This window comes from Ammospiza nelsoni, chromosome 1 (genome assembly GCF_027579445.1).
Source record: "Ammospiza nelsoni isolate bAmmNel1 chromosome 1, bAmmNel1.pri, whole genome shotgun sequence".
Taxonomy (NCBI): Eukaryota; Metazoa; Chordata; class Aves; order Passeriformes; family Passerellidae; genus Ammospiza; species Ammospiza nelsoni.
Window position 1 is genome coordinate 103912149 of NC_080633.1, and position 66741 is coordinate 103978889.

The 66741-nt window shown below is 41.5% G+C and overlaps 2 protein-coding genes across 2 annotated transcripts; one reads left to right on the forward strand and one right to left on the reverse strand.

Moving 5' to 3' along the window:
- The first annotated feature begins 8561 nt into the window (after positions 1–8561).
- On the forward strand, positions 8562–13478 carry TMEM200C (transmembrane protein 200C). The gene is made up of 2 exons (XM_059476862.1): positions 8562–8723; positions 10802–13478. The coding sequence occupies exon 2, from the start codon at positions 10844–10846 to the stop codon at positions 12482–12484; it is 1641 nt and encodes a 546-aa protein (XP_059332845.1). The 5' UTR covers positions 8562–8723; positions 10802–10843; the 3' UTR covers positions 12485–13478.
- Positions 13479–28047: 14569 nt separating this feature from the next.
- On the reverse strand, positions 28048–60736 carry LOC132076008 (uncharacterized). Its single transcript, XM_059476848.1, has 6 exons — positions 60636–60736; positions 46487–47658; positions 41163–41299; positions 38023–38180; positions 33346–33458; positions 28048–28779 (listed from the first exon to the last, which is right to left on the reverse strand). Exons 2-6 carry the CDS (start codon positions 47564–47566, stop codon positions 28210–28212), a joined length of 2058 nt encoding a protein of 685 aa, XP_059332831.1. The 5' UTR covers positions 47567–47658; positions 60636–60736; the 3' UTR covers positions 28048–28209.
- Between the last annotated feature and the right edge of the window lie 6005 nt (positions 60737–66741).

Here is a 66741-nt window from a genome sequence, read left to right on the forward strand (position 1 = left end):
CTCCTGAAATGTTTATCTTATCCATTCTTCTCCTTAAAAAAAAAATTGTCTATGCTTCAGCACATCCATCAATCAAATTTCTAATCATAACTAAATTAAATTTTTGAATAGAGAGAGAAAAGGTAGCCAAGCTGAAAGGCAAATGCAGAATTCCCTCAAGGATCTATAAGTAAAATAGATATGCATGAAGTCACTGAGTGGTGTAAAGAACTAGATGCTGGGATGTCGAAAGCATTATGAGATGCAAAATAGAGATCTGTTGAACATGACCCTGAGATTTTTGCTTTGCTGCACTCTTATGATGTTATGCAAAAAGGCTCCAGCAGAATACATGTAAACAGTACAGATAAGCAAAGGGAAAAGTCAGAAATGTGAAAATCTGAAACATCAAAACCTAAACTTTAAGTTATTCTCTCATCACTAGGAAGAAAAAAGTAATTGCAGAAATCCACTCCCCTCAAACTGCCATTCCAACAGAAGACCATATCTGTCACTACTCTGGAAGTGATGTAGGCATGTCATAGCCTTCCAAAGTTAGGTGAGATAAATTTCACACACTTGAGATGGAATATGTTATATTTGAGACAGGGATTGACACAGTCTTTTGTGGTAAGGACACCTAGGAAAATCAAAAGTAATGAAGAATGTAAGTGCTCTGACTATGGTTGAGACATCATCAGAAATTCTGATAGAGACAGTTAATTGTTTTGCCATGTACTGATTTACACCTGCAGGTGCAACTTGGAAATACCTGTGTAATATTTTCTTCCACACTGATCAGTTAGTTAAAAGCTAAATGAACAGTTCCTAATACATCTGTGATCCTCATTTGCTGGCTATGCACGAGTAATAAGCGTTCACCAAAAAAAAAGAGTGCATAATAAATGGAGGTATTGGGGCTTTTTAATCCACATGCATGACAAGCTTCATTTCACACACAAAATATTCAAACCAGCAATGAGAAAAGAGAATGTGAAAAGGCCCTTCCCACCCTTCTGTTCAATAGCCAAACGTAATCACAAATAAATTTCAGGAAAACTAAACGTTATTTCAAGTTCTGTCTTTTTGAGTGCTTCAGGGCAAAATGACCTAATCTGCACTAATAATATCTATAAACTAAATTCAACCAAATAACTCTCTAAAAAAAAAATAGATATACAGAAAAGACTGAAAATCAGCTATGTTCTGCATCACAAGATGAGGCATACACTTTGCTTCTGCATGGAATACCTGTGTTTTTCAGGAGCACTCAAGACTACAGAAGCTCCCAGTGCTCCTCCTACCTTGCTACATGAACAACACAGTTAGTGCTTGACAGCTGGGGCCAAAGCCTTGCTGCTTTACTCACATACATAATCCCCCAGTACTTACAGGCCAGATTGTCCTTTCAGTACCTCTGCTGAAATTTTATGGCAAGTCAATTGTCTTTTCTTCAGATGTATAGATTAACTAGGTCATAACCTACCCCAGTGGGAGCATTGAAAAGAACAGCACCAGCAACATTGTTTTCACCTGCAGAATTGAAAGGTACCCTCGCTTTTTCCTTTTAAATTTAGGGAGAGTTGTGTCATAATGAAAGCAAAAGTAACAGCAAGCACACATGGTGTTGCTAGTTCTTTTTAATTTATTTGATTTCACTCTTTCATGGTAATGTTTCTTATATTAAAGAAAAGAAGATTTTTATAGGCTTTCTGCTATGAATATTCCCTGGCTTGGGCAAATGTTTCCTGTAGATCTACTACATTCTGTAAATTCAGCCTGCTTGTATCAATACAGAAAAGCATTACCAAGTTGTACTTTATCTGAATTTTAAAATTTGAAACTTTTGAAGTTAAAAAGCTCTTTGAGAACAATTAGTGTCCTGCTGGTCATTTGACTAACATAACTGAATGTTGCAAGATTACCATTGAAAATAAAAGCAGAGGTACGATCTGTGTCATGTATACCAAAAGAATAATAATCAAGTCCTCCATGTAAAATGCTATGAATTATATTTAATAAGCAATGGCTTGCAATCTGAGTCACTAAGTGTTGTATAATTATAGAATTCAAGCTCTAGTTCTGAACAGGAGCTTTATTTCCTGTCTAGTTTCAGGACTTAACACATACTGATCACTGTTAAATCACCATTCTACAACTTTAGGGCAAAGTTCAGTGTTATTTATGAAAATATTCTTTGCTACTTTTGACAATTATAAAAATTCAAAACACAGCATAAGTGTTACTGAAGAGAAAATGCATAAGCATGCTGACTGAGGCCCTTGGGTCCAGAGCAAAGAGGAGCTCAAAGAACTCTACAGTTCACCTTTGTGATACATAGACATATAGATTAACTAGGTCATAACCTACCCCAGTGGGAGCATTGAAAAGACCAGCAGCAGCAACATTATTTTAGCCTGCACAATTGAAAGGTGCTGCCCTTAGCCTGGGAAGGGTTTAGCTCCTATCACACACAAAAACCCCCCAGGCTGTTCACACCTGTGCTGCTTAGTAACAGTACCTTTCACTTTTTAGAAGCATTCTAAGAAATGCTATTGACTTTACACCAAAGACCCTTTTCTACAGAGAAGCTGCAGAAGAGCTGGCAGAAACAAGGTGGCTCTTCTTCTGGCAACACAAGGGTTCCTACAACAGAGTCCTAAATATGTTTTTTGTGCTCCTTTATGTTCCCATGTGCCATTAAACCTTGAATTTGACCTTGAGTTTTGAACAGATCTTGTATTACTCTGATACTGATAGCAATGAATCTTAAAGGATATTCACGATTCATCAGAGCAAACTGACCCTAAAAATAGACCCTAAGAACTATTTCTATTGAATGAGTACTCTGTGTTAACTTATTGTCTCTCCACAGCAGTGATGACAAGTCTAGTGTAGAGTAAAAGACTGCTTGCAGGTCATGGAGGAAGGGAAACGACAAAACAAAAAAAATCAGGTCAAAAATTTGGGTTAATCTCTCTTGACAGCATACAAAAAAGATACTGTGATAGTTTCAATTTATTAAATGCTAAATTAATCCTTTAATAATATAGGGTAAAACACCTACCACACTGCACAAATATGTAAGTATGTGGGGAGTGCTGGTCTAAGAAAACTCTGCTTATGAAAGAAAGGATGCAATCAGTGCTTCATTCTCCTGACTGATAGGCTGTGCTTTCATGCAGATTACTGGAAGTCATTTTAATATTAATTCCAAATGTGATTACGATTGCTTGCTTTGTTCCAGTGTCTCACCAGACCAGTCAGGAATTTCCCCATCTGACACTGGCATTGTGTATTCTGTATAATGAAAAGGCAGCCCTGCTCCCCAGCAGCCTGAGGAAATGCTGGGAAGCAGCAGGTGCATCCCCAAGAAACAGGGGAAAACATTGAGATAATTGAATACCTGTGAAGTAGTAGGGGTTGTGTGATGGTGGTTGCTTGTGGCTGGCTAACCCAGCTCATGGACTGGATGGACAAACTCTACTTCATGGATGTCCTATCTCCATGTGGAGGAGGCAATCTGCTCACCTTTCCCCCCAATTACTTCTTCTTTGAGCTGTTTCCATATTGCCAGGACTCTCTGATTTTGGGACTTGCAATAGACAATGTAGATACCAGGCAGGAGCATCTTTCTCCTTCATGAAAAAAATCTTTGCACAGAGTTGCAAAAAATGCTGGTATCAAGTTTGGTTTTGAACATATACAATTTTAAATTACCAAGGCTAAAAACCTGTCTATCACTTATCATCCTAGGTGAAAAAAAGACAGAGGTTATTGGTTCATTCTAATGAACCTACACACAAGTGTTTTTGCATGCATGTAGTGTACTTTTAATGTAGTATGTAACAAAATAAATTTTCAAAACCCTGTTCAATATGCTTTGGCATTATTTCTCATAGGCTAGTGCTCTCCCAGTGACTCCAAATACTGCTTTGAAGGCTAAAAGATAATACAAGCTATTTGATGAACTTGCCTTACAAGATACACACTCACATAATTTACTCTGGATTTTCAATGGAGCAACAAAAAATGTTCAAAAAATAAGAAGATTAAGTATGAAACAACTGTACATACATATCTCATTGGAGCTAGGGTCAAGCATCTTTGGGATGGTCTCCATCTGAAAGAACTTATATCATACAGCACCAAGAGAAGTGGAAGAAGAACACCTAGAAAAAAATCAATTTAAAAAAAAAAGAAGTAACTTCATTTATTTGGGGGAAATACTGCACTGCTCTTCCCTTCCAGCAAAATAGTTTGGGAAATTTTCCTGATTGGCTTCTATGTGGTTTTGTCCACAAATAACAAACACACTTTTTTGCAGTTACTTGCAGTCGTCTTGTATCAGCAAATCAAAAGTGAAGGCAAATAACATGGCTGAATAGCTCCTGCTTCTTTTTAAACCATCTGAGAAGACAAGCACAGAACATCTAAAAGAAAGTGAGTGACATCTGCCCCTGAGCGTGGTTCATAACCTCCGGGTGTGACCGTCACAGGCTTCCTGCAATTTGTCACAACTGACCCGGGAGCGATTCACATTCTGTCTCCTCTAGTTTCAAGGGTTTCACCAGATGTCAGTTAAAAATACATATATTTATAAAGTGATTAGTGTAATTAATGCCTCAAAAATAAATAAAAAAAATCGTTGAATTGGGAGTGACAGTAAGAACTGGAGTAAGATAAACTAGTAGTTCCTTTCATTATTGTTTTTCCCTTTTTTTGTGAAAAAGCTTGTTCATATGAAAACATGAATTCCCTTTACCTTTCAATCACCAGATTTCATGGCTGTGTGTTACTTTACTCAGGCAAATGTTCCCAGCAATGTGTATGTCTGCTATAATTAATTTTGAAAGAAGAGCAGACATGCAAATTGCCATTCACTCTCAGTGGATTATCTAGACCCAGACTTGCTACACAGTGAAAGGCAAAGTTGCCTCTGATTGTACCAAAATGTCAAATAAGCTGGATGACTGTAATACACAATGTAGATTAACTGTGTTTGATGTAGGTTTGTAAGGAATTAAAACATATATTTCCTCTGTGAGGATAATTTTTCATGGTTCTTTCTCAATGTTGCTCTTTTCCTCTGCATTTGTTATCAAATCATCATTAACTATATCAGAGCCTCCACCATTAATCATATCAGAATTGCTACTGCCATGGGAAACAAGCAAACAAACAAAGTATATGAGGCTAAGATTAGGAAAAAAACCCACCCCAACCACTCACCCCTCTGTGACCAGTGGCCAGACTTGGAGTGATGATCTTAAAACTTTCCCTGCTATTAAATAAGATGAAGCTATGAATTCCAATTCAAGCAATAAAGACGCAGGAAACCTTGGCATTTAGTATAATATACTCTGGAGCATATGTAGAAAATTCATATCAGCTCTTGTTTTTATCAATGTAATAAATTAGCTAATTAAAAATAGCTAAGTAACCTATTATTTGTAGCTTAAAAATGGACTTTCAGACTAGAGCTACTGTTTTGACTGGAACTAGTTCTGCTAGCAGGGTGTAAGTTAAGATAGCAATGACCATTCTGTACTTCTGTTACTCTGTGCCTGAGAAATTGCAAAGAAAAGTTCCTGAAACCTATGCAAAATGCCTCATAGTTTTTATACTATGCAAAGAATCCTTTCCATATTTATTCTTTTTATCTGGTATTCAGATTGCACTTATAACAAGCAAGGGCCTTCTCTCTGACTTTGTTTTGTTGGATCTCTACGCTGAGAACTGCAGGTCTGTGTTTGGAACCCAGAGATGTCACAGTATTTCAGAGAAGTACACCAAGTACTTTAGGTTGTCTTTTGAATTGCTTTTGGACCTTGAGCCTGCTGAGGGCTGAGATATATTAACTTGGCTACACATCTCCTGGATGCCCAGCCAGCCTGGGATGGAACATATTCAAGTGGATAAACTAAAACTGATGGCAGTACTGATGTACCAAAGCATGGTCTGACAAGGACCAAATAAAGGTTATCAGCTTATGCACAAACAACCTATGAAACCAAGTGTGTGCTTTAAAATGAGAGGAGAGGAGAGGAGAGGAGAGGAGAGGAGAGGAGAGGAGAGGAGAGGAGAGGAGAGGAGAGGAGAGGAGAGGAGAGGAGAGGAGAGGAGAGGAGAGGAGAGGAGAGGAGAGGAGAGGAGAGGAGAGGAGAGGAGAGGAGAGGAGAGGAGAGGAGAGGAGAGGAGAGGAGAGGAGAGGAGAGGAGAGGAGAGGAGAGGAGAGGAGAGGAGAGGAGAGGAGAGGAGAGGTTTTAAGCAGGGAAAAAGAAAAGGAAAAGGAAAATAGTAAAGGAGATGGGAAAGGTAGAAGGAGATGGAGAAAGAAAAATGAGAAATGAGAAGAGGGAAAGGAGAAAAAAATGTAGCTCAAATACACTCTTTGCAAGTCCTAAAAATTAGTTATTTTCACCACCAGTAGCACCAGCAGAAGGATAAGTGCACAGCATCATGTAGAAAGTTATACAAGTAAGGTAGGAGCAGAGCCTTCCAGCAGTGCTCAGTACTCAATGCAAACACAGAGTTACAAATTCTCTTGGGCAGCCAGTAAACCAAACCATTAGGGAACCTGCCTTTTGCAACCACTCCACTTCTGGGAACATAAAACCCCATATAAACTAAAAATAAAATAAATGCTTCATTAAAGCCCCAAAAGCTTTTTTCCAACAAGAAGAATCTGTAGGATAGGTAGGGATACATAACTTGGCCAAGTAGTTTGCTGTGAGGGATTCAGCCTGCCATCGTACAACGGGTTCTTAACACATAGAGCAAATTAAGAGTACATTGATAGCTGCCACAGAACACCACCTTCAGAAGGTTTTCATCCAACAACATGTTTCTTGTTTTCCAGGATTTGGCCTCACCTACAACACATTTTGCTAAGAGTTATTTTAAAACTGTGAATGTGATGATAGCCCAATCACTCAAAACTTAAGCAATGAAAATATGGCAAAAAAAAGAGCTGTTGTATAAAGAAGATAGCTAAATAGAATGGTTTAGTTTGACAGAAATAGAAAATATGACTCAGAAAGGGAAAAGAGTTCTTTGCCCTTTAAAAAATCAGTCCTGTTCTTCCTCTCTCTCTTACACAGGAGTATTTCAGGGAGAGTCTGGTGATGCTGCATTATTGATGTGATACAGGTCTCCAGTGGAAACAGATGTGATATGTTTGGTTTCCTCTGATAGCCTGGGCTGAACACAAAGCAAATTACTGAGTGTCAGAAGACTTGGGTTCAAAGCACATATTTAAAAGAAGTTCTTAAATAATAAATCTTAAATTTCAAGCCTGTTGCATAACCAAAAGTTATATATGTACTAAAAAAATGTGTCCCAAATGATTTTGCTGAGACAAACTGCAAATGACATTAAAATGCATATGTGCAGCTTTAGGATTTGTTTGGTCTCAAACCAGGAACTGATGGTTGGAGTGAAAGATGCAAAATGGCATGGTCTGGGTGAACATAGAATTGCAGTATTGTTGAGGCTGGAATACATACAATTTAATTGAATATGCATAACCTCTCTGACAATTTTCCCAATCTGTGTTGGAAGTCTTATTTTTAAAGACATCATTTGACAAATATTTTCATTATTGCCCTTTGCTTTCTGCCAGGCTGTTTTATCCACACTCTTCGACACAAGAGGTCATGTAGAGGTAGAAGATAGCTGGTTTTGCTCAGGCTAGGTAAAACTCCAGCTTCAAAAGAACTCTAAGTCTACTGTACAAAACCCCAAGTTTTCAGTCCACCCACCCCAGCAAACACTCCTATGTACATTCAGGAGCAACCCTAAGCCACAGGATGAGCTTTCTGTATTAACTGAAAAACCTGCCCGAGATTTGCTTTTCTAGATCATGGTGAATCTCTAACAAGACTTGACTGAAGCAATCAGCAGCCATCTCCTCCCAAGAATAAGTGCAGCACTGTGACGGGACGTGTTGGATTACGCCTCACTAAGGTGATAGCTTCAATTTAATCACTTTTCAGAAAGTAGCTCAAAAGAGAACATTGTTTCCCATTCTCTGCTGAAATTGAGATATTCGGGGTGACACCGCTAACGGATCTCAACTGCCGCTTTCTTCTTCAACCTCTTGCTTCATCTTTTCACCTGCTTCTTGACTTTCTCCATAAGTATTCCGGCAAACCTGGGGGGGGGGGGGGGGAAACGCAAAAGTGAGGAGTCTGAAGATGAGGCTGCCAGCACGGGAGTGGCGGAAAGCAGCCCGGGGGCTGTCGCGGCGCTCGGGGCGGGCCCTGAGCGGGCGGCGCCGCGGTGCTGCGGGGCGCGGCGGCGATCGGGGCGGGCGCAGGTGCGCAGGTGGCGGGGGCGGCGGCCGCCCTGCCGCAATTTCCCTGTGTCACGGCTCCCGTCGCTTGGCAACGGCGCCGGGTCCGGCCGCCAGCCGCGGAGCCGCGCTCCGCCCGCAGCGGCGGCACCGGCCCCGGCCCCGGCTCAGGCTCCGCCAGGAGGGCGGGCGCGCTGCTGCGGGGGGCGGCCCCGCGGCGGGGAGGATGCGGCGTGGCCAGGGGGCAGCGCTCCCGCGGAGCTGCCTGAGGAGGCGCCCGGCCGCGGCGGGGCCGAGGGGGCGCCCGGCGCTCGGCCCAGCCCCGCCGCCCGTCCGCCGTGAGGGGCTGTGAGCGGCGGCGGGGCGGGGATGCTCGCTCGGGCTGGAAAGTTTCTTCCCCACGGCGGCTCGCCCGCTTCCCGCCCGGACTTCTCCCCGGCTCTCCCCGGTAAGTGACCGCGCACCTCCGTCCTGAGCGGGGGCTCCGTCCGTGCGCCGGCGGCTCCCGACCGGCGGAGCTCGGCGCTGTGCCGCGGCGGCGGCGGGAGCCAGCGGCCGGAGCCAGCGGCGCCCCAGCGGTCGGTGCCGGGCGTCCCGCCGGCCGGAGCCCGGTGAGTCCCGCGGGCGAGCCCGGGGAAGCAGTTAGGGCGGGTGCTGTTAGTGGTGTTACAGCGGTGTTTGGGCTTCGCCGGGCAGAGTCGTGGTGCGTGCGGGTCCGGCTGCCGGCGTGGATCGGGGGTCTCGGTCCGTTCGTGCGGGATGCGGCTCCAGCCGCCGCTCCCGTCCGGGCGGTTTCACGGCACTGCGGCCGCTGGCCATGGCCGGAGGCGCGGCCGTGCCCTCCTTCGCCTGCCGAGCGCTGCTCTCGCCATCGCCGAAAGTAAGTGCCAGGCGATGCCGGACTGGGAGCGTTCCTCGGAGCTGATGACCATCTGTTATCACCGTGGAGAGGAGACGGGCAGCTGGCTAGTGGGGCGGCAGAAAATGAGATCAAAGAATCGGCAATTACAGCAAAGCATGCCCCGAAAATTACACTTTTGCATCCACAAAATGTGCTCTCTTTTCTTTTTTTTTCCTATTTTTAATAGAAATAATAGTTCAGCCATAGGAAAGAGAAATCTCTGCCCTTTGTTTTGAGCGTGCAGTACCTCGGAGAGTAATTTAACAACGTCCTTGCTGACAACACCCATCTTTTTTTGTTTTTTTTCTGGGGAAAATACAAACAGAATAAATGGGACACAATATTGCTGCATATGTGGCAATTCTGGCATTAGAACAGAAAAGACATGGTATTTAAAGGCTGAACAGTCATAGAGGGGCAAGGGGCTTTTTTTTTAGGTGCTTACTTAATTGCCTTTCAGTGCAATTAATTGAACTTTGTGAGTCGTATTATATTCAGTGATGTCATCTTTTGCCCCGTCAAAGAAAAAAAATAATACGATGCTCAGAAAGAGAAAAGGGGGAGGGAATCCTGCTTCTCGGTATAATGAAGAAATAGGTTCCAAAAAGAATTGCACAGTGCAGAAATGCTCCTACACACTGTGTGGTTTAGCTCAGATCACGGGAACAGAGAGATGAGTTCTGATGGTCCAGTAAGACAAAAGCCACAAATGCTCAGTGTTTTGTCCTCTGCCAGTTTCCCTGCAAGCACTTTTTAGGTGCTTTCCCCAGGTGACTCATGGAGTTTCACTTCTCTAATAGGATTTGACCTTCCATCTCTTACCTGCCAGCCATCTCCCCTTTCTGAGGGCAGGGAGGAGGGGGTTGAATTTGTCAGTGTTACATAACAGTTACCTGGAACATTGCACATGTTCCCAAACTAGGGATGCCTCTAGACCGCAGGCAAGAGATGAATTTCTAATATTGCAGATCAAGTGCAAATGGCTCTGAAAAAAACTTTTCACAAGGCACCACTTTCCAGGGTTTAAATGTTTCCTTTGTGCATTTCACAGTAATTCCTTTCCCACTCATTTAAGCAAGACATGTCATATGCTTAACCCTCCCTACAGTAATGTGTAAGTAGAGTAATGAAACAAATGGAATCTATAGATCAAATACACTGCCTTCTTGCTTTTATTTCTCCCATCCCCTCAAATCCTGCATGACATCACTAACCACAGTTAGTGTGCACTGTAACCCCAGAACATATCAGGGAATGGGGCTTGGCGTCCTCTGAGCTCTGGTGCTTTGCAGGCTCCTTCTGAAATGAGTGAGATCTTTTTTTGTTCACTCTAGTAGATACTACTGGGTTTGTCATTTACCTGGAGTATAAAGTAATCATTTAGCTATTTGGCAGGAGTATAGTGGGACACGCAGCCACTTTGATGCTGTTGTTCTGCCTGTTTCTTTCTCACACACAGGAGCTGTGTGGGCAAGGGAGTTCTGCCTATTGGTGTCAGCCTCCATCCCACTTGTTCAGGGTTTTAGTTTCCAGGACTTTGAAGGAGGAAAGGCAAGCAGACACATCTCTTGCGCTGCAGGTCTGTCCTTGGTTCTCATCATCTTCTCTTCTCCCTTTCACTGCAGGAGCTGGAGTGGCCGTGGGGGGCAGTGCGCTGGTAGCCAGCCATGATTGCCACTGGAGGCCTCCTGAGGATCTCGGCCAGGAAACAGGATCCCTTGAAACCCCAGAGCCAGCTCCCCAAACGCAAACGCAAGGCCAAAAAGAAGCGCAAGAATGACGTGGTGGTGGTGAAAGGCAAGCTCAAGCTGTGCTCCCTCTCGGGCTTCATCGCCCTCTGTGGCATCCTGGTGCTGCTGGTGGGCATTGCCTTGGCTGTGGTGGGCTACTGGCCAAAGCCCAGCCAGGTGTACAGGGAAAGCAGCTTTGGCAAGGGCCGGCACCCAGCACCACAGGGCGGCACCCACACGAACCGCTCCGAGAGCCAGGGAAGGCTGCAAGCAGGGATCCACCTGGAGTCACCCCCTGGAGCCAACACCTCCACCACTGCTACCCCTGGTAGGTCTGCCCCTACTTCCTCATCCCCCCAGGCCTCAGCAGGTTTCCTTTTTCATCTTTTCTCGAGCTACTTGCATTCAGACAAGCTGAAGGTGCTGGGCCCTCTGATCATGGGTATCGGCATCTTCCTCTTCATCTGCGCCAATGCGGTGCTGCATGAAAACCGTGACAAGAAGACCAAGATCATCAACCTGCGTGACCTCTACTCCACCGTCATCGATGCCCACAGCCTGCGGGCCAAGGATGGAGGCACCCCGGCCTCAGCCCCTCTCAATGGCTTTGTCAACTACATGCAGGCCCGGGGCCTGGAGCTGAAGCCCGGCGGGGAAGGCCTGGGTGCTGCAGCCATGCTGGCCAAGAGTTCGTGGCCACCAGGACTGGGTGTCTCCCTTTCCCCACCGGATCTGGTGTCCTCACCGCAGCGTTCCTCCTTCTGCAGCCCCCCGCAGCCACCCAGCCTGGCTGAGGCTGTGTACAGCGTCTGCCGGGAGCGTGCCGCCCTCGCTGGCCGCCCCGTCACCAGCCCACCCTGCAGCCCCGCGGGCAGCTGTGGGCGCTGCAGCACAGCCAGCTCCATCGTCGGCTCTTCGCTGAGCACCTTCACCCTCCTGCCCTTGGGGCCGAGCAGCGGAGGGGGAGGCTGGCACAGACCGCCTGGGGAGCGGGGAGCCCAGGAGATCCCACGGGGGGAGTTTGAACTGAGCCTGACTGACCTCAGCAGCAGCCCCATCAAGGGAGGCTGTGGCACAAGGAGGCACAAGCTGGTTGTCAGACGGCAGAGCACCAGCTGCTTGCCCGATGCCAGGTGTCCCCTTTCCCCTGAGCCACCTCGGTCACCAGCTGTCAGGAGGGTCCTGGAATCCAGCCTCTTGGTAAAGGCGTCTCCTAGCTACTCTGAATCTCTAGATCTGGGAGGATCGCCCCCTTCAGCTCCTCCTGCCATCACCAGGACGGACTCCCAGAGCTCCCAGTCTGAGCCTTCCAGCAGCAATAAGGGCTACAGCCACTTGGAGGAGGCAGGCACCTCCTTGGAGTCAGTTGCCAACACCACAGCCAGTAAAATTCAGGACTGTGAGGAGGAACCAGTTGATCAGATGGACCCCCTCAAGGCTACCAGCAGAGAACAAACAGGGGAGCAATCCCAGCAAACTCAAAGACAGTACACAAATAAAGAGAAACTCTTTATGATTTCTAGGTCACATGCTGCATTAGGGCTGGAGGATGGGGAACTGGAGAGTACGGGCATCTAAATAAAACAGAGACAGCAAGAGGACACCTTGCATCCCTCCACACCTTCCCCGCTTCTTCATCTCCTTGTGGACTAGGAAAACAATCAATATCCAAAGAGCTGCACTATGTTACCCTTGAAAATTGAATTCCATAGATCCTGTAGATGACTTCAGGAAGAAAAAAGAAAATCCTTTCTGTCTTTTCGTGATTGTATGTTTCATGCAACCCAAATTGTATTAAATATCCACAGTCCAGCAAGTTCTTTGGATCAGGTTAATACAATTTTGGATGGTATAGCTGTGCACTTTACTGTTTTGATTTTTAAGTGCCCCTTCTTCTCCTCTGATTTCTTTCTTGCTGATTTGCCACTAACTGCTTGAAAGCTGCAGGCACCTTTTTAGCTCAAAAGCAACGTGGTCTTCAGAAAGAAAGCCGAGCTCTCTCTTTGTTTTGGTTCAATTAGTAAAACATTTGCAAGGCCTTAAGGATGATGTACCTTGACAAAGAATGAGTTTGTTTAAATTCTGGAAAAAAATGACAGTTTAGAAGAGACTGGAGCAGAACTGAGCTCTGAAGATTTAGTTAAAACCATTACATTCCTGAATCCAAAATACTTATTATTACATGATACTTTATCAAAGTATTATTACACATGTATTGACTAATAGCATTAAAAGATGTTTTTTTAATAAAATATTTACAAACAAAACCTACAAAAAAATTTCTTTATTTTGGTAAGTAATTACAGATATCACAAACTTTCGTTTTATACTGTGAAAGATTATAGAAATGCTATGAAGCCAAAGGCTTGCTTTATACTTTTAAGGAGGTAATTAATAATTTATGTGTAATTTTCAAATAAATACTGATTCAATCCTTGAGAAATCACACTGTAATTCAACTAGCAGATTCTGTCTCCATTTCTGACAGTGCTCTGTGACAGACGGCCTAAGAAATGTGACATCTTGACATTCTAAGGGGAAAAAAAACTAAACGTTTGATCTTCTATTCATATTAGGGTTTTTTGTGAGATTAATCTTGAACTGCATCATCTTCCTTCTGGATTTTTCAGTTCCCTTATAACTGTTGCATTAAGCCTTTCTGCTGTTGCGGTTCCTATTCGTGAATGCATGTGCATAAGCTTAAAATTAAGGCATAATGATAACCCTGTCAGTCTCATAGCAGCTGGTTGTGCTGAAGTCAGCAGCAGTTTCTCACTGAGTTCAGCATGATGAGGATTTCTTCCTGCATGAAAGAGCACCAGGTTTCCTGAAGCCTGGAGAATACTTTGCCTGTAGGAAGAGTTTTGGTAAATTGATGAGCTGTTTTCATTTTCCTAGCTGCAGCATGGCAGCCACTCATGTTTTGTCAAAACAGCTTTATGCACTCAGGAGATTTTGTCAATACTTCTGATTTTAAATATGGATGTGGCATTTCTCTTCTATGGGAAGAGAAATCAACATTAAACAAACACAATGTGTAGGCAGACAGAAATATTTCTGTTGCAATTAAAATTTTTCATGTGGTTCCATGTTTTAAAGTGCTTAGCTACATATTTACTTACATTACAGTAGATTGAAAGATGGACTATAACTATCACTAAACACAATTGCATTTAATAAGCCTGCAAAATTCTGTAATAAATAAGACTAATTTAAAAGAAAAGAAGAAAAGAAAGAATAATTTGCCATGTAAGATTCTTGAAACGGGAGAAGCAGAAGGTGCTTGTCCTTGTTCTCTTGATCAGGAGAGATCCAGGTGGCAATATCTTTCCTCCTGTCAGTGGTAACCAGTGCACTGACAGTATGAATGTCAGTGTGGCGTTTTTTGCTGCTAAACTGCTAGCACACAGCTGGCAAAAATCCATTGTAAAACTGTCTAGGTTGGCATGGGGTTGGATTAGGCACCACAGGAGGTGGTGAGCAGGTGGCTCAGCTGGTGCTGGCGTATGCATGGATCTCTCCTGTCAGTTCTCCATGGGCATGTGCTTCTGCTCCTTCTCCTGTGACGTCCAGCAAGATTTATGAGATACATGTGAGCAGAGATACCTAAGATACCTGGTACTGATGCAGACTCTAGTTACTGACAGAGCTGAAGACATCCTGTTTATGTCTCACACTAAAACCTTCCATGGAGGTGAAGGGAAAAGACAAGCTGTGTGCTACTTACCAGGGCGTGGAATCCTCATGAAGATGTGACAGGAGTTTGTTTAATTCTGAGAGGGGGAAACATGCTTTTTAAAATATTCTCAGTAAATATTTCTTCTGTCATCTGAAGTGTGCTCTGAAAAAAAAACCACCAAAAAAACCCCAGCTTTAAAAAGCCTTTGGTTACTCCTTAGATTGATTTAAATCAAAGCAGGCCAGTAATTATTCTGATGATCAATTTACTGCAAAGTCTTTTGAATGACAAAATTATACCAGTTTGTGTTTAATAAGTAAAATTATAGCTTGTTCCTCTGTTGTCAAAAAAGATGTGAAACATGAACTTTCATCAGTTGAGCTGGATTTTTTAATAACAGCAGCAAGAAGTGATTTTCTAGCATATAAATTACTATGCAGAGAAAGCTGCCTCTCTGTCTTTGCAAGTCATTATTTTTGCAGATTTATTACTTAAAACTATTTGTTGAGCAATTTGTGCAGGGATGGAATTGGAGTCAGAAAGCTTTGTTTAAAATTCAAGCGGGGCAAGCTATTCCAACACCCTGATGTTGGACAAGGACTGAGAGATTCAATCCCTGTGCACCCCCTGTGACTGATGTTAGCACAAGCAGCTGGTAAAGAGCTGAGCCTTTCCTGGTGTGACCCACTGGTGATGGGGGTGATGGGGTTTGTGCTTTGACTGGCTCTGGAGTATCTCTGAGCTGGCCCTGACTGCTTCTCAGCACTGCCAGCTGCCTCTTGGCCATCATTTGCACATCCTGTCACAGGATGCTTGTGCATTTTCCTCCAACCCAGTCTGTTCCTTCTAGCCTTCCTCTCTGGTGTCCTGCCACCTAGTGCTTCCTCCACAGCCCTTGACAGGCACCAGGAACTGCCTCTACTTGCCAGTATACAGCTTCCTGCATGTTTCAGGAAGAGATAGGCTGTCACACGTGTTTATTAAGAAGTATTTCATTAATTCAAATCAGCTAATTTAGAAAAAATGTTAATGTTTATTAAGAAATAATGATTAATCCCTGTATTTGAGAAGTAATGTTCCTGAAGATATGTTCAGATGGCATACTTAGCCACACAGTTTTGCTATAGAAAATTCAGATTTCGGTTTAGAAAGGTGTGCTTTGGTTTGATTTGCATTTTTCAGCATAGAAGTGCTATGATATTTATATAAAATTTCCACAGGAAAGTTAATTTCTGCCTGAACCTTCAGAATACTCCCTTATCTAGGAGGGAGGCTGTGTATGCTCATTATGAGTGTAGATGCTGTTTGGACAGTCTGAGGACAGACAAATGCCCTAATTGTACTTCAGTCAGGCTGCTGTTTGTTACAAAATCCTCAGGACTCTGGAGAAGCTGCTGACGTGATCAAACTGTAACCCAGTTCTGGCTCAGTTTTCAGTGGCTAGCAAAGTATTTAGAATCCTTGCATTAACCTGGCTTGCTTGGCTGGACTGATTTACTGAAGTGCCTAACTGTTGACATATCAGCTGACCTACTGCAAAAGACTATAGCCCAGATTTATTAACCTGTATTTTTCAGTGCATTTTTTAGAGCCTTTTCAAGGTCTGATGCTGTCCAACAGTGAGAAATAGTGCACTCAGAAACATTGAATTAGGTAACTGTTGACATAATTTTGGGTCTGCAGTCTGAAATACAGATCTTTTGGATTGTTGCAATTTTCATAACAGCCAAAACAGTTTGCACAGAAGTAGCAATATGACTTCAATTAAACCACAGTTTTTGTTACAAGTAAACGAGGTGACAGGATGATAAATCTTATTGGATTTCAGTTGGAAGAACAGCCTTTGGTAATGCTTAGCAGTTTTTCTTTCTAAACAAAACCCACATAAAATACAACGCTCACTGCTGGCTGACTAGTCAAATCTTAGTAGTGAATAAAAGTATAGATTTGGGAGGGCATTTTTCAATTCTAGGGAACAAAAAATAGAGGTTTTCTCTATCACTTGCCAGGCCACTCACACTGGTTTTAAGTTTGGGCTTGCAAACAGTGAACAAGATGCACAGCATGGGCAGGCACAATCTGAGAGGATAAATAAATTATCACAGCCACAGAAAAAAAATTCTTTCATGGAAGAGTATACTGTTCTTGTTTCATTTTAGAAGCCAGAATTTCTGTTTATCATTTCTAGAAGCTCCAAAACAGAAAAGTCTAAGTGAACACTGTAGAAATTATTTTCTACCACTGAGCTTTCACTCTAAACATGGAGACAGAAGGAAACCCTAAAGATCTGACAAAAGCACACACAATCAGGTAAAATGGCAGTGAAGTTTGGAGTGAGACCTAGGCTGCTAGAAAGGATCTGACTGGATTTCAGGACAATTCAGGAAATAGAGGAACATGGCATGTGTGTTTCAACTAGTTAGTCTTTTATCTACATTTTAGTTAGAGAGAGGTAGTGAAGCCAAAATACTACTTTTAAAGGAGTTCCTATACATTGTTATTCTTTTTAAATTACATTGCAATGAGATAGAAAACTTATTTGGGGAGAGTATGTAAAGAGATACAAACTAAACAGATGTCAAAAATCACTGCTAATAGCTTAGTCTATGAGGTTTCCTTCACCTTTCTCTGCACAAAGAAGTTTCAATCTGTGATTTCTGAGTATTAATTTTTTTCCCTTCTTGTGTTCCACTAATTCTCCAGGCTAGGATTACAAAAAACACTTGTGTTCACTTTATTTATCAATTTTGCTGAAAGACAGTTCTATTATTTTCATGGTAGCAGAGTTACCTGACTATGTGGCAAGTTTGGTTCTACCAAGGACACATAGCTGATACTCTCAGCCTGGAAGGCAAAAATGGGTAGAGATGGTTTGGTTTTAAATAAGCAGCCTGTTCCATGCTAAACTTCATAGCTGACGTAAAGAATAGCAAGTAAAAAGGGAATGTTCAGCAATCAAGTTTTACCATCACGTCAGATGATTTAATACCAGCACACAGCCTCAGACTGCATTTTGTTCATCACTCATAAGATTTGGCATGATCCTGCCTGACCTGCTTGAGAGCAGGCTGGCAGTACCATACAGCTCCCATTTTGTTGCCAAAAGCTAAATCAGCCTCCTAAGAAGCAGGAATGCAGAACATGACTGTCAGTTCTGGCAAGACTTGAAGCTGTTAAAGACTTTGCAGAAAGGTGGTTTTGTACAGGGTGCAGTGCAGCTGCCTTCACTCCTCGGAGCAGCACAGAAACCTGTGGCAAAGTCTCACACAAAACTGCCTGCAAGGCACATAAAAGCCACCAGAGTCAGCCCCATAAGGATAAATTCCTAATGGGATAATATGATACTTTTGCAACACCATAGACTAGCCTTCCTCCCTCATTCCTGAAGTATACTTAAGGTTTCTCTAAGGAGTACAGCAGGTTTTTAATTCACCTGAATTTACAGTCAAAACTCATTTTAAAGAAAGGCAATTTGTTCTCAGAGCCTAATAGAAACTACTATTTAAAATGCTTTCAGACTCCCCATTAAATTAGTATCAGATGACCTCTTAATGTACTTTTCTCTCTCATATCTTGGGTACAGAGCACAACTATCTTCCTCTGTGAAAACAAGACAGAGTTACAGCCACAGAAAAAGTGTGCAAAGACCAGATTTTTATTTTCTTTAAATGGAGAAGAGTATAGGCACCAGTATTCAGTGAGGACAGCATGCAAGTATCTGCCTCTGAGTGATGTTTCCAAACCATGCAAGTAGCCTGCTGTGGAACAGAGCCATGAACACTTGTCCTCCAACAGGAGATCCATCCTTCAACTCAACAGAGCCTCTTTCTGCATGTAAGGCACTGAAGTGCTAATTTAGTTGACTGTCTTTTAGACTCATCGCACCCAATATTACACAAAATAACTCAGCAAGACCTCCCTGCAATATATTTAAGGAGACAAGTACCACTAGACAGCTGATAATACTCTATTTGAAATGAGAAACTTAAAATGAGAACAAGCAAAGTCTGGCACTGCTTATTACCTTATTGTGGTAACACAGCATAAGATGATGATAGTAGCAGCTCCTTGGGTTTTGGAAACTTAAAACTGTCTGCTGGCACTGCTAATGTAATTCACACTACAGGCTACCTCGAGGCTTGAAAATGCAAGCAGAACAGTTCCTGTCCTTGTGTCTGTCTTTGCAATGTGCACAGCGTCTGGAGCGGCAGCACTGAAACAAGGACGAGTGCTGAGGCTGCATCTCTCATCATCTCTTACCACGAGCAAGCTGTGGAAGGAAGTTGTTTCTTTTAGACCATTAAACCAGAGTTGCTGCAGGTACCTTAATGAAGCACTTGCACTCTTTACAGTACTGCTTGGGTCCAGTATGGAAAGGAAAGGTGGGGATGTCTTCCTAGCAATGTTCTCTGCTGGGATATACTGGCTCCCCTCTGGCACACAGACAGGAAAACCTGAACAGAAGCTGTAGCATGGTTCTGGGATCAGTGAGCTCCTAATGCTGCAGCAGGGTTGTGTCTCAGCAGCCATTTGGCTGGTACATGTGTGTCACTGACAATCTGGGAAGAGAGAAAAGGGTTACATGATGAGTATGGAAGGTCAGCAGCTTTTAGGCATCACCTGTTTGAATGTCAGCTGCCAGCATGGCACCTAACAAGCCCCAGGAGTTACCTAAAGAGCAAAAAAAGCCAACAAAAGTGCAGGTTGCATAATTTCTGATGCCAAGAAGGCACTATCAAAGATGGAAAGCAAAGAAACAAGTCACTGAGTTTCTGTTGTACTTGTCGTTGTAGTTTTGGGCTGTCAAATGTGGGCAAAAACAGGAACCACAAAATGCTGCAGTTCTACCAGGACTGGTGAGTAGCTCTTGGCTGCTTCCACCTATGGCTGCCTGTGGTTTCACTCATGACACCCTCCATAAGAGCTCTCTGCATTTCACTGGCAAATTGAAATGCAGTCCTCTACTAAAATAAACATTTTAGGCTGCCTAATGAGTCACCAAAAGGTTGAATTCTCACATAGGCAACAGATATCTCAACAGCAATGTTTTCTGGCAAAGAAATTAGGTATATATCTGTCATGGTTCAACACCTGCCAGCAACTAAGTACCTCACAAAATGTTCTGCAGAATGTCTTGGCTTAGTTTAGACCTCTAGATAAATCTCACTTGCAATTTAGGCAAATATACTCAGGTAATTCTGCCACTATAAAAATAACAGACATATGTTTTTCAGCAAAATTGATAAAGTGAACACAAGTGTTTTGTTTAATCCCAGCCTGAAGAAATGGTGGGAGACAAGAATCAGCTTTAGATTGACAACAAATCCTTTATTTAGAATTGCCATCCTAAAATTCAGTTTCTTGTTAGAAATGAAATTCTCACACCATCAGTTCATACATTCCAAGATACTTCTGTAAATTCAAGATGTCAAAACATTAGGAAATTATAGCATAAGTTATTCAAATTATTTTAAAATGAGTTGTGGTTTCCCATGAGCAGTTGGAATACTTATAGAGTGCAGAGAAAATAAAGATTGTTCCCTAAATATCTTTAGATGTTCACAAGGCATTTCTTTTTTTTAACATAAAAACAGAATACATGTGGCAATGTGGGGGATTGAGAAGATTTTTGTTAGTAGGAGATTCAAAGTGAGTAATATATTCATTTAAAACACATGCTGATAAATAATCCATACTATGATGCTGGATTGCTTAATCTCTTTTGTTTGCCTTCCAACCACATGAGATGATAGACTATTTGTATAACACATAGTAAATGGAAGCAATATCCAGTTTGGAGCCTTCTCTTGAAATATCTGTGTTTTATCAGCCATGGGAGTGTGTCGTTTTAATGACTTTGAAATAGTAAATAATACACTGGTTTTATGGTCTTCAAATATAGAAATATTAGCAAGTCTCCTTCTATGAAGAGTCCTGAGAATTGTTCTGTTTCTCATCTGTCAAGGGCTACAACTTAATCAGCTTTTGTTTAATTGAATAATTCTGTTATGGTAGGGAGTGTAAGCAATTGTTACACATGCTTGAATCTGCATCAACATGACGTAAATAAATCAGCATGGTTGTGCTGATTGAAAAGACATTACTTCGGCATAGCCCAAAGAGCAGCCAAATGCTAAAATCTGAAGTTCTGGTGCAACACATGGGGCAACATATGCACTCAGACTAAAACAGGTGTCATAGATGGGGATGGCAATGAGTAAATAATAGCTGATTTCAGTGCAGGAGGATTTAAAACCACAGACCTGGTAATCAGAGCTGCTTGAAATGGGAGGTTAGATTGAACCTGATACAAGTTGCCAAAAAGTAATTAAAAAAAAAAAAATAGAAGAAGAAAGCCCAAGTAGTAACTGAAGGCAATGCCAAGAAGCTCACCTGCAGCCCATGGAAGCTGTTCAAAAGGAGAGAGGAACTCTTCCCATCAGTACTGCATCTTAAGTCAAACACATGGGAAAGGGCCCAACTCAAGGCAGGAGTTATTCCCAAGAAAGGACATGCTTAGTGCCAACTTGCTGTTTCCAGGCCCCACACCACTGTGAGTGGTGCGTCCCTAGTGGATGTAGGAAATGCTCCACCAGTCCTCCTCCAGGGACTGGTGGAGCATTTCCTACAACTGCAGGCTGCAGCACAGAGACCCTCTGACCCACAGGACAGAGGTGACAGCAGCAGCCTCAGCATGGCAGCTCACCCTGCAGAGGAGCCCAGGAAGAACAGGAGCATTTCATAAGAATATAATAGTTTGAGTTAAAGGGTTAAATGATTTAAGGAAGGGACTTTCAAGAACATCCAGTTTCAACCCTTTTGCCCTGGGCAGGGACACCTTCCACTTGACCAGGCTGCTGGGGGTCCCATCCACCTTGGCATTGGACACTTCCAGGGATGGGGCATGGACAAGCAATGGCTGATATGCTCACATGTCCAAGGCTGGAGCCAGCCTGACACAGGACAGCCCCTGACACTAAACCCTGCAATTTGCTGCTGCTTCTCTGAGTCATCTGAGTAAATTGGAGACTACAGGGAGAACTTGTGCCCGTTCTGTCTGCTCTTAAACAACCAGCATCTGCAAAGGAAAGTGTAAGTGCTGCTCTGTGAGACCCTGGTGTACACTTGCTGCTACATTTACTGCAATTCCATTTTGTGCTGGCCCCACTTTCTATTTACAGTACACTTCCTCGGTTATTCCACGGAGGATTCCAGCAGCTCAGAGACTTCAGGATGGCTCGGTGCCCCCACTGCCACAGGGGCTCTTGCAAACCAGAACAAAAGGGGCTTACAAGCAGCAGACTAACAGCTGCCAAAGGGAGCCAGCCCAGAGCCCTTAGCAGCTCAAAGGGGTGGCATTGGGCATCCTGCTCTGCACCAATAAACCGAACAAAACATTCCAGCTGGGAAATGCAGTCAAGTGCAGAAGCATCATGGAAGACTTAGAAGTGTATGGCCTCATGCCTAACTGGATGAATGGATAGGAGGAAGAATAAACTAAGAGTAGCAGAAAAAATAAACAGCAACAGGAAAGGCAGTGTTAAGAGGTGGTCTAGTGATGGGGCAGTGAATCAGTTTAGTGAATTCTACAAAGCCATGCTCCTGACAATGGGAAGAGAAGTGTACTTTAAGTTTTTGAGAGGCAGATTTGAATGTAAAAGTACTTCTCCTGGCTATTACAGGTTGAGGGAAACCTGATTTTAGGGACTGCCTTCGCATGCATTACTGCTTGCTTTCTATCACATAAATAGTGATCAGTTAAGCAAAGGTTCTCCTTTTCTGCTTTAAAAAAACAGAACAGTGTCACTGCAAGTCCTGCCACTACTAAAATGGGTGACAGCACAGGAGTGGGGCTGGTGCATAGGACAAGTTAAGAGATAAGATGTGCAGATATGCTGAGGAATAGATACCTGGCTCTTGTCCTCAGTGGAGAGCAAAACATGGAGAAAGAAATAAAAAAAGTAAAACAAATACTGCCACAAGGGTGTCCATCTCTTTTCAGTTTTTTTTTTTCCTCAAAGATTAAGCTCCTGAAATATTATATTTATATCACTTCTTACACATATAAAGTTTTTCTGGTGCCAGCAGCAGTTAAAATGCCCTGGAACATATCTTAAAATATAACTTTAAGCAAAACTCAAGATTCATTTGGGTTTTGACTGATAATATATTACCATTATAGTGTATTTATTTATAACACATTTTGTTAAGGGTTTCATAACAGTACCTAAATGGTTTCAATTATCCAGGCTGAAATTATATTGCTTCAATATAATTTTATTTTAATTATGTTTTACATGTTTCAATATAATTTGATTATTTCTGGAAATAATAATTTCTGGATGCTTTATGTGTGAAATTAGTAGATAGAATAATTTCAGTATCAGCCTCAGAGACTAATTAGTGGGTTTAAGTAAAGTAAACCAAGACCAAAAAGGTCTTTCCCACAAAGTTAAAGGTGAGAGAAGAAACTCTTTTTGTCAGCAGAGCTGCCAAGTCTCCCATAGCCCTCTCAGCCTCCTTCTTGTCTGGCCAAGGTATCTGTCCAGGTTGGATTTCCATCAGGTCACCTAACACAAGGAGATAGTGCCCCACTGGGATACGAATCAAGAATCAGGCCCATAGATTTTATACAGATAAGAGAATTATTATTCTGTGAAGAAACACGCTCACATTAGGATACCGTATTTGGAAGCAAAGCCTTAAAAAGATCAGGCAGAAGAATCTCTGCATTTCTCTATCAAATTTATTTTAGCAAAAATATTCAGAACTCCCAGCAGCTCTCAATAACAGCCTTTATCATGCAGAAAATTGGGGATTTGATTTGGTCTCAGCAGAATTAGATAAGAGCCCAGTGTCACCGATGGAACTGCCTCCACTTCAGTCTGAGCAGGATTTAACCTCAAGTCAGCTTAATTCTGAAAAACACCTATGAACCACAGAGCATCCTAAGCTCAGCCCTCCACCTAAAGGGGATTTATCAAAAGAAAAACCTTTAACAGGTCTTTGATTCCAGTTCTCCATTGACAAGCAGTTGAGCAGATTCTTTGTCTAAGGAAAAGTGAAACATCCCATAAACTTTACAAGTGCATTAGAAGCTCAGCTCTCTCCAACATATTTACTTGCCACTATTTAATGCTTATTCAGTATATTTTTTTCTTACTCAACAGCATGAAAGCTGAACTAGGCACCCATCAGCAGATAATAAATGCTGGATTTCTGGCAAACAGGGATATAAACTACTATCTCATACAGATGTTCATTTCTCTTTTTTACATTAAGAAACTGAAGGTTCAAAGGGTAGCAAACAGCCAGGCAGCAGTTTACAAGGTTTTTTTTCATTTCAAAGATGGAATTATCTAAGTGCAATGTCCAGTTTAAAAACAGGATCTGTTTTTCCACCTCTGAAATAAGCACTCACACCCCACATCTTGCAACTTAGATAAAAAACTTTAAATAAAATTTCTAAAAGAATCTGTTCATTTTTTCAGCTGATCTTAAAAAGCACTTTTCTTATTAGAAAATCAAATGTCACAGTGGGAAAAAAAAAAAGCCCTGGGTGGGCATTCAATACTTTAAAAAATTTTACTTTTTAGAAATTAATTTTTCTTTCATGAGCAAGAAAAGTAGGCTCTCATTTAATAGTCTCTTTTGGACTCTTTTTATAAGATTTGCTTCAGGTTTTGGCTGCAGAGGTCAGTGGCCAAAACCCATGGTTGGAAGCCAGCTTCAGAGGTGTTAAACTTACACAGAGCTTGGATTTAAGCCCATCTGGGAATGGTTTTGAGAATAAAACTATACTAACTTGCTTAGGATTTATGGGGCTCCAGATGTGTTCTTCTGGTTCTAACTCTGAATAGCTACTTCCACAAAGAAAGTATTTACCAACATTTAAATATTCCTCAGGACATGGCTTTTTCAACAGGAATACTTATTAAACTTATCTTTCATTCCAACAACTACTTTGAATTCCAAGACAATATGATGATGAGAAAAGAAGGGAAAATTTCCTAACAGAGAGAAATCCAGAGTTTTCTCTGATCTCCAGAGTGCCATAAAAAAGCTTCTCTCCTGGTTAAGCCTGCAGCTTTTCAGCCGGGGGTCATGCTGACATTGCAAGGAATGTGGGAATGTGCAAAAAACTTCAAGTTTTTTGCCTTTTTATTGCTGTTGTTTGTGTTTGTTTTTTACATAAGCATTTTTTAGGAACAACAGCAAGTGTTGCTAAATGTTTTAAAATGAGGGATTATTCCTTCTACCTGCATGCAAGGAAACAGGGTAGGACTCTGCCTTGGTAGTACACTACACCATAGAAACTGTGGCTAACAACAGCAGAAAAAAATCAAATGGAAACAAAATGCCTCAAGAAGGTCAGTTTACCACTCACCCCCCTGCAACTTCCTGCTCCTAGTTAAAGGATCAGTCAGGATGGGTGTAGGGATCCTGCCTGAGGCTGTCACCTTTCCACTGGCCCTGCAGTGCCAGCTGAAGAGGCTGGCACCTTCCTGACACGGAATGTAGGGAAACAAGGAGGTGTCTCTGCTTTCTTCTGCATATGTAGAAAGTACAAGAGTATGGAAGGGGAAAGCCAGCTGAAGTAACCAATATAATTTTCATTTGTTTTAACACAGCTCTTGTTTAGTTGCATCTGACCTCCAAAATATGGAATATCCAGGAAAGAACTGGCCCATCTGATGTTTAGTGCCTAACAGTGACCATGGTATTCATGATGAGGTATTTACAGAACATTATTTCCATTGGCTTTGGCATCCTATTTATTAGAATAGCTAGTTTAACTAACATCCAGGTATAACCAGCCTCCTCCCAACTTGCTTGGAAAGTACTTATCATTGCAGTGAAATTCATCATTGAATACTTACACAAAAAGTCACAGTGGATAGTATTTATTGCAAGCTCTCTCCAATGCCAATGTTGTGCCATTATTTCAATAATTCAAGTTACATTCAAATAAATTCAATTACAATAAAGTAGTAGATTGCATTTCTACATTAACAACTAGTGCTTGTAAAGAAAATTGCTCAAAGGGAAAAAAAAAACCCAGGCAAGTTAGAGACTAAAAAGAGAAAATCATAGGAAAGAACAGCAAATACAGGAATCATAAAGAGTGAATCAAACTGCCTTCTGGATCTGACTTGCAGAGTGTAATTTTCCTACAGTAGTCGTAAAGAAGGACAATTAATCTTCAGCCCTATAAAGATTTTCTTTTCAGAAACTCTCTCCCTCTTGTTTTACATCATAAGTGTCTAATAATCAAATCTATTTCAATTAATTTGAATAAAAAAATAACAGGCAACAAAAACTCTTGGCTAAAGCAGAACAGCAACAAAATTTAAGACTTATTTATTACTTCTTTTATATTCTCCACCATAAAGCAGAAAATATGTTATTATTTGAACAGAATTACAGAAGCTTATTTTGGCTTGGTTGTCATTAGAGACTAAATAGATGAATTTGGTAGATATATGGTTTCAAGCACTATTCTGAATTGTCAAGATTAATCACAATGATACAACTTAAGTATATTTAACTTAATGTCCCAGAACAAGTTACTCTGCTCCCAAGATAAGTGAAATTAATTACCGTACTATCATTATACTAACCCTAAAACAGAATTAAACTTAATTGGAACCTGTACACACTAAACCCCCAAATGTTTACGAGTGCAGGTTCACCATGCATTTGCTACACTCCAGTGCCATCTGTCTATAAAAAGATAATTAACATTTTCAATAAGAAGAAATACAGCATGTTGTAAAGTGTGTTTGGTCCTAGGCTATTGAACCCACTTCGGTTCTTATGATGAATGATGCTGCTAATCCTTTTCTGAATTGGGGAAAAAAAAAACAACCCAAAACTAAGGAACATTGTGTCCTTAGTGTACATTTGAAGCAAGAGTTCCTGAAAAAAAAAAATAATCCAGAAGGCCTTGATATAGAGATGCTCCCTGATGTGTCCACTCTTAAGTACTCTCCCAAAATAACCTTGTAGGCTTCCTCTAACAATTTAGCTGCCTTTTGAAGACCCCAGAGAAGCTGGGAATAGCTACTCTGGAATTTGCATTTAGAAGACCATTTGGGGACAGCCTTTTCAAAGTCCACGACCTTCAGTGGAGGGACATAAAAATAAATGCTCTGCCAAGCATTGCAACACAAGGGATCTGACAGACCCCGGAGTGAGTACAAAGCAGGTTCATTAAATGCAGAGCCTTCCCTTTCCTCCTGCACAGTGGCTGGCATGGGAGGGCTGTTTCCCTCCACTCCCTGTGAAAATTGTACCAATACAGCTCTTTGTTTTGTGGTTTTGGTTTTGTTTTTTTTTTTTTTTTTTTTTCAAAAGTTTGGTAACAAGTTTTAAACCAGCCTGATGTTAATTTAACAGAGTGCATCCTGACCATTCTGCCTAAACGTGTATTCCCACCTTGCAGGGAAGCAAAAATAGGCTTGATGCTTTAACAGTTTGTTTTGGGGGGGAGGGGGGTGGGTGGGGGAGGAGGAGCTACTTCTTGATCCTTGATCACACACTTTTTTTTAAAATTTGAACTGCACACTTATTTTTCCCCACCCGGAAAAAAAAGAGAGATGTTAAAATACAAAGTATTAAGTATCTCTTTTCAATTGGAGCACATACAGACAGACGTTTCCCAGGTGCCCGCCGGCTCCCGTCCCGCTCCCCGGGATGCGCGGTCCCTTCCCGGCGCATCTGGCTCTCCAGCGGTGCCCTCTGCTGGCGCTGCTGCCGCCGGGCTCCGCCGGGAGCGCCGCCCCGAGCCGGCAGGGCAGCGGGCACAGCTCCGCTCGGCCTCGGCCAGCGAAGGGCAAGGCCACGAAACGTCAGCCCCGGCCAAAACTCCGCTTTAGAAAAGCGCCCTTGTGCCCTCCTCAGGGCATTTTGTAAAGACAATTCGTTAGATAAAGAAAAGGAGAGGAAGATGAAAACAAAAGAATGTATTTAGTGCTGTACCTCGTTTTCTTCCAAAAAGGCAATTTCCACAAGTTGGGCAAAATAATTTTCTCGTTAAGTATCTACTAGGTCAGAGGGAAGCATGTACTTCACAGTGGTGTGTTAACAGCTGACACCATCTACCTGTTACAGACATGCACTGAATGACCCTGTGCAATCGTGGCTTGAGTCACAAATGAGAGCGGCTCTAGGGGTTAAGCAAGAGAGGGGTCTTGAGGCAGCAATCAGAGAGGAGAAGGCAGGCAGGCAAAGGAGAAAAGCTGAGGGTGCAGGCCCGGGGCAGGGGGTGAAGCAGGGCAGAAGGAAGCTCAGCCAAGGCAGCAGTGTGCATTTGGGCACCAAATGTGTCTGGCAACAGCATTTGTGGCTGCTGAAGGGTCTGATTCTATAAACCACAGCTCACTTGTCTTTGCAGTACACATGCTCACACACACTGATGGTACAGGTTTTGAGCCAGGCATTTCACCATTACAATATTCAGTGATGTTCCCCTCAGATTTTGCTCTACTTTTTTTCATCAGACTCTGAATAAGATTGTTTCCTGCAAAAAATGAACTCACCATACCCACTCCTCTGACCTCAGCCCCACTGTACCTGTTTGTCTTCTCCATCCTCACCAAGTTCACCAAGGATTGCAACAACTTTATCTCAAACTTGTCTGACCAGGTTCAGCATATTCTGTTGCTTCAGTTTTTTGCAAACTACCATCTGTTATCTTTGCTTTTTCTTGTTCCATTTCCAAGCTTTTCAACACATCTGAACTTACTGGCAGCAGACCAAGTGCTGACTTTGAGCAGATATCTCCAGCTGTAGGAAAAGTCCCATCTGCAGCTTCAGGCTGTCCCTTTGCCTCATTGATTTCCTTTTCTTTAGTTGCAATTGAGGCCTCAGCAGCATTTTCAGATGGTTTATCATCAGCTACTGCTGTTGAGGCAAGCTTACAGCTTGCAGTAGCTTCTCCTATTTCAGCTTTTGCTACATTTTTTGTGAGGTCTTCACTGCTTGCTTCTCCCACATCTTCTGTCTGCATTTCTTGCTCTTTACTCTCTTCCCTACTACTGGAGCCCACATTGATTGAGCACTCACAGTAATAATAACCAGATTCCTGCTTCTTCTTACGCATGGCACAGAGATCAATCCGACTGAAGAGCTCTGTGCCAAAGTGGCTGTCTTCATATTCTTTATACAGGTCTGCACAAATTTTCCTGAAGCCCTATTTATTCAAAGAGCAAGATGACATTATGTGTATAGTATAGGTGCACAAATACTCATGCACTTTAGGAAGGTGTGTCAAGTATTATCTTAAAACCCAGCAAAGAAAACACCACCCCACCCACCTCACACCTAATTAGGATAACAGCATCAACTTCATGTGGTAGTATTTAAGTTGATGCTGAGAAAAGCCAACCATTACAAATTAAAGTTATGGGAAGCTTGGCTTTTGCCCAATCCTCCATCTACTCTACCCTCCTCAAGAATAAAAAACATGGCAAATATACAAAATCAGATCAATTTAACCTACTGTTATTTAAATGCAACCACTTAATTTTAGATACTTCAGGCAAGTTCACAGCTACCATATATAATTATTCTGAATTGCCTTTAGGAGGGATTGCTTGATTTCAGCTAGAGTTCACCTTACTCAATTTCATCTTAAAGCTGTCTTAGCAGACTGAAAAATTAACCCTTCTCCTTGGTGCTCACTCTCCACAACAGTAATTAAAATGTTTGCTAAAGACAGGTTAGAAATAGAGTTCATGCACCTTCATCCCTGTGAAGAAATACTCAAAAGAAATTTAACTTGATGACTAACTAGGAAAATGTTCCAGCAAGGCAGAAAGGAAAAAGAAAACCTCAGCAGCTCTTAGATAGCTACCAAGCACTGTCAGTATCTCAATTGCCAAATGCTACAACAGTTGACACAACTGAAAGGGTACACTCCTAGAGATGTGTTTTTAAACACTGACACTTCTTTTCAGCCTAAGGAAAGTCACTTCTATTGCCATATCAAAGCACATGCTTAGAAATCATATGACTGTCAAGACCAAAAATCAGCAGCTCCACAGAGTGATTTCTTTGCTCTTCTCCCCCTCAACAAGTTTGTGCACAGCAGCACTAGCTGCCCTGTACAGGTGTCACTGGGGATGGATGAGAAACCCAACAATTCCATGGTTCCCAGGCCTTTAATTCAGACAGCAACAGGCTGCCAATTTATAAAAGGGGCTCCCACAAAGCATTTAGCCTATAGCAAACCACATATGCTAGGGGCACATATGGAGATGTAATGAAGGACAGATGAATCATTAAACAGAGAATAGTCTCCACCTCTCCTAACCTAATGAGTATGTGAGCTAACAAGGCTCCAAGGAGCTCCTTGCAGCACATTGCCTCAAAGAATTCTCAATCAGTTTGTTCAGACCTGCTTCCAAACACCAGGGGAAGAAAAAAAAAGAGCATTTTTTACAAGATTTCTTCCTCATAATGACAGACTTATTAGCAGGGGGATATGTGCAGTTCACAGCATGGAAATTGTGGGAGGACAGCCAGAACAGCCAGTGTCACCTGGGTAGAAGCAGATATAAATAGCTTCATAACCAAACTCATCAAACCATCAGGCACTGCTGCCTGAGGTGACTAAAACACTTGAAAGTTTAAATAAACCAACAACACACTTTTTCTGTGCCCCAGAGACACCCATGTGTCAGTCAGAGGCAGGCTGCTCAGGAGCCAGGAGCTGCTGTCACCCAAATGCCATGAGGTTCAAGTTCTGCTGAAATGCAGAGACACACTGCGCATGGGCTGTCTTCTGGGTAATCCAGGAGGATAATGGAAACCTGAGTAAGGTCACATCATTGAAGATAACTTATCAAGCAGCCAGAAGAGGGCAAGATTAGGACTGCCCTTCCATTAAAAAGCACCCAATATTTTAATACAAGTATGTGACTTGTTAATATTTGTTAAAAAGCATATTCTCTCACAACCCAGTGTAGTCCACAGCCAATTCTACACCTGCACCAAGTGAATCTACTTAGAACAGCATAAAAAGGAACAAGCAAACATTTTCCACTTTAGCACAGAGGCACTTGATCCACCACTTTGCTCTGGCAGAGGTGAGAGCAGGCAGTGCCCAGCACTAAAGGCTAACAGCCCACACTGTGTTGCCTGTGTGCTGGAGAAGGCTGTTACTACAAGTAATGAAGTGGATTCTCTTAAGAGGTGAACTGTTTCCTTTTGGCTCATTGAAAAGGTAGAGATCAAAACACCTGAAGAGCCCATATTTTTTATTTATGCCAGGGTCACACTGCCCATTTGGAACCTGATCTTCAAACAGCACATACTGCTCCTTCGGTAGCTATTCAGAATAAAAAGCACACAATCCAAGATCTCTCCAGCCTCTTGAGATATTTAGACACACAACTAAAGCCAAAGATGCACAGCTTCTCAAGGTGAAAGTTTACAGCTGTATCAGTTTTAAAGAGAACCAGCTGCTCTTTCCCCGCAAATGAGAACAAAGTCTGCAGCTACATCACCAGTATCATCACATACCTCTCATTAACAAATGTGCTTGAGATATAAAATATAAACTGCCTTAGCAATTACCTCTTAAGCTTCATTTAAGAAGCACTTCAACTGTGTGAAATACTTAAACAGCACACTTTCTTTGAGGAAACAGTTATTTATGGTATAAAGAAAGTAATTACAGCCAGTAGATGGCATCATAATAACTTAAGTGATATTTTGCCTTATTCATACTTTGGCATCTTCTAGTGTTTGGGAAGGCTGATTTCTCTTCTGCACTGTTTAGGAACGGGATATTATAAAAGTAATCAGTTTCCTTCTTTTTATTTGTCCTGTATTTTGAAAGAAATGCAGTAAGTGGTCTTTGAGTTTATATCTAGGTTTGAGCCTTACTAACCTCAGGGAGATTTGTACATGAACTTACAGAGTTCACATGCCCCCAATAATCAACTCAATATATGGTCTTACTCCAGTTTCACAACCCTAGTCTGTAAAATAATATTTTAGGAGCAATATTTTCATTGTGACAAATTCGCACAGAAACAAGTACTACTTTGTAAACAAGGGAAGAGCAGTGAATATTGTCTAGCTGAAGTCCGGGAAATTTTTGATATTGTTTCCTGTGAGATCTCCATAGAGAAAGCTGATGAATTATTAGCTGGCTAAACAGTGAGGTGGACTGAAAATTGGCTGAACAGCCAGTTCCCTATGGCAGTGATTGGTGGCACAAAGTCTACTTGGAGGCTGGTAACTAGAGATATACACAAGGGGCCAATACTGGGTCCAGAACTGTTTAGCATCTTCATTAAACATCTAGATATTGGGGCAGAGTGCACCCTCACCCTCCCACTAATTACAAGCTGGGAGAAGTGCCTGATCACTGGAGGGTACTGCCAACCAGAGGTATCTCAGTGGGCTGGAGAAATGAACTGACAGGTACTTCATGAGGCTGAACAAAAGCACAAAGGTCAGCCACAGGGGAGGAGTGAACCAGGCACGAGTACAGGCTGACAGCTGACTGTGAAGAAGCTTTGCAGAAAAAGGACCTAGAGGTTCTGGTGGACACCAGGCTGACCATGAGCCACTAGCATACCCTTGCAACAAAGGCAGCCAGTGGTGTCCTGGGCTGCATTAAGAGGAATGTTGCCAGCATATTGACAGAGATAATTCCCCTCTGCTCAGCACTGGTGAGGCCACACCAGGGACACTGCATCCGCTTCTGGGCATACCACTTGATATTCTAACATTCAAAGACCTATACACTTACATATTATATATATGTACGCAATGAGACAGCATACATAAATCATGTTATGAGACATTAGGCTATATTTAGTGCTAGAGATCAAAAGAGGAGAGCATGCAGGAAATTACAATTCTATTTTTTAATTTTAAATTTCATAGTAAGAGGAAGTGTGAAAATACTCCAGACAAGAGTCAACAGTAATTCCTACATGCCTACTGTGCGGTTTCTTTTGCATTAGACATTGCAGATGCCTCTGCTCATGAAAATCCCTATAGGCAGTATAAAAGAAAGTTCTGTGCTGGAGGCTCTATCAGTCCTAGCCAACTTTGATTTTATCATGTACACAAAAGGCTAATATCAAGTCAATACAAAGTACTTGAACAAGGTCATTTTCTTCAGCTATTATAGCTTTTTCTGTTTTCCTTTCTGCATGCTCCTCTAGTGTTTCAGGTTTGCAATATATTGACCTCATAAATACAAGTATTATTTCTGGAAACAAGCAGGACAGTATTCCACTGGGAAATGAGCAATCTAATCAGAGTTGTTTTTTACTTTAATTGTTTGTGATAAAACCCATACAATGGTGCAGGAAAGGTTAGAAAAGCACATCACACACTTCTAGTATAAATCAAGGCAGCCTGACTTCCAACATGACATTAATCTTGTTCTGAGGTAAATATTAGTCAGAAGACAAATATTGCTCAGAAGCCATCCTGCCCTGTGGAATCAGCTCGACATTGTTTTTGTGCAGATTTGACCAGCCACAATGGAGGGGAAGCAATCTGTACTCTACAAGAGTCATACAGAGTATTAACAACAGACCTCATTTCTTTCAGTCAGATATGAACAAACACAAATGTGTTGAGCAGCCTATATACAAGCTTTGTTAAATATGAGAAGTTATGTTGTTCTCCAGTTGCAGTGATTATTGCTTAGATCCCAAGGATCTCATTGAAGGAAAAGTAATCACTAGAACTGATCCCAGGAAAAATATTCTTACACCCAGTTACTTACCCTTCTTCTCAACCTTGATGCTTTAGAGAGCTTCAGGAAAGTCAGATGTGGTTTGAAGTCCTTACTTCCTGAAATGTCGAGATTCATTTCAATAAAGCATTCTTCCACAGCTTCTGGAAAAGGAAAATATAAGAAAGGAATAAGTAATAGTGGGGAGGTAGAGAAAAATATTTACAGGGGTGTTAGACAAAAAGCCACCATCCCTGTCTTGAGCAAGATGGTTAAAACACACCCCAGTAACCAGTTGCTGCACTACCACAGGCAACAGAAAAATTTGAGAAAAGTACTCAAAACCAAAGTTCTGCATAACATACAGACATAAGCTGTAAACCTGAGACTGGATCCAAACTTCTGTGTTTGCAACACAATTCTTCTGAATTCATAAATCCCCTACCAAATGGTGAGCTCAAGAAAGCATCTGTCCATGGCAGCCCTGCCAGGAGCAAGATGCAGCCACCACCAGCGGCCACAGCTGGGGTCTGTGGCACAACAGATTCTCCCCAGTTACTGCAAACAGCAATGCAAGAAGCAAAGAGCTTCCAGAAAAAAAAAAAAAAAGTGGCTAGATTCCCAAAACCACTACAACACCACAGCACTTAAAGCCATTCAGGAGGGAATATCACACAAACATAATACTCCTTCCCCAGACACAATTGTGATACAAAGTGTTTATGATGTCACTGGCTTAAAAACTTCAGTCACGTATTTATAAATCCATAAGGTTTTACCCTTCATAGAAAAAAATACATGGAACTCCAGGATTTATATTCTTCAAGGCCTTTCAGCTAAAGATTTTAATGACAAGTCAAACCAAGTTGGACTGTTCTTGGTTTTCACGGATTTTGGGGATGCAGAGTCTCAAGTACAGCAAGGTAAGGTTTGCATGAGGCAGATGCCTACAAGTCTGGCAAAAACTAGATGCTTTGCTCAACAGTTAAGCTTAAACAATGAGAAGTAATTCCAAAATTACAATTAAAGCCTTGGCTAAGGCTGGAGTACTTCTATACCTTGATTGTATAAAGCAGATAAAATGGGGGGGGGGGGGGGGGGAAGAGGGGAATTTAGCATTTTATGGAAACCTGCAGCATTTGTAGCTCTTCCAGTCAGATCCCCCCCATCTTGACATCCTTTTCTGTTACTGCTAAATTGCCTAGGCACTGAAAGAAGGAGGTTCAATGTTGAAACTGTGTAAAAAATAGCATATTACATAGCAGTTGAGTGCCTTTTTTGAAATCCCCTGCTTCCATTTCATTTTTCCACCTATCAGGAAGTTTCACTACATGTGTCTTCACTAGTTTGTCATATGCATTTGTATCAAGGCCAGGTCTCTGGCTTGAAGTTCAGCTAATTAATAGTTTAAAATGTTTCTTCTCAGAGTATTTATGAGGGAACAGCAGCTGGGGCTGTCTGATCACTTTGCCAAGGCAACTGCTTTTTATATTTTCCATCTGGAAAACACAAGGAATAGGATCCAGTTATCCAAACAAGCATCTAATGTCCTTTTAGGTGCCCTACAGGATGTCCACCTGGCCTCCAGCTGCTGCTGCAGAAGGTACAGCCAGGCTGTAGGTCTGCTGTGAGTGCTGCAAATACCTTAGGGCATCTGAAAATGGTCCTAGGTGATTATGGTTAGGTATCAAACAACCTAAAGTGCCCCTGCTACTTTGTCAAAAAGTACACATTAACATGAAGAATTTCTGTATATTAAGTCTTTGTTCCCATGTCCGTTGGTCAAAGCACAGCAAGCCCCAGAGAAAAAACACCACAGAAGAGTGTCTAAGCTCCTTCTAAAGCAAAAAGCCTTTCCCCATGCATCATCCAGCATGCAACCTCCCCTAGCTGCATAAAAAGGAATCAGGTAGATATTAACCTAAGAAAAAGTCTGAGAATAGCATCTCCTCTTGGTTGCCACCCAGCCTCCAGAACAGCTGGAAGGGGTTCTTAATAGAAGGTGAAGGTCTTACTGCCATGAGCAGATTTTCATCAGAAAAGCAGATGGTGGAAGAAAGGTCAAGGCCAGAAATCATCTTTAAAAAGTAGGTATGGTGACAAGGCTGCAGGCTGGTGTGCCCTGTCCATGCCAGGCTGGCACTCAATTCTCCAGACACTGTCTTCTCTAGCTGTATGAAAAATATCCTACAAAAGTCCCAAGACATCCTAAGCAAGCAGTATCTTTTCTTCAAAGTGGTTGAGGCCACTAGCAGCAAGATAAACCCAGGAGCACTCAGAATTTACCAATTAATTGCAGTTAATTGATCTAGAGATAGGTTAACTCTCCACTTTAAACTGAAGTCCATGATGCAGTACCAAAAGCAGATGGAGGGCCAGTCACCTGGCCAATGTCAGGAACACTTCAGAGGCTAAAAGATTTCATTAGAGCAGGCAGAACCCTTAAACTTGCTGACAAACCATCGATAAGGACATGATGAGGCGGAGACAGCTGACAGGAGTGTCTTGACCTTTGCCAGCCAAATCACTGGCCCATCATGCTGCTCAAAAAACCAGCATTTAAAATTCACACCTAGCTCATGACAACAAAAAATATTGACTAAAAGGTAAGGAAAAAAAATCACTCTTCATTGTATAACAATTAATTCAATTGCTTTGCTGAGAGAAGGGGAGACAAAACCCCATCTCTTTGCAGATGTCATTGAAAGGACAGACTTTGATACATATTTGCATAATTCCCAGACTCATTAAGTTCTTGAAATGGTCAGAAGTTATGCAGAATAGAACAACACTGGAAGCTACAACTCTCTGAATAGCAAAATCATTGTTAACAGAGTTAACAGCTTGAAAACTGGCAGCTTGTCTCCCAGTCAAGGAATTATTTCAGGCAATCAGTGAACAATCATACTGCATTAAAAACACAAGTACTGGCAGAATATTCCCAGGGCTTGCAATCAAATTTTTTCTCCTCTATCTAATTAAGGGGTTCAGATCAGAAGATAGATATTAGGTTTCCCTGAAGATGCAGGTTATACAGGCAGAGAAGATGAAGGATCTGCCACCCACTATTGCAATGGCTTTTAGAGCTAATGCAGGTCCAAGATGATATTTAAAGAGCATCATAGCATACATGCTGCAGAACCAAAATTAAACACTTCTGATGGTGATAAAATAGCATGATAAAGATGGACCTTGTATGGTATGACTCATTGGGAACAAAATTCTCAGTTAAGCAAGACAATGAGTCCAGGGGAAACCAGTCACTTTCAGATGAGGAGTGAGGTATTCATTTCTGTATCTTTCAGGAGTGAGCAAAGAGCCAAGCCAATTCAGTGCTGTCAAAACAGTCAAACCGGGCATCAAGAAAATCAATCAGTCCCTTATTTCAATGGCACTGAATTGAATATATATTGTAGACAGGCATGTACCAAATATGATCTTACAGGAAATTGCATCATCTGCCTTCTTTGTTAACTTCCAGTCAAGATTATTTCCAGTTAAAGCCTTGAGAAGAAGCAGTTTGTGCATGGGCAAGTTTGTTGAGGTTGTAGTCCTAATAATTAGGGACAACATCAGAAAAGCACAGCTGCTTTGAGTCAAAATTAGCTTTGGGATGGATGGAACAATAAGAGAAGTGAAAGCCAGAGTCAAGCAAGAAGTAATGGATAATCAAGTGGCAAATTTTATATAGCTGAGGCAAAGAAGCTGCTCATAAAAGACATTTGTCTAATTATATCACTGACTACTTAAGAGGTAAAATAAACAGGAGGATAAGAACTATAATACCAAAGCTGAGAACTGGAGGAGGTCAGAAACAGCATCAACAAAAGGAAAAACAGACAGCTCCGAGAATCATATTTTTTCAAGTTTACACAGTGTCTTTGTATTGCATGACTCTCTGAGAAACATTAGTTGAACTATACTTCCTTTTTGCTTAGTATGAAAATAGCAAGGAAACATAATGTATATTGATTATTTCTGTTCTGTTGGGATGGAAGCCCAGGACACAGATTAGGTTCTGCATTGCAGGCTAAAGCAGGTCCTAAAAGCAGAACTGGGTAGGGAGAAAGAAGAGAGTATCAAGCCCTTCTGAAACTTTACTCAGATGCAGGTAGGCAGATCAAAAATCCAGAACATCTCATAAACCCTTCAGTGCTTTGGGAAATTAGAGCAGAGGACAAGCTATTCTTACACTTCTGTTTCATCTTCTACAGTGGAAGGAAAAGACTGATTGCTGGCGCTATACACACATATGCAGACAAATACTGATTTCTGTCACCTCCCACCCCAGAGGTACTTATGATTTCATGCATATTCCAGTTTAAAGGAAGTTCTTGTATAATCAGCTGGGGCCAACACTTAATAAGCTTTCATATTATTGAATGAGCAGAGCCTCAGCTAGAGGTGTCACTTTGAACACTGTGCACACCTCAGGCCTGTGAGATTCCAGCTGCAGAGCAGGTTAAGTTAGATTTGCTGTGTGATCTTCACATGAATGTCTGTGCATCTCACTTGTTCCATACTAGAACAGATAACCTTATTTTAGGCCTATCGTTCTGCAGGAACCCAGTTGTTGGCTTCATATTTAACAAGTAAGAAAGAGAGGAAATGAGAGGAAAGGCAGCACATCACAGCCGTGCACAACAGCTTGGGCCAGTGCTGACAGGAGCTGCTGGACTCCACAAACTGGTTTATTAAAAGTGCTAGAGAATGAGGTTTTGTACTTACCTGCAATTCTGCTAAGCATTTTCTGGTCTTCCTCCAGCATTTTCACATATAGCACTTGGTTATTAAACTCTCCAATCCCATGGAATGTCAAATTAAGGTCTTTACCCTGCAAGATGTCTTCCACTTTAGTCTTGCTTTGCTTCAGTGCCAGAACAGCCCTTAAAAGTAATCAATAGATAAATGCTGAAAGTTATTAGGTTGTTTACATATTGAAATATTGTTTTTATTGCTAGCCAATATACCTGATTTTGACCACTCTGCAGCACTATGCAAGGTATCACAGGCACACTTGTATTTAATTTCATGCTAATTCTTTTGTAACAGTTAGAAGATTTCAAATAAATTACATCTTTCACTTCAACCTTAGCTTATGTATTAGAAGTAAGTTTTGTTAGTGAAGTGAACATTCAAAATATTAACATTGCAGAAAAACTATGAATATATGCTACTGAAGAGCCAAAAAGGATAAAATGGAACTTGTATTTGTGGTATGTAGTTTAAAACTTTATCACTGTCATTTTCAACTGGTTGACTAATTTTATTCTTGAACTAAAACAAATTCACTCTCCCATCTGAAACAGAATTAGAATTTTTCTCCATTATATCCTCCTATTTCAGTCTAGGTAAAAAGTATCAGATTGATGGTTATGTTCTCAGCTCTGCATCCCATGTTAATAAAGCTTAAATATGCACCTTGCTGTGCACAGAAACCTCAAAAAAAGTGAGTTATCCAAAGGCATTAATACTGCAAATTAAAATATTTTTCTTAAAGACACAGAAAAATATAATTAAATTTCTAAATATAGATACGAAGAATTCCAAGAACTTAACACCTGCTGAAGTTTTACCCTGGTGTCTCAGGAAGGGGAATCCTATCAGTCTTCAAACTGAGTTTGACCAGAAGCCTTCTACTAAGGTTTCATGCTTCTAACAAACTGCAGCATGATTAAGGATGGCAGGATACCATCTTGTAGCTTCCTGGGCCTTCTGCAGCCACATTTACTTTATCATTACACCTAAAACAAGTTTTGAGTGCATTCATTCCACTCTTTAAAAATCTTGGACCTATGTAACATACAAATAGAAATCCAGACAGTAAAACCCACACAGTACTTACTAGTGCCCTTTGGAAAGCCTCTTTAATGCATATAAAGGCCACTTCACCCAGCATTGTGAACAGCCCTCACCACCACACTGCAGTTACTTCAGCTATAATGGTATAAGGGCAGCTTCTTTCCAAGACTCATGGGAAGCCAGCAATAAAGATATAGCAAGGACAGGACTGAAGTTGAAAAGAGTGAATTCTTTGCAGAGGATTTTGAGTTTTCCACCTTAATAAGCATGGCTGACCTAGTCCTTCATTTAAGTTCATAATGTCTAAGCAAAAATTAAATACTACTAAGACAACTTCTTCCATCAAATGGTTTCTGTTGCAAGGGACCTCAAATATCAACTATTTCCAACCTTCCTGCCATGGGTCAGAACACCCTACAGGAGATCAGGTTACCTAAAGCCTCATCCAGACTGCTTGAATATTCCACAACATCTCTCTGTTCAAAGGCCTCACTTTAGCAAAGAATTTCTTATCAGTATCTAATCTAAACCTGCCTTTTTCCAGCTTGAAGCCATTCCCCCTTGTCCTATGTCAATGTAAAAAGTTCTGCTCCAGCTGCTGCCCTTAGATTTGAAGATGCCTCCCTCCCCCTGTGAGGGGCTGGGCCAGCTGTATCAGCACCAATTTAAAAAGCGAGAAGGAGTTAAGCCCAAGGCAGTCTTTCATATGACAGCACAGAGCAGTGGCCACTGAACCACAGCCTCGTTTAGAGGAGCTGTGGAGGCAGGTAAAAGATACAGGATGAAAAACGTTTGGCAAGGCAGGTCTGCATTTCATTAGGTATGTCCATTATTTTTACATTACAGACACACATCCACTCTTAAGTTCATTAACACTACTTAGCTCCACTCACCTCCCTAACCAATTGATTCCCATTTTGATTGCTGGTCTCAACTAGCTTCCTATCCTCTTGGACATCAGCCTGCCCAGTCAGCAGCACTGGCACAGGGTTTTATTACTGAATTACTGTACACTGTATTCTGCATGTCTCCTTAGCCCATATAACTCTCCTAATTTTTTCCTTCAGACCCTAAAAAAAAAAAGTCTCCAGAATGAAAAAATAAAGCAGGTAACTTCAAAATAAGGCACATATAAGCCTGTCGTATGCATCTTAATCATGCTTAACTGGTGCTGCCTGTATGGGCAGGAGAGGTTCTTTCCTAGTCATATTGGGTTTGTTGACACCTTTCCAGCTAGGCATTCTGTTTTACACCCCAGCAGATCCTGTGTGACACTCATATGGTGTTGAGGCCTGTTTTTCATTCCCATGCTGATAGGTGCCAGGGCCCCTGGAGAAAGGGCTGTTCTCACCAGGTTCCCACCTCTACCACATGATGCCTTCCCAGGCACATAAGGGCCTTTCCTTTCTGCCTCCTTATGTCAAGGAGTTCCAGGTTTCCCAGTGTGGTACAGTAAGATAAGGCTTAGGGAAAAAAACTGCAGCAGACTGGCATTATTTTCTGGACCTTTCTTTCAATTCCAGCCTTCCTGACCACAGGGTAGGTTTTCTCAGTCATCTGTCAATAGCTCCATCTTAATTCACAGGGCCCCAGCAACAGCCCACTGCTCAAATTCAACAGGAGAGCAGCTTGGGAAGGAACTAGGCAGACTTTTTGTTTTTTTCTTAATGCAATGTATCTTCACAGCTAACATTTTCCAGCTGATAAAAGTATGGCTGAGTTGAAAAGCTATGGTTTCTCAAAAGAAAGCAGCTCAGGGAAGCTTACATCTGTTGAGCTAATTTGTGGTAGTAACACAGTAAGAAAGCAGTAATACTATTTACAGCCACACTACTTTTTCTCTTCACCCTGTGGCAGATAAGAAAATTTCCATCTCTGATGCATCACAGCTAGCTTTTGTAAAGATCTTTCCCCACAGGTACTGAAAGCAAGCCAGACACTGATAAAAAAAGTTTAAGAGGAATTGTGTGTAGGCTCTAATAAAACATAATGATTCACAATAGCAGCAGTAAGGTTACCACATTTACAGAAAAATTAGCTGCTCTTGAATTTGGCAGGATTCTTACTTTTTCACTTCTTCTTCTGTTCCCAGATGAGCTACTATTATAGTAAGGTGCATAGTTTGAACAGGGAGAAGAGCTCTTGACAGGTCAGGTTCTTTAGAGAATATGAGTTCTTGAACATCTTCAATTCTGTCCAAAATCTGCAGTGGAGTAAATAGAAGAAAGAAATCAATTTTCATTTTGAAATGCCTACACATTACTGGAAAAAATTCAGAATGCCAAAGATTTACACAACCAGAAATGCAACTCAGTGTTTAAGCCAGGAACCCACAAAGCCACCTTCCTCTCCTCCCCACCCCAGATTTATCATGCAGCAACTTTGAGTTTCATACTTGATTTTTCAGGAATTGATTTATCTATTTTCCTTTTTAAAAGCCTACAGGCTCAATTCATAGCTCTCCTGTGAACCAGAAGCCCCAGATCTTGAAGTAGGTGTGAATCTGACCCTAAGAATGTTAGATAAAACTCACAGCACTGTGTAAATATTAATGGGATCTTCATGCAGTTGTCACTTGTTAATAGACTGTGGAAATTAAATGGCATTTCCATAATTAATCTTATGCCATTTTCTGATTACAAGTTTGATCACAGATTAAACTGATATCTCTTCCCAAAAGAAAAATGTAACAGCAAACGAAGTAAGAAAAGGCTGGGTAAACCTGCTGTTTTCTGAGCCAGTGTTTCTCAGAACTGTGGCCTATTTCTGGCTCTTGTGGATCTATCTATGCCTTTACACAATTGACTCCAAAGATTTTTCTTTTTTCGATATGTGCTGTTAAGGTTTATAAGCCAGCCATGGGAACAGGCAGGAGAGAGAATAATTAATTTATGCAGCTACTAAGTATCTGGTGGAATCCCAAGTTACAAAGCAATAATTTATAGATTTTCAGGTTATTTCAGTGAGAAAACTCTGCCTTACATGCCTAGGTGCTCACACATGTTAGAGCTGCCCTTTATCCTTACACAGATCGAAACAGCTGGGTCAATATGCTTTTGTTTTGCAATCTTTCTCCATAAAGCCTAGCAGCCATTGTGCAGCCCAGTAAATAGTCCCACAACCTGCACATCAGAGGAGATTAGCATAAAAAGTTGCCAATAAACACGAGGATAAAAGCCTCACACAATCAAAATAACCAATTGAAGATACAAACTCCCTGAATTCACCGACCCTTACGGTACATTTTTCACTGACTGTACATTAAGTTAATTCCTACTGCAACTGAAGCACAATTTATTTCAGCCTGCTATTTACAGCATATGTTTAGATTGTGAAAACATTGAGCAGGAATCAAGCCATCAAGCTGTCTGACCACACAAACAACAACCTTTGCCTCAACAGACTAGGCTAAGTATTAACAGTAATTCTACAAAAGAGCCTCCTGTTGTTCTCCCTTCCCCACTCTTTCCAAGAACATACTTCAAATAAGAAAGAAGATCCTTTTGCATTTCAGTTTGAGGCTCAGGCATCTGGGAAGCTGAATTTGAGTGAAATTCTCTCACACAGATATTTAACTATTACAGAGCAGTGTTAATGTCTTTTCTTATCTCTTCTTCTTATCTTCACAACTTCCTGCTCCTACTCCCATGGGAACAGTCTACCCTATCACTACACTTTTTTTTTATTTTTTGGTGCATCAATCTTTAGCACTTTTCTATAAATGCTGTATAATTGATGGGATAGCTGGGGGGTTTTTGGGAAGTGCAGAGCAGGAAGGAAGCACTTAAAATGGAGTACTGAAAGCCTGAGACCACAACATTCTTAGATTCAATCCAGTACAAGCCTGGTGTCCAGCCTCCCAGAACCCTGCTCAGACACAAAGACCAAAGAGCAGTGCACCCACCAGGACTGGAACAGGGCTTTTCCTTTCTACTCTTGAAAGGGAGAAATATGTTGACAGCCCTAAGTCCTGCCACTTGTAGAGCTCTCTTAAATAATTAAGGCAAATTAATTCTTTCCAAACACTAAAAACATCTTTAAAACCCTCCTGTTATAGGCAAGGTCTACAGAGCAGCAGAAAACCAAATTGTATGGTCAGTGAGGTCAGGAACCTCTGCTTTAGAGGTAAGAGCATCTAAAATTGTCAAAACACTATTACATGTGCATGTACATGTGTTGTGTATATACACAGACATTTGGCCAGCAGGTCGAGGGAGGTGCTGCCACCCCTCCACTGCATTTGGGGAGACCCCACCTGTGGTGCTGCATCAAGATCTGGGGGCCCCAGCACAGGAGAGACTTGTTGGGATGAGTCCAGAGGAGATACACCAAGATTACCAGATGGATGAAGCACCTCACCTCTGGGGAAAGGCTGAGACAATTCTGTTTGTTTCTGTTCTGTTCCTTTTGGAAAAGGAAGTACTTCAAAGTAACCTCATTGCTGCCTTTCAGGAGCTAAAGCAAGACCAAAAGACAGATAGAGAGGGACTTCTTACAAGAGCATGGAGTGACAGGACAAGGAAAAAGGAGATTCAAACTGGAAGAGAGTAGGTTTAGATGAGATATTAGGAAAGAATTATTGATTGTGAGGGTGGTAAGGTACTGGAACAAGTTTCCCAGAGGTTGTAGATACCCCATTCCTGGAAATTCTCACAGACAGGTTGAATGGAGCTCTGAGCAACTTGGTCTAGTCAAAGGTGTCTTTGCCTATGGCAAGGGGGTTGAAACTAGATCCCTTCCAACTCAAACTATTCTATGATTTCTTTACCCACACTATGTACATATGCCAGCTTTACAGTACTGCACTCTTCAGTGCTTCTTTCAAGGCCTCACACAGGAGAGTCAGGTCACTGACACCCGTAAGGGTAGCACTTCAGAGGAACACAAACTTGGAATATCTTGGGCAAAGCCTCCAAACAGGGATGCCAGAGCTGCCAGATTACCAGAGCTCATGTGAATGCAGGGACATCTGTAAGAGTACAATTTGAGGAAAAAAAAAGGAAAAGGAAAAAAGAGAGAGAGAAAAGATAAGGAAAAAAAGAGGTGAAAGACATTAATTGGGCTGTGCAGGATGTGGTCCCAGGCCATATATTAAGAACACCCAAATCTCATTAAAATAGCAGAATAAGTTAAGCATTCATGACCCTTTAAGCTGTTCCATGATGTCATTCCTCAGATGGCAGGAAAGTTTCCAGTTTCTAGCTTAGATTTATTCTTTGCCCACTTCATACCCATTTGTTCATCTGCCAACATTGTCTTCAGCTTACACAGTCACTTTCCCTTCCTGGCATTTATCTTCCTGATGTGCTCTGCACTTTTGTTCACCTCTCAAAAGCCAGTCATATGTAGGAATCACAAAAGTTATATGAGGCCATCCTCCAGATAACCTTCAAAGATCATTTTCTGCCCAAGACAAAGCCAGAGCAAATAATTGCCTACCAAGAGGAAGGCACCTTTGACGCCTCCCTCTAACACATGCATAAGTGTTTTTACACTTAACTTAGGGAAAAACAAAAACTCAGAAACCTGCCAAAGCAAGCTACTGTGCTGCAACGGCTTGTCACACTGGAGAAAAAAAAGGAACAATTCTGAGCAACAGATACATCATTCTTACTTAATTATTGCCTTTCAGCAGCATAAATAGTCATGCCAGATACTGCATGAAAGCTTAAGCTAGGAAAAAAAAAAGGAACCAAGTTATATACTGCAACAAAAAATATCTATTTTGTTCATTGGGAAACACACCATAAACTAGTAGTGGACGCTGATAGTAGAATGGTCTATTTTCACTCTGTAAAAGACAAAACCTGAATATTAACTTGTCTGAACATTTTTATAGGAAGAGATACCAAGATACATATATATAATAAAAATATTAGTAATTTACAGATTTTATATCCTGTTTCTCCATTTTGCCAATGCTAGCTGAGCACAGAATTTTCTGATTCAAATTAAGATTTTTCCCCTGCCTGTCTCCCTCAGGTGGAATAGTCTGCTCATTGTCTTGGCATTTCAAGGCTACTCTTTCTCTTCATACAACATTTGAGTGCACAGTCATCTGCTGCTGCTACATAAAGGCCATGGGGCACCCACCTCACAGTGCTGCTGTTCCACAATGCTGGAACAGAATCCCATCCAAGCTCCCTTGGGATAACAGCAGATACTGGGACAAAGTGAGACCTGTCTCTGCTTTTGCTTACCTTGAGCAGCTGCAAAAAAACCCCCATTGCCATCTGCAGGTAACAGTGGTCTGTGAAAGGCTAAAGGTTAAAAAAAAAACTGTCCATAAAGGCTTTGCAGTGCTGCTTTGGAAATGAGACATTCCATAGTCTTCTATCACAAAGCTTGGAATGAGCTTTAAAATTCACAGCAGCAGAATGGGAATAAGTAATTCAACGTGAGCCAGTATCTTCCCACTTTCTTTACAAGTACAAAGACTTGTGCAGAAGTTATCTAAGATTCATTGGAAGTCCCTAACTAGTAAATAAAGTGTGAAATCTCTCTCTCCAGCCATTGTATCATTTTTGGAATTTACTTCCATGGATCATAAGACAGGGCTTGTAGCAGCCAAGCCCAGCAGGACTGTATGACTTATTTCAAAAGCAGCATTTACTGTGGTGACTGGAACACTTTAGGTCTCCCACAAAGCCTCTAGAAGAGAATATGTCTATTTGTATTTCCACTGTTTGCTGCACTTTGGTTTAACATTATGGAGGTGAAATGATCTGTTGCTTTTTCTAACACTGCTTAAACATGGGAGTCACGGAATACAGCACACCTTGAAGTATGAGCATAGAGACTGCACTCATGGATTCTTGAAATTAACCATCTATCTAGGATCTCAGGGCAAGTTTATTGGATAAAAGATGGAGAAGAAAAAACAGATCAATTCTCTATAATCTTCTGCAGAAGAGAAGGAAATTCTCATTGTCCACTGTGAACTTTGGTGGAAAAGACTATGAACAAACAAATCAATATCCTTGCACTAAATACAGCCCTAAGAAAATGTAGGATGGGACAACACAAGATGAAAGCCAGGTCTTTTTTTTTAAAAAAGATTACAAAACAGAAAATACTAGTGATGAGAGACCCCACCTCAGACCCTATAGAAAGGGCAGTGACAATCATGGAAGTGATATTTATTTTTTTTCTTTCCTAGCAGTAGTTGAAACATGGATGTGTATAATCACAGCTCTACCTACAAAAACAAGGCACAGTACCTAAGGGTTGCTATGAGGAAGTTAACTCCATCCCAGACCCAGCAAACCACTTGTGGTAAGCAGGCAGAATTTGATTACTCTTGGCTTGTTAAGCACCCTTGCAACTAAGACAGGAAATTAAGCCTAAGTTTAAAGTTAAGTTTTTTAATAAAACAGCTAATTCAAAGTACCTGATCATCTGTTATTGGAATAGCAACAAAATAATTTGGAGACTCTCTCAGACGTTTCTTAGACTGTTCTCGTGCTAGGTCTTCCTTCTGGTCTTCTACAATCCCCCTGGGCCCTTCTCGGATATTACCTTGCTCCTGTCTCATCACAGTATGTCTCTGGTCTTCCTTTTGCAGAGGCTGGTCTGCTTCTGGCTGTTCCTGCTCTTGGCTCTGGTCCCGCAGCTGCTCCTCTGTCACCATCCCATTCAGGTCTGCTTTGTCTCCAGCCTGCATGTCATGCACCTTCACCACTTCTGCTCTTTCCTCTTGGCACTGGTCCTGCTGGGGTTTTTCCACTTCTCCTTGATCCTGTTTTTGGCTCAGAACCCCCTGTGGCACCAGCTCCACCACAGCAAGCTCTGTCTCACCTTCAGATCTTATCATCATCCCTCCCTGATTTTTTGGGAGGGTCCACTGTTCTCCATTATCTAACACTTCCTCACCTTGGTTCTGGAGGAAGGTTACCTCTTCTGGGTCACAGCCCAACTGCAGCTGCACAGTGACCTTGATGCCAGCAGTGCCTTGTCCCCACTCCTGGGGCTGTAGCTGTACAGTTACTTGTGGGAGAGATGGCCCTGGGCCCTGCTGCTGGAGCTGCACCTGCACAGTCACTGATGGGGCTTCCCATCCTGGGCTTGGCCTCTGAGGCTGCACCTGCACTGTCACCTCCGGGCAGTCCCACCCCTGGCTCATGCTCTGGGGCTGCACCTTGACAGTCACTTTTGGGAGCTCCCAGCCTGACTCTGTTGGTTGTGGTCCCATGTCTGGGGCCGTGCCTCCTTGCCCTGGCTGCCTCTGTGGGTGCACATGGATATCATTCCCTCCTTGAGGCTCTTGAGCAGAGGGCAGTAGCTGTGCTGCTGAGGAATGGTCTTCTTGCTCCTGCTGTACTGGTGAGATTTGCTGAGTTCCTTCTGGGCTTTCATCCACCTGAATGGGTTCCTGAACCACTTCTTGAGGCTGAGCTCCCTCTGGACTCCCATCTACCTGAACCATCTCGTGATGCCAGCTCCTGCACAGTTCCCGTTTTATCTCCTTCATCCTATAACACCAAAGATTTCTTCTCCTAGGCTGGGGGTTCTCCAAGATCCTCCTCCTCTTTCTTTGGGGTTTGAAGTACTTTTTTAAAGGAACTGGGGGAAAAGAAAAGAAAAGAGCCTAACAGTTATTTTTTAAAAAGCATTTCTTGCAGTAGTTGAGTCTGGGTTCAGTTCTGCAATTGGACTCACTATGGGGGAGCTTTAACCCGGTCAAACAGCCCAGTCTAAAAACCTCTGGAGAGCCTGACAGAAGATTGAACTGCTGCTTCTAGTCACTGTACTGTGGTCTTGACTTCTGCTCCTACCCTGATTAGGTCTCCCATGCTTTAAAGCATGAGTACACCATTTCACAGCATGCAGCGCCACAGAGACAGAGGCCTTATCAAAGGACTGCAGGTGTGTTGCCTAGAGGTGGTTACTCACAGAGACTGAGAATAGCCTGAGCCAGACTCAGAGGCTGAATTCATACAGAAACCAGATTGCCTGTGAAGCTCTGGTCTCCTCTAACTGCAGCATGTTGCCATCTAATCAGACCTGCACACACGACTTTTTTCTTTCCTGTGGATACATTTCAGTTTTTTTCTACAGCAAACTGCTGCCACGTCCTCATTTGTCTTAATGCCTCCCATTCACCCTGTGTCATTCCCTTTTCCTCTTCTGTGAAGCTGCAAAGGGAGATGCTTTTCCCACCCATACTGTTAAGATAAAAGTAGTGAAGGCACTGAAAGAGCAAAAGGAATTTTTCTTCCTCCTCAATTCAGAGGTTAATTCCACAGAAGCCCAAAAAACCAAGAATATTTCTTAATTGGGCAATGCAGCTCAATTGCACTCAACAGAAGCAGCACTTGCTAAAAAAAAAATCTAAGCAAATAAATTCTACAGACCAAACAGGACTCATCTGTATGAGAAAAATATATCACACCTCAGGTTACGACTGGCCTTGACTAAGTCCTTCCAAGTCATGGCAACACTGAGGGTTTTTCCCCCTGAAGCTATAAGAGGTAGGCAGATATTTTTTATAAATCTGCTCTCCAAGACAACCAAAATGTTTGTTCAAATTTCACAGGAAAACTTGATCCCTTTCCACCTCCACAAAACCCACAACCATGAAAAAAGTCAAAACTAAATAGAAAAAGTGTAAAAAAATTGACACACAACCTACATGCTTTAATGTTGGGCAATCCAAGGCAGAGGTAGTAGTTTTCTCCTTATTAAAAAAACAAAAACAACCCCCACCCAAAAAAACCCTTATTTTTGTAGTGGGCTAAAGATGAAAAGCTTAAGAAACTCTTATTGAATTCATATGAAGGCTATTATATGGTCTTTCCAGAATTCAGATGCTGGAGCTTTATTCCATAGAGTGGACTAGTTTTTAAAAGGATATTTGAATGTTTGCATATATTTCAGATGTAATTTCACTCATCAGATAGCTACATTACTTATATTCTACTATGCTTTAAGAATTTTTCTGACTGTATATCAAATCTAAAGACTTAAAGAAACTAAAGATTTTTTAGATGTGAGAGGCAAAGTGCTAATGAAAGTAGACAAATCTTATCTCTCTGGAGGCAAAGCACTGTGGACATAAACTAGCTGTAAAATCAGCTGTTACCCATGATATTTGGGCCTGGACTCCAAAAGAAGATTTTGTCCTCTGGAAGAGTGTTTAGTGAGGGATATGAAGAATCCCTGATCAGCTCAATGATCCTTAATAAAGACACAATCTAACATAGTACTGATTTCATCCTGAAGCAGCACAAAACTTACTTTCAAACATTTCACTGACAGTTTTGACAAAAACAAGCTCTGCCCTTGTTTTCATGTCTTCAATGTCCAAGTGAGGAACTAGAAGAAAAGAACAATATTGAAGTCTCCCAGAGAAGCCCTTTTACTCATGTAACTGCTGTAAAACACTTGTTCATTTTTTAGGTACTTATAATGGCACAGCAGCTCCTGAGACACCATTAAACTCCTCTGCCTTCCTCACAGTCATGGTACTTGAGAAAGAAAGCCTCTCTCAGAAGCCATTATGTAAATTAAGCCTCAAACCAGTGCAAGCCTTGGTAAGTACCTGTAAGAATAGTTCAGTCAGCTTCAGAGAATGCAGCCTCTAAATTCTCTGTAAACAAGTATTTAGATGCACGTAGGTGAGTCAAAGTTTAATGCACCTACAGTGACAGGATTTATGCCACTGAAACATCATAAACCCCGCTGAAATCTGTTTTACTAGCAGTGTGCAGCTGAGGCATAACAGAAGTTAAAAAAAGCCCTCTCTTGCACTCAGCCTAAGCTTCTCCATGAAAAATCATTAAAACAGGTAAAAACTTGTAACAAGATGCCCTGGTGGCGGACATTTGTTGTTGGCTTTGTTAGGCTTCCTCCCCTTAAGTAACACTTATAACCATATTGTCTCTCTCACATTTGTGCCTGCACAGTAACCTTCAGTAGGGATTTCACAGACTGTCATCAACTTAGCAAAGACAATGCAACAGCTCAGGTTGAATATAGAGGAATCACATAGAAAGCAGCCTCAGTGTCTTTCACAAGACTATTTTTATGGTTTCCAACATGTAGCATCAAGGCAGTCGCATCAATATTACACAGTTCCTTCCCTACACTCTTATTTTGCTCTTCAGCCTGTATTGCTTCATATGTGCACATCTCCCCCAAAACTTCCATTAGATAATGCCACCACCTAAAAAGAGCTAGAGATGCATCTGTTACCCAGCCATCCCTACACCTTTGCAAGTCCTTATAACTATTTTGTGGCTGTCAGTAAGTTGAGAATTAAGGGCACAGGTTTTTAATGCCTTGACTTAGCACAACCTAAACTCAGAGGTTAATGAGGTGGCAACATCTTGGTCTTTAAAACACTTGGGCACCTGTGTACAATAAAAAGTTGCTGGAGATCCTGAGTAGAAGCATCCCAAAAGAGCCCCAGGCTTCTGCCAAGTCCCCCTTCTAACTGTTATTCTGAGCCCTGCCAAGCCATTTAGGCCAGGTGACAACACCAAATACTTGTCCACCCACAGCAAGGTCCAGTGCAAGTTGGGCAGCCAAGAGCTGAAGACTGCAGTCCATACAAATAGGAAAGGTTCCTGCCCCTGTAGCACAGAAATATGACCTTACGAGGTCCTGAAAATGGCAGGAAGACCACCCACCTGCATCCAGAACATTTAAACCATGAAGAAAGCTCTTTCTTCAAATAAATAGTTTGTTCCATTTCCAGCCTTTTGACAGACAGAGCTCATGCAGACCCTTGTATCTCAGCCAGCAGCGCTGAAACAACAAACACACAAGCTCCAAAGGCAAGCTTCCCCCAGCCTCAGTCCCATGCCAAAGGCTGGGGACAGATAGTAACTGTGCCTAACCCTTGATCAAAAGGCTCCAGGAATACCCAGAAGGAAAGCTGACCTGTCCAATGAAGACGCAGGCAGCATTTGCCCAAAGACCTGTCTTTGCTGCTTCAGACCTCAGTCTGATACTTCCCACCTCCTCAACCTCAGAAAAATCAAACACCCAACATGGATGACAATAGAAAATTCAACTCTGCTGCTTTGAATTTTAATTGTAGTGCAAAACAATTCCATAGCAAAGGCTATGGAATGTCTCACTTCCAAAGCAACATGCCAGTATTAGGTGTCCATACCATAGAGACACTCTGGACGCCAGGCAACATTCACTTCTACCTGGAAATATATTTTGTACTCCATAGAAGTGCTGGAAAACTGCTGACTGGCTAACACTGCCTCAGTGTCTCTGAAGAATGATTTAAAGTCTGTTTACAATCACTCCGATGCATGTAAAAAAGCCTCTCTGCACAGAAAATAAGCCATGAGAGCAGCTTTTACACAGTCCTCCTTCATCAGATAGGTCAGAAACTCCTCAGCTATGACAGTGGCATGCAAGTTTGCTGGCACTGGTCTGGGAAGCCCAAAAAATTCTGTTTATAGGCCTTGCTTTCCGCAAAAGTCTCTCCCTTGTTACTCAGTTGCAGGGGAGCAGAATGCAGATGCAGTTCAGTAGCTGAGGAGCAGACTTGAATCTCAGGTCCTGAGAGAATATTTAAAATGCTGGAGATTAAGGGAAGATTTACCAGGTCCTGGTCAAGCATAGACACACACCTACTAGACTAATTCACTTCTTGTGTTTTGCCTGAGATCTGAATGGCTACCTGGGCTTTCTGTTCTCCCCCTGCTCCTCTTCCTGATAAAGCTAACAATTTACTGAAGTAATCTGATGTACATGAAGCAAAAGGCATTTGAAGCAAGCAACCATTCCTGCAGCACCCAGGTCTTTTCTCTAAGCAATACTGCCCTCTGGCAAGCCATGCCTAAAACATCCACCTCACCTTATAATTACACAAGTTCCTTTCCTCAGTCTTGTGATATATTTATAAGGTCACCAGGCCTTATTTCTCTCTCTCCCATCCCCACAAAAATAATTGCATGCTTTGCAGACTGGACATCTCAGAGACCAGATTTTCCTGCTAAGATGCCTTTTCAGCATGCAGCTATCACAATGTTAGATGAAGAAACAGGCGCCACAAATACTCTTAGAAACATCATTTCTATATGAAGTTTCATCCTTTAGGTCATCACAGGATGCCACAATCTCCCTTCATTTTATTCCCTTACAATCAAAACTAAATTAAGTCAGATCAAGAGAAAGCAAATAGAAATTATTGGGCCCAAGTTTCTCCCTTTTACCAGTTTATTGGACCTTCATAAGTTGAAATTTTGTTGCAGTTGATGAGAAACGGTAGCAAGAAGAGAGAAAAGAATATTAAGTACAATTAGAGATTATCTGTAAAATATGGCTTCAGCTAGAGAACTTTTACTGAGATGTACTTGGCCCTTTTGCTAGAGGTTTAATACAGGGTTAGGAGGAAGGGTGAAGGGGGGGGGGGGGGGGAGAGCCACAGTTAATTAACCCACAATAGCAAGCAAGTGGCAAAAAACACCAGTGTTCCATGGTCTGTACCTACAGGTTTCTTCTGTATAGACCAAATCTTTTAGACCAAAGTAAATCCTTCAATTGCCTTATTTGTGTGTAACATTAGCTGTTAATCAAGAGGCACAGAAGATCCAGAGTTTCTTGACATATTCATTTATTAGCTCTATTTTCCCCAGTATAAAAGTGGTAAGATCAAGCAACTCACACCTCTCAAAACTGATACCATATTTGATGATGCCTATTTTTCTCTGATTACCCACCAAAGTAACCAATGAGCATTCCAAAAGCTGCTATTTAGCAGTAGGCCACTAATTCCTTACCAAGGCTAAATTTAAAAGATTTGTTTACCTACAGAGAGGAAGCCAACGAAAATGGGTGGAGGGTGAAAATAGGAGAAATGGGAGCTCTGAAATGAACAATATTTATGTTTGGTGGAAAGACATTAGAGGCAGAAAGAGCACCCTTCATAGGAGCAACACATACTTGACAAATCTGCTTTTTCCTTAGTGGCTCATTCAGATTTTTGTCAGACCACACTGAATGAATTGTTCCCAGAGTCCAGATGAAAGATTAGAAAGGCTTGACTTATACTCAATGACCCACCATTACCCTAACTGTAAGTGGATGGAGTTTCAGCATTTAGCATGCAGGATGCATAGAATAGTGACTGTGGTGTCCCAGAGACCACCACTGCCTGGTGGAGAGGGAAAGCTGACACCACCATTCCTCTGAAGAGGAATGCAGTTATTAGCTTTCCAATGAAAGTGTGTAGCTTGCTTTATTAGCCATTGTTTAAAGCACTATAATTAGAAAAAGTGTTAGATATGCAAGATAAACCATCCTCCTTCAAATACTACATGCTCCCCTGCGAGTTATAATCATTATACATGGTGTTAAAGAGGTTTTGTGGAAGTTTCTTTACAGTGACTAGAACCATACAATCACTGTGCCACTTTCACATTGCAGCAAAAAAAAACCAATACATCCATAAAATATGTCCCAGCCATTGCTTTTCTTTATGAGGATCTCTGAGCAGCTATTAAACAGTAATTATCTTGAATGCTGTACTAATCTTTTAGGTGTAACAGAGGCAGATATTCTGTACATTGTCAGCTGGTTCAATTGTAATTCCTGCTGCCCCTCTTCCCCTCAGCCCCAAGCAAAGCAGAACTCAGTTAAGGTATATTTCATCTGGCCAAGTTAGTCTGCATTTCAAAGTGTATCTTTATACTCCCTAAAATGAAACAAGTATGTTACCCAAGATAAAATTATTTGCATAAGATAATCAGCACACACTTGAGATTACTTTGATTTTTGGTAGGCATATCATTTATGCAAGCAAACATTCTTCAAAAAGGTAAGATTCATCACTTCTGATACATGAGGAACTAAAATACCGAGACTGAAGTTATAATTAAAAAGGATGATGTTACAAACAATTAGCTGCTCTAGCATACATGGCAGGGGTGTCCTGACTTCATTACTCCTTCATAAAGGCAGCACCAGAATCCCCATTAAACTGACAGGTGAGAGGGCTAAACTCGAGACTGATTTATAAAAAACCTGTTCTGGTAACCCCTCCCCCAGGCAGAATCTTCAGGTCAAGTCCTCCACACCTGGAGGCCCTGAGCTGCCATCAGCTCAGCCAAACCTGGCACCCCCATCACCCTTTGGCACCAGCACCTCTGAGGCACCCATGGACCAAGTGAATACCACACAGGAGGGACATCTCTTGCATGAGTGCTTATGTCTTTATTGGAAAGCACTTTTTGTGCGCAAAGGTGGGGGTTGACACTACCAGAGTCACAAAGCCTACAGCTGTGGCTTTGTGACAGCATAGTCCAGGTATTGCCCCTTACTCTATCACAATTTCTCATGGCACTTTACACAGATTCCATTATCTCAGCTATATTTCACAATCAGAATAGTTTAAAGAGTCCACTTTCCAGCAATTCAGGAGATAACCTTTAATCCAAAATACAGTGCATTACATCACCTCAGCTTCTGCTTATGATGGTCTCCTGCAGTATCCAGCCAGAGTGACTGTCTGCAGTATAAAGGATTTACTCAGTAAATTAATGGCTCTTCTTAAGTATCTCATATCCACTTAGAAAAGCAAATATGGATTACTTGTTCCTTTAAAAAATTTATTCTGCAAGCACACAAGAAGTCTCCATCTTAAGTCACTGACTGTCCAACCTTGGAGAGAAAGAATACTGTATCTGAACAGCTAAGCCCTCACAAGTTTTAATTTATAGACGTATTTCCAAACCCTGCCTGAGCATCCAAGCCACTCACTGTCAGAGCCTTAGTTCACATCTGCCTGAAGCCTTGCTAATCAGACAATTACAGAAGCACTGTTCTGACTAAAAGAGTGAAAGGACTCAAAGACAGACATTCTTTAGTACCAAAGGACACAGGCAGAAAACACTGCAGCCTGGGTACCTGTCAGCTGTGCAGAAAGTGCTGCAACAGAATATCTGACCAGCACAGAGCATCCAGTCCCCCTTCACCCACAGCAGCCTGGGCTGCAAGCAGGGCAAGAGGCAGGCACAGAGCTGCTAAAGGGCAGCATGTTCCGCTCCAGAGGAGCATACCTGAAGGACCACAGAAAGTATCTCTCAAGACCATTAAAAAACAAAACACCTTCATTTTTTTCTTTTTACTTTCTCGGAGACTGGAGGTCATTTTAGAGAAGCAAAACTGCAAATATCCTTTTAAAAATGTCTGCCCTTTATATAAAGATTAAAGAATTATTTTTATCTTAGTTACTAGACCTAAAACTGCCCAAAGGAACTGGTAAGACACTGGTTTTGACACAATACATATATTATGCTATATTATAAATAGGTTTGTACCTATAGTATAAACAGAAACATATTAGCTGGAAATTTGTTTATTTCACTTGTGCAGAATTCAAATTATTGTGAAAATTGCACTTTTGGTATTTAAACAAGAGATTTAAGTTGATAGCTTACATAGTTAACTCGTAAAGAAATATCTTTCACTTTATTGAAGTGTTTCAAACTGTGCTTTCCACTTTTCTGTTCAAGAAACATTATGTACCTAACTGCAAACCTGAATATTTTTCAATAACAACCTGTATTACACACACCCCTCCTTAGGAAATTTTTAAGCCTGTTAAATAAATAAAAAAGATCTTGTTTATTGGTGTATGCAAACAGAATGAAGCATTGAGTCAAACCGGGATGATTTTTTTCTGCCATGTAAGCACACTTCTGCAGAGTCATGCTCCTCTTACAGTTCACCCTGCACTGAGGGACTGCAGATCAAGTCAGACATGAAAAGGTAATGTGTTTTGGGTTTCTCTTTTCCCTGCCTCCCTACCTATACCCTCAAAGGAGAACTCAGGAAAATCAGTATATATGCAGGGTCCAAGAAACTGCTTCTATTTCAATAAGTAGCTCACATTATGCATGCCTTCTGTCAGATGAACACAGATCCCTCTTCCAAAAATGATATAGAAGCATCTGAGCAGGGGGATGGAAACTGTGACGTAAGAGGCAGCCAGTGGAAAGACATATGGAGGCAGAGAAATCAGAAAGATATCAGCAGTTGGCAAATCTCCTCTTACATTTCACATTCATATGCTCACCACATTTAGACACAAAGACAGTATCTAATACTCCAGCACCAGAAGAGAGGCTGTTTCCAGCATTCTCCGAAGAAGCACATGCTATTATAGACATAGCCCTGTGCAGCACAATAATCCCACATTGCTCATCTGAATTTTGTATTCAAGCCAAACAGTGACACACTGGACTGTAGTGAAACCACACTACACATTACTATTACACCATCATGCAAGCATGAATTGTCAGCTCATATTTATACATTGCCTTTGTGTCCTGGGAAACGAGCAGAGCAACAAGTTTTAGTGATACTTGACTGTCATCAAGAAATGTTCTTCTGAAATTGAAAAATAATTGTTGAGGACAAAGAAAACTTATCCCTGGAGCATCATGCTGTATTCACTCTAGTCAAAGTTCTCAAAGTTTTTCCTGTTTTTTAGTCTGTCTTGGTTTAGGGTTTGTTTTAGGGGGTGGGAGAGGACGGTTGTTTGGGGGTTAATTTCATTTTTTTGTGGGGTTTGGTTTTTTTGGTTTGTGGGGTTTTTTTTGTTTTTTTTTTTTTTTTTGAGAGGGATTGAGGATTTTCTCTTTTTTGTTTGTTTAGGGTTTTTTTTGGTGGGGTGGGAAAGGTGTGTGCAGGGTAATGTAACAGGACATTTTCACCTGAATTACTGCAATATGCCCAATGAAGAGAGTCAAGAACTACTGCTCCTATGCCACAAAACACATACTGTAATGTGCTTCTACCAAACCCTCCTTGTGCTGCTTATGCCTTTTTGCCCAGAGGGCAAAAAAAAAAAAAGTCATTTCCTTCAATGGCAACAAAAGAGCTGAGAGCAACATACTCCCAGTTATCAAGAATGCTGTACTTGGACTAGTAATCTTAAAAAAAAGAAAGGCAAAACATATTTCATCCTGGTTTCTCTTTTAGCATCAGTAGTCTTGGGATGGGTTAGAGTTTGCAGCAGGACAGGGCAGAATGTTACCTTTGACTGCCCCCCAACAAGCTGCCACAAGGAAATGAAAGTTTGCTGCACAAATTTCATCTGGTACTGCACAAAGTTCTATTAAACTTCGCAATCTGCCCAGACCTACAAGTTATAGATCTAATATTATTTTGGACAGAGCTTGAGTCTGTGCTTAGTTATCCAGCTTAATGTGATCTGCTGCTGCTGAAGGTCAGTAAAAGCAGAGCTTTTCTCCCTTTCATCCCTCAAGATTTTTTTTTTTTGAAGGAACATATTGGGACATCCCAGGTAACAAGTCCTTGACAATGAGTTCCCAAATGTGACAGCAAAAAGGCAAGCTCTCACTGCAGCCTATTAACCCTATTAAGTAAACTCATGGGTAATTACCAGCCATGAAATGTTGAGCTCTCTGTTTGTTGGACACAGACAGAATTTCTTAAGCATCCATTAAGAAGCTATTAAGACACATGCAGGCACTTGAGTACAGCAGGAACAAATTAACTGCTTTGATATATTTTGTGATTGTTGTTGAGTCTTCAAAGAAAAGGCAATCTTGAAAGATAACTTTTTCATCTTAATTTGTTAGGATCCTCTTGGGGAGGAACAGCAGCTCTAGGTATGTATTATGCAAACATTATTTCCATGCTGTGGCTTGTGCAGCATGTCAGAATTATTGTAAGCAATTGCTACCCTCATATTCAAACAAAATTAACATGGCACAAACATCTTACAGCTATTGTAATTTTCTATGGCTGAAGTGCTCTTATGCCATTTCAGGCAGGTCAGAGATGCTCAAAGAAGAGGCAGCTTTTTTGCAGGTCAGCTATCTGCACTTCAGATGTGATGCCAACACACAAGAGAATAGCAGGAGCAGAAAAGGAAATGCAGAGCACTTGCTAGATGAGATACTCCAGGGAACAAATAAATGGGCATTTTCAAAATGTCAAGCTTGCTTCTGTAGCAGTTCCAACAAGGCCATAACTTAGAAGCATTCACAGGAAAAGAAAATATTACCTAATGCTAAAAAATAAGTAATTGTAATATATTTGTGGAATACACCTTCAGCATATATTTAGGCTCACGCCTTCTTTAGAAACTGCTTTGAGTTTTGTTCAGTCACTGAAAAGAGAAACCATGCTTTACTTAATTAACTGCTCAAACGATCTATAAAGAAGGTATTTGCAGGAGTTATTTTGTCTTTATTATGGATTTTTAGGAAGCAGTAATTCACTTTTCTATATCAAGAAGGAGGCAGAAGAGAGAGTACACAAAGCTATAAATACTATTAATTGCAGAGTAGAGCACAATATCTTTAAGAGTTATGGAAACTGTCCCATCTCCTTTATTCCTTTTGCATCTGACTATCAAGTTTAAGAGAAAGAGTAATTGAACCATTCCATCAAAACCCTGGTGTGGATTAAACCCTTGCCAAGAATGAGCTAGCATTGATTACTTATAAGAGCTAGCAGTTTGAGAGCTGGTTTAGAGGCATAGAATAAGCCCAGAACCTCAGAAGCTGGGCCTTGAATGAGCAGACAGCTGTGCCACCAGCATGAAGGAGACAAAAGCATCTGATCAGTAGCTTCAGAAGCAATTCAAATAGATCAAGAAGAGACATCAACTGTAGTTGATCTATTTAAATTCATGAGATCATATTTGGAAACATGGAAGAGAGCTGCAGGAATAATACATCTCTTTGAATTAAGTCTTGCAGAAAATTTACCTTTTGATGGTCTGTCTTAACATCTCAAGGCAGACTGACACCATTAGATGCAACATCAATAAAAAGAATAAAAAACACAAAAACTAATGATTAATAAAAGAGCTCTGAAAAAAACACTCTGGGTTGGAAGAGGGCTGGTTTTTTTAGAATTAGACACTATGGCAACAAGAATCTTTAGTTACAGCTTGTATACATATATATACAGACACTGTATGTGTGTATATATACATACACTTTTGTAACCTAAACATGCATCTTACTTATACTGGCTACTGATATGCGTCACCATAAGAGTATAAATCAGATCACTCCCTCCTTAACTGTGAATGCCCTTTACACTGCAAACCCATAAGTTACTTTCAGCACTAAAAGGATCCCAAAAAGTAAGGACAGATTATCTAACATAGAACAGCAAGGATTTATCGCTGTTAGCAGTCCACAGAGGATCCACAAATCCACTCTGCAGATCAGAGCAAGCACCTCAAGGAAGCAATTTTCCCCTCACAATATCGCCCTTTTGGCTTCCCAGATTAAGATATCTCCCAAGGCCATGCTTTTATTAAAGGAGTTAGAAAGCCTGAAGAAAGTCACAGCAGACTTGCTGCATAGGTAAGTGGAAGAGAGGCAAATTGGATTTAAGACAGTTACTGCATAGGTGAAAAGGAGCACCAGCCACAGAGAGGCACTGGGGCAGCAAGACAGAGCAGGCAGCCAGCAGGGGACAAGGGCAAAGTGATCACCCCTTCTCACTGCATCTTACCCAAGCAGAGCTCCCCAGCCCCTCAGCAATGCTGTGTAGAGCCACAAGACATCCCTCCCTAGGTGATGGAATGCTCTCAGCTCAGGCTACCATCCCTCAGCCACACTACTAAGCACTCCCAGGGCAAGGTAGACCTGCATTACCAGGGCTCATCTGCACTTCTTGGGCAAACAAAACAGAAGATTTACACTTCAAAGCTGCTGACCTGGCATTGTTCCAATAAACACCAGGTTCCTATCCAAGCAGTTATCAAAATCACATGCCAGACCACCTTAAAGCTGAAAGAAACTTTACTGTCCTGTTTCTCTGAAGAGCATCATGACAGCAAACACTGAAACATAAAAAAAATAATATACACAAGGTGCAAAGAAGTGGGACACTTTTGTCATTAACTATTCCCAGTGGTGGCAGCTGATTAGGCCTATAGACACTTGGTAACTACCTTGGATTTAGGTTATTATTCAAGCTGCATGTCTTTGAAGGCCTATTAAGGGCAATACCAGAATCACTCAATTTGCTCTTCTTTAGTTTTCCAATCACTTTAGCATCACAAATAGACACAGCCAAAAAAAAAAAAGAAATCTGAGAACAGAGATTTAAAATAGGATCTGTATAAACAATTCATAACTCAAATTCATGGTAGACTGCTACCTCCTGCTACATAAGCCAGCACTAATGGACAGCACTACAATAATTTTATACCTCAAAGAACTCATTTCAAAGGGAGATCCCTTTAGAAGTAAAAACAGGGTCATAAGGTACAGTACAGAACCATAATAAAAAGCCACAAAGCAAATATGCTGAGCAATTAGATTTTTCTGCCTATAATGGCTGCATTCTTGTCCTCACCAATATCAAATTAGTTCAGACCACACCATCCCCTCTCCTCTCTCCCAACACACAAAGTCCTATGACCCTTAACTATTTTCAAGAACATCAGCAGAAGGTCTAATTCGCCATTTCTCTGCTCACAGCACATTTGCTTAACCAAATACACCTCTTCAAACTGCAACACTATAACCATGAAAACAGTTATGAAGTAAAATTTAACCATCCATTAATTTACCTACCTGCTCAAAACAATACCATCAGCTTACATGGAAGTCCCTCAAAGTGCTTTGGCCAGCAACAATTATGACACCAGACATAAACCTTTTAACTAAAACTTTCACTACCTATAGATAGAAGGGAGAAAGCACTGGGATGGGGTTTTATACCAAATCCAATTCACATGACTGAGGCTTTCTCATGAGTGTGACTCATCTGCACCTGTGATGAATAAAGTACTTTAAGCTGAAGCTGAGCTACTTGCTACAAGTTACTGCTTATCAGAGAGAATTGGGAAGGCAGCAGAGCAAACATTGATACAGCAGAAATACCCAATATTTCTTCAATAGATTTACTGCTTTGGCCTGTTTTCTTACACACAATACCTGATGCTCTTGGACACTTTCAGGTAATTGTTAGTGAATAAATGACTAGGGCTGGTTGTGACCTACTTATAAAAAGCTTCTCCTTTACTGTGCTTTCTTCCTTCTTTGTCATTGCTCTGCATGGGCTTTGAATTGGCTCAGAATACACTCTTGGTGGCATTTAGAGATGTAGTTAAGTTAAGGTGTGTGTGGTAAAGCTTTGCAGGCAATGTGGCTTCTTTAGTATGTTGCTTTTAAAGGAAAGGATCGAACTTACTTGAGCTGAGACATTTCCAGCATTTTTAAATTAATAAATTGACTACTATTCAATATGTGCCCCTAAGCAAGCAATATAATTAGATGAGCTGTGAGTGTTTCAATAAAAAATTCTTAGAAGAATAGTCTGACCTTTGGGAAGGCAAGAAAGCTAAAGCAGCTGTTACACAACTTGCTGGTACCACCAAACATACTTTTCTCAAATCATGCTTCAAAGGGAGAATACAGATTACATTGCAGACTCTACTGAGCCCTGTACTAAAATCTCTATTGATAACTCTCTCCTGAGTATGTTAGGGCCTCTGCGTTTTTTTAATCATAAAAAATTACATTGCATGTCATTGGATCACGATAACTGATGTCTTTACACAGTGCTGACAAGTATTTTGTGAAAAAATATGTCATTCAAGGTTAGCTATGGGTCAACTGAAAGATGGAATGACCAGTAAAACAGGAAAATCCTGAAATCTTCTTACACAATATCCAGAAAATGAGGCTATTTTCTTTTCCTAAGGAAGTCCGGTTACTGACAGAATTTATATGTATTTGTGGACCCAGGTGATTTATGCAGGTCAGAGCTGGGTTGTTTTCTTGTCATCCTGATCCCTTCACCACTGTGGTTGTGGAGAAGTCTGCTGCATCCCACAGCACCCTACTCCTTGCCAGAGACCAGATAAAGACTGGATGACCCATGTAATGTTCAGCCCAGGGACTGGCGGTATAAACCCTACATGGTGAAGTAAATTTTATGGGAGTTCCTCATGCAAGGGAACACTGGACCCTCATTGCTGGACCTGAGATGAAGCTCCTGCTGTTTGGAGTGTGGCTGGTATGACCTTATCCCTACCACTGTCCTAAGCCACAGCATCCTCCCCTGGTTCCTCTTGGGGCAGACTGGGGGACCTTCACCACCCTGGGGCCATATATGAGGAGATGTAGCTGTAATGGCTCATTGTGCAAGTGAGAAGCATCACTTCTTGTCAGTGCTATCCAGGGCTATTCAGATATGTATTTTCTTTAGTGTTATTGCTTTGTGAAGTTTGACTATTATTTTTTTTATTGACTTTGTAGATAAATGAGTATTTGGAGCAAACAAAAGTTCATATCTGCCTCTCATCACAGCCCTGCTAAATAGTCTCCTGTAGAAGCACACTAATGAAATTTGGTGCCTGCTGCATGGGCAGAAGGCACTCACTGTTTCAAGGGGCAAGAAGGGACAGCCTGGTGGGCAGCAAGAGGCAGTGATGTCCTGTGACAAATTTCTGTATCAGAAATAGCCAACAATTTTCAAATGCTCCCAAGAAAGAAAAAACATATTCAAAAGGCTTGTATGAATTTTTTTTATTTTGTTCTTCTTTTGTTGTCCTATGACAACAAATTAGCAGGGCTGTGACGAGAGGCAGATATGAACTTTTGCTTGCTCTAAATACTCATTTGTCTACAAAGTCAATAAAAAAATAATAGTCAAACTTCATTTTGGACAAAACCTGCAATAAGATATTTTTATGGTTATCTAAATGGGTTGCTTCAGATTTTAATCACTCACTGAAGACTCATCCTTTCTCTGTTGTCAATGCTGCCACTTGAACAGCTGAAGCTGACTCAATTACATTTTCAGAAAGGTAGTTTTAAAAAAAGGAACAGTATTGGAATAAAGTGCTTCTGTTTCTCGGTGGTTTAGTTTAACTATGCAGGTGTCCTCCAGAAAACTATAATTATTAGCTGTTTTGTTGTGCTGTCTTGAAAATATCAGAACAATCCTTGCCCGGAGAGACTGTTTTGATAGGAATCACTTCCTTTTGTGTGGAGATTGCATGACCTTTAAAGATTTTATACCCTTCTCTACCATTTACAGATGCTGTGGTGTACATTTAATCTCAGGGATGTTAACCTTACTAAATTTTGAAGTGTGAAAATCTTCTGTTTACACACTGGTTCCTCCTCAAAGGAAATCTCAAGGTTTTTACTCATCTGGTGCCTGAGCTGGCATTTTTCTGTCCAAATCAGCCTCTGATGGGTTCTGGCTAGGATGATTATCAGTATTTTTACTTAGGTGATCCCCAACTACTCATCTCATTCCTGACAATGACCTAATGGTACATGGGCAGTTTTCTGGGACTCGCCAGTCACAGTATTGCTCTGTACTGGGGGTAGGCTTGATTGCCTCTCCACCAGCAGACACAGGGCAGGACATGCTTGGTGGCCTAAGCTGAGGGATTTCTGTGTGCAGAACATGTGGTTTTGGGCACAGACCTGGACTTTGGGCTGCACCAGGTGCACAGCATGAATCAGCCATTTCACTGTGCCCTATGGAGCACGTTGCAGGGATGGGGATGTTGATGCTGAATCTCCCACGTATTTTCCCACCAAGCACTTGTGCAGGATGTGTAGAAGTGTAATCAAATTAGATGTCTCCTACCTATAGCTGGTCTTCATTTAAGCATCTCTGCAAGGAAGTACAGAATTTTTACATATTTTTTAGCTTCTAGAAGTGGTAAAGGCCTACACAATGAAATACACAGGGGATGTATACAAAGCTAATACAATTGCCAAGAAACAGTTAGGAAAAAAATTCCTAGCCCTCATTCCTTCATTCAAAAACATATTCATTTCTTAATTACACTTTTGTGAGATTATCCTTTAAGAAGCAGCTGGATTGAAACTGCCAACCAGTAATACCTGGTATATTTTCCTTTCTACTGTGAGTCCATGCTCACAGTACTCTTAACAGCATATTTTCTTTGAGCATAGTTCTTTGCTTTTGCTAACTGGAGGGAAACCTTCATATATTCATATATATATATATATATGAAATATAGAAGATCCTTGGAGTCTGCCATCTGGGTACTAAGAGCCAAAAATCACATAGGACATCTAATAGTTAATTTTTCTTTAATGATCTGTCTCTAGGAATATCATTCTCTGATTTTCTCCAGCTCCTAAAGAATAATTTGGCTGCCTGTGCAAGCTCAATTTGAGTGTGATTCCACAGCTGCAGAAACCCATTGATGTGTGGTAGTGAGCAAATCACTGCATTTTTTTCAGGGCTCAGCTGTTTAAAATATACTGAATGCAAAATCACTGGTAAGTTACAATGTGTTTTAATTACTCTAATTAAAGCTTCTGTAGTATGGCACAGTCCATGATATTTCATTGCAAATTATAGCTCATGTACCTACCATGGCAAGCAGGCGTTTTCCCGCATCTCTTTATTCAAATACTAGGAAGAATGGGAAGAAACAAACTTTTCAAGCTAAATTGCAGACTAACTAGCTGAAGTCTTTTGACACATTTTTTAGCACCTCTACAATGAGAAAAACATTTAAATTATGGGTCTGAAGAGTTTCATCTGATGGTAGGAGAATAAGAAATCCTTCCTTAGGCTTTGGTCTGGTTCTATTTTTATCAGGTTGACTGCACCATACAAAAGGGTGCACTTAATATTGCTCATCACACTGTGTACCATAACGTGCAGATTGCAAGTCTTTCTGCTGCAGACAGGAACTCATCACACTCATTAATGGCAAGTGGATGTCAAACTAGTTTGGGAAATATTTATTTGGGGATTTTGCATCAAGACGAAGATGGAGAATCTTAGAAAATGTTTTTCTGGCTTCACTGGATACTTGTTATGGATTTCTCTGAGTGCCCCTTCCATGTTTCCTGCTACAGCTTGAATTGCTTTTCCTGTCTCGGCATGGCCAAAGACAGGCCTTTGTAACTTAATGGTTTTTTTCAGAGAAATTCCAAGTAAATGTCAACAGTGGTTTCCATCCAGCCTGGTTACAGTCACCCAGACTGGGTATGGACCTCCACATTGCTGCTGGATTTGATCAAGTACAGCAACTGAGCAAAACTGGGTGCCTGAAAGAAGCCTCAGAGCCCCAGGGGATACTGCCCTGAAAGGCAGAGGAGCTTAAAAGAGCTGATTGACCTTCCTAAGCAACCTTCTTAAAGGGTAAGGAAGTTGTGTTTCTGTGCTCAGGAAAATGAACGTGTGTCAGGATGCCATCTCAGCTGAGTGTGTAACTCCCAACGAGCTCAAGCCACAAGAGGTGGTGGCAGGGACAGACAATCCACTGACAATGTAGAGTAACCACCCAGTATTCCTGTATCAGGAATAGTGTGGCCAGCAGGAGCAGGGAGGTCATTCTTTCCCTATGCTCGGCACTGGTGAGGCTGCACCTTGAGTGCTGTGTCCAGTTCTGGGCCCTCAGTTTGGGAAGGAAGTTGAGATGAGTGAGTGCATCCAGAGGAGGGCAACAAGGCTGGCTGTGGGAACTGGGAGCATTTAGCCTGAAGAAAAGAAAACTCAGAGGTGACCTCATCACTCTCTGAACTCCCTGAAAGGTGGCTGTAGCCAGGTGGGGGTTGGTCCCTTTCTCCAGGCAGCGACTGACAGAATGAGAGGACACAGTCTCAAGCTGTGTCAAGGGAAATATAGGTTGGCTATTAGGAAAAGGTTTTTCAAGGAAAGAGTGATAAAGTTCTGGAATGGCCTGCCCAGGAGTCACCATCCCTGGATGTGTGTAAAAAAGATTGGATTTGGCACTCAGTGCCATAGTTTAGTTGAGGTGTTAGGGCATGGGTTGGACTCAATGATCTTGAAGGTCTCTTCCAACTTGGTCATTCTGTGAATTCTGTGAATTATTTCAGGGAGAACATTTGGAAAGCAAAGCACAACTGGATTTGACACCACACAGATACGAAAGGTAAGAAGACAACCTTCTGTAAGTACCTCAGCAGCAAAAGGAATGCCAAGGAATATGGTACTTACTGCTGTCTAGGGGCAGACAAACTAATGGCAAAGGGCATTGACAAGGGTTTGATTATCAAGGTCCTCTTCTCATTGCTCTTTATTAGTAAGGTTTGATCTTGGACCTCACAATTCCTGCTCTTAGTAGCAGCACTTAGAAAATTGAAGGAGGTGAAATGAACATACGTGTCCCCACTGTGATAGGGGAGAATTGAATTCAAGGATGGAGCTGAAGGACCTGGTCCATGTCATGCAAAATTGCTCTTGGTGTTCGGGAGAGGTTTCTTATTACTGTGAAAAGAGGAATCTTATTTCCATTTTCAAAAAAGAAAAAGCAAAAGCAATGAAGAAAAAACTACAGCCTGACCAGCCTCACATCAGTAAGTACATTACAAAGCAAGTCCTCACAGAAGCCCTGTCCAAGTATGTGACAAACTGAAAGTTTTTGAAAACAGCTAACACAGATTTATCATGAACAAATGGAAACTGATTGACCTGATTGCATTCTGAAGCAAAAATGTGGGGCTCTGTCAATGAAAAGATGTTGTAGTGTGTTCGTTAAGTTCATTTAATTCCTCCCCCATTTTATGTATCTGCTCCCCCCCATTTTGTGTAAAATGGTTCTGCCGTCCTCAGTTTTCCCGCCACAGCGCTGTCAGTTCTATTGTCAATCTGTTAGGTTATATAATTCCTCCTCCCCTTTTTCCCTTATATGTACGCTTTTTCTCCTCC

Excerpts from the sequence above, each read along its gene's own strand:
- TMEM200C (XM_059476862.1), top strand. The coding sequence starts at position 10,844 with ATGATTGCCACTGGAGGCCTCCTGAGGATCTCGGCCAGGAAACAGGAT.
- LOC132076008 (XM_059476848.1), bottom strand. The coding sequence starts at position 47,566 with ATGAAGGAGATAAAACGGGAACTGTGCAGGAGCTGGCATCACGAGATG. Across the intron at positions 41,300-46,486 it reads TTCCAATAACAGATGATCAG|ATTTTGGACAGAATTGAAGA; the intron begins GTACTTTGAATT and ends ACTCCACTGCAG. Across the intron at positions 38,181-41,162 it reads ACAGAAGAAGAAGTGAAAAA|GGCTGTTCTGGCACTGAAGC; the intron begins GTAAGAATCCTG and ends ATTACTTTTAAG.